Source organism: Tyto alba, unplaced genomic scaffold, assembly GCF_018691265.1.
Source record: "Tyto alba isolate M040663 unplaced genomic scaffold, T.alba_DEE_v4.0 Super-Scaffold_13, whole genome shotgun sequence".
In the NCBI taxonomy this organism is placed as follows: Eukaryota; Metazoa; Chordata; class Aves; order Strigiformes; family Tytonidae; genus Tyto; species Tyto alba.
Genome location: NW_024881275.1, coordinates 22734843 through 22806931, shown reverse-complemented (window position 1 = coordinate 22806931; position 72089 = coordinate 22734843). Strand labels below are relative to the sequence as shown.

The following is a 72089-nucleotide window of genomic DNA, read 5'->3' as shown; positions in this document are numbered from 1 at the left end:
TATTATTATTATGGCAGAGAAATCAGGGCAAGTATTTTTATTCATGCCCACATTCTAGAAATGACAATTTACTCTTCTAATGCCTGTGGGACCCTGCTGAAGAGCTGTAAATGATATTATCAGCCATGCTTCAGCAAATCGGTACTGCGCACACACAAGTAGCATGCTGGCAGGGCAGCAGCACAAACTGATTCTGAGCAGGAAGAGCCACTTTACGTGTGCGTTGCTTTTCCACCTGCAGGGTAGTTGTCAGCATGCTGAAGTCAGTGGAGTTACATCAGGGATGAATTTAGCTGTTATCTGCAGAACTTTTCAATAGCCATGTTGTTGCTATCATTGTATTGCCACTTGAAGACATTCATGGCATATGGGATGTACTGAACACACAAATCCTTCAATTACTCACCAAATGCTGTGAAAATTGTAGGTGGCTCGGTACTCAAGCAAACAGAACTTGCAGCTCCCAATTACTAGCAGGATGCTATGTACAAGCCCACAATGTACTTGAGAAATTAGTAGATAATTAGCGTAGATTGGGAGAGTTGAAACATTTCAGATTTTTCTATAGGTCTATTGCTAACAGATCTGAATGTGCAATGGTTAGTTCTGAGCATTTTTATAATACCAGGTCTTCACCTTTTTAAGGCAGAGCCTATCTCTTGGCATGGGTGTACATAGGCCCCAACCAAAGCAAGCTCCTGACACATATGGGCTCACAAAAAGTCTATCTATTGTAATGGACATAAATTAAATAACAAAACACAAGGTTGTCTTGTCAGAAGAGGCTTTGTATGGAAATGTTAACCTCTGAATAAATAGTATGTTATATTGATTTAAAAATGTGTAAGCAGAAGACTTCAAGTTGACAACTCACCTTTGGTAGGATATAGATGAAGGAATATAGTGTATGATAGAGCTCATGTCTAAGAATGATTTAGCAAGTCCTGAGGGGAAAAGACATCATATGAGCAACTGGGAAAGTGTCATAGGAAAGCAAGGGGAATATCCTGCAATATAGGTTATGACAGCTGGGACTGAGTATGTTATTTCAGATCTACTTAAATTGGCTCAAGATAGCTTTGCCTCAGACTGAACTAGAAAAATAAATTGGGAAGGAACTGCTTACCCGGCTCTGAGGAGGGTGGGGAAAGCCAGGTGGCTTGGGATGTGCAGAAGGTATTTTGGGAGTTACGGATTAAAAGAAGACAGAATTCTTGCTACTGTGTCATATTGCAGGGACAGTTGCCATAGCACCATTTGCTGCTAAGAATAGATTTCTATAGCCCAGCAGCAGGTCAAAACATTTATGAGTTACAATTCTTTTCAAGGCCAATTGAAACAAAATGCAGGATCCTGTACACAACTGCTGAAAAGCACAAGGTGTAACTCATATGTCCCAGCCCAAAGTAGAATGTGGTGGGGTAACCTGGACACAGGGCTTTGGTGTTTGACATGAGCTTCCACAAAAATCAAAGTGATCTGTCACATGGTCTGTCTCGCCTGAATCTTGTATCAGGAGATAAAGAAACAGAGCTTGTATTGTGAGGCATCCAATTTTAAAGCAGAAGATTTTGTAAAGCAGGGGGATGGCTGAGACAGAACAATGATCTGAAATTATTTTTTCCTCTCACCCACTGATTTTTCCTTCGTAGGGAGCCTGGCAGCTTTCTTCACTCCATATGGTGCAGAACAGAGATTTCCGAGTCCGAAGCAGTACCCTGTCCTCATTGCAGTTGTCTCCAAAATGTGGCTGACAATCCAGATGCTCCAATCAGAATCGGGTCAAAGGCACTATGACACAGATGCCCCTTCCAATCACAGAAATAAATTGCCCCAAAGCAGAGGTTTGGAGGCAGTAGCTAGAAGTATGTTGCCTAATTGAGCTGGCATTGTCCATTGGAGCAGCATGGGAACTCTTCTTGCTCCCCCCAGCAATTTTCATAGAGTTATAAAGATGCTGAGCAGCATAAAACAGCTCCCAAGACTGTGGTGAAACAGCTTCTGACAAGGGAAACATGCTGCTAATATTTGACCCTCTGCAATGCAATGGATCCACCTTCACTGCATTGCCTACTGGTGGCTGCACACCCAGACCAGACTGTCAGGGCAAACTCTGCACAAGTGTCTCTCCTGATGTGGAGCACGGCTGAAAGGTGGAATTCAGACTGTTCTTCAGGAAGAAAAATAAAAGGTGATGACAATCTCAATAAAAATTTTATCTTTCTGTCACTTAGGACACTTCTGACATAAGACAGTATTCATTTATGAGAATCACAGTGTCGCCCCTCATCACACTTTTGATTAAATTCAAGAGACTTACTGTCAAGACAGGCAAGCTGTAGGCAGAGGATGCTGACTCCTTTTGAGAAGTTCTGGGGGATTATTATGCTTTATGGAAATACCAAAAAATGGGAGAAAAGGGTGAGCAAGAAGGAAGAGGCAACCACAAGAGTCTGTCACCTTGAGGGGATATCAGTTAAGCACACTGACTGGAAAAATGTTGATACACCCTCTGTCTCTGAGCACTACTGCAGAACAAGTGGCTTGCTCTGTGCAGGGTATCTGCTAATTGCTTATCAACCACTCTCATCAGAAGATCATAATTTTGAAACTTGGGTGTACTAAACAAATGAGATGGACAGGGGCTTAATGCTGACAAAAAAACCCAGGCAGTTCTTAAAAGTCACCGATGCACTACTAGCTTCATCTTACTCTTTTCTGATGTGCTTGGGCTGCACACAAAGCTTCCCACAGCATTAGCATGATGAAACCTTTTTTATTTCTTCACTGTGACATTCACAAGAACACATTTGCTGACTGTATGTATTTGTTCCATGAACATCTGTACGGTGACTTCTCTTTCTATTTCACCCACACCTTTCTATACCAGCTCATCATTGATTCAATTACATCTCATCATTTTAGAGGTGGATATAAGCTGGACTGCAGTGCGAGCCATATATATACATGAATAATTTCCTATAAGGGCATGTAAGAGAAGCCAAACTGGGATATGGACATATCCTTAAATGTTTGTATCTCGGTGCTGGTATTATTGGAGAGAATAGTTATCAGCCTACTGAACAAGACTCACAGGAGGAAACAAGAATATGCTATTGGCAAAACACACAACATGCCTTCCTCTTACCCACAGCCTAATTTAAGAGTCCAATAAAATGCACGGCTCTGCTTGTACTGACCTGTAGCTAGGATGATTTTGATAGCAGAGGTCAAAAATAAAGATCAGTCCATACAGTCAATGTGGGGACTTCTCATTATTTGGAATGTCCCATAACAAGTTAATCTTTGAAGTTGTGTAGGAAGTGTGTGAAGAAACATGGATCGTCTCAGCATATGAAGCTCTTTGCACCCAGTACAAAGGTTTATCAAGCTGGGAGAAAGTGTACAGGGAGTGGGTAGGAGTAGAAAACTACAGAAGACCAAAACCAGTAGAAGTAGGTTGAACCCAGTTGGGTCACTTCTCCCACCGTGGTGTATCTGGGCCAAAACCACTGCATTCCACAGAGCACACGCTTGTAGGCGGGAGGACTGCAGGTGGAGAGGAGACAGCTGCTCACTGGCAGCAGGCATACAACTCCTAAGAGAAAAATCACTGTTTCAGCTGTGTGTGAGACAGGGTTGGGAACCCAGGAAGCCACTTCGGCTGCTGTTACGCTGGGCTGTTTGCAGTACGTCCCATGTACAGGTGTGCTAAGCATCACCGGAGAACAGCGGCTTCTGAGCAGAGGCAGACAACATCCCTTTACCAAGCTGGTACATCTGAGTTACAGATTGATGTTAAGCCTGCAGCCATTCTGCACTAACACACTTTAAAAGTGATTGCCCTGTCTTCCTAAGGGACACGAGACTTGCTGTAACACCTGGGAACGTATCTGCTCGCAGCGGCGCGGTGGGATGGGAGGTGTGGGGACCCCTGCCCCGGCCCCAGGCCTCCTCACAGGGGCAGAGAGGTGGAGACCCTCCCCTGCGTCCTTTTGGTTGGTGGGTTTATCTGGGGGATTTTTGTTTTCCAGCTGGCAGCTCTGCTCTATGTTAGAGGTAATTTTTATCTATATGACTAGGGTACTGTGAAATCGAATGCGCACGTTGTGGGAAATGTAATGATAATGCTACAAATTATCAATACATATGTAATGAGTCAATCCCTCTATAGAAATGACAGGATTTGGGACATAATAAGATAGAAAAATCTATTTATACCCTGACATTTGATATCAAATGACTGTATGCATTTGCAGAAAAATTAAAAATCTTCCAGATTAAGGAGACAACACACCTCATTCCCTGTTATCAGCTACTTTACCTCTTACTAGGTGCCATACTCCCTACCACATCAATCTTTGCTGTTGACTCCTCAACTAGTTTTCTTTTTCTGCCACTTCTGCTGTTTCTTGTTTCCTCTTCCACCTTTCCCCTCCCTTCACTTTCAAGCTCTTTCTCCACTGCTCGGAAATGTGTGAAGTTAACAGCTCCATCCCTGTCACTTGTCACTGTTGCTTTTCCCAGTCACCTGTCCCAGTTTCTGTGTATGCCTCATGTTGAACTAGTGGTGAGGGGAGACGCTAAACTCGGAAGCAGCAGTGGGGAAGCAATTGAGTTTGCAGCCATTGCCTTGGGTGACCAGACCTCCCTAATGCATATTCTCAACACACATCACTACTCGGAGGAGAGAACAGCACCTGTTCCTTTCCTTTCATGCTCCAGGTTCTCCCAGTGGTATTTTTGTTCACTATGATTTTTCTGCCCCAAATTATGGAATTCACAGTAAGTCTCCTCATATAAGAAATTATTGAGAAAATAACTGTTTACACAAATCAGCTGCAGGCTTAAAGATGTTACATGCTGTAAGAAACCAGCTGTATCTTCTTATATCCTGTTGGTTAAATTATGTTAAGATGCTGGGAGAGTGAGTCCACTGAAATCCTCATTGTTTTCAGTTTTAGCATCACTGGAACATACCTGGTGGACAGAAGAGTTGTCCTGTGATTTTCTAAAAGTAACATTATTATTTACAAAACAACACTCTGAGCAACAAGTAAACATGTCCCATGTGAAAAGTTGATGGTATTATTTTTCTATACTAAGGCATACAGATAAAACATTAATGGCAAATTATTTCTGTGTGATCTACGTAAAGCAATTAAAAAACATGATCCCTGAAGTCATGCCTTTGAAGGAGCACCTTGTGCATTTCCTCTTTGAAGGACTCTCCTCAAAGTACTTATCTTCTTGAAATATCGAACTGAGAACCACTGGAAATGTGAAAGCAAAGCACCAAGAAAATAGAAGTTTTAGAGGCACAAGCAATGCTTATCAGCTCTGGATGGTATCTCATTTGGATCTGGTGGCTACAGCTTGGCAAACTGCTTAGTCAGTTCTCAGCAAACAGAGATTAGGAAATTCAAACAACCTGCAGATTTGGGAAGTCATTTCAACCTCACTTTAACAGAATTATCAGGACAGACACTTCTTGAACAGAGAAATTTCATTTTTAAATGCAATGTTTCCACATTTTTACTCAGACACAAGTTTGCTTGTTTTTTTTTTTTTTTTTTTTCCCCCAGATGCAGCTGACCTAGATTCCACCTACGTTCCTGAGGTCCTGTCACGGGTTTGAGTGAGTGGTGGGTTTTTTTGGTAGCAGGGGAGGGGGCTATAGGGGCGGCCCCCTGTGAGAAGCTTCTTGAAGCTCCCCCAGGTCCAAGTCAGCTCCACCTCTGCACCAAAACTGAGCCAATCAGCTGCGCCTCTGCAATAACATATTTAAGAAGGGACGTGGCGAGGAGGAGTTGGACTTGTGAGGAGGAGTTGCGGCAGCTGCATGAACACCAAGTTCCTGTGCCCAAAGAAGGCTGGGGTCTCGTGAGAAAAGGCAGCCCCGCTGCTGTAATTCAGTGCTGGGAGGATTGCAGCATGTGGGGGTGTCCCACGCCAGAGCAGCTCGGGAAGGGCTGCAGCTGCAGGAGGGAATCCAGTCAGAGAAAAGTTTTGGAGGACTGTCTCCTGTGAGAGGGGGACCACAATGAAGCAGGGGGAACAAGTTCCAGAAGCTCCCCCCACTCCCCAAAGATGGAAAAAGCAGCAGCACTGACTGCACCACCATCACCCCCCATTCCCTGCCCCTGCGCTGGTAGGGGAGGAGGTAGAGATATCGGGAGCAGAGCTGAGCCCGGGAAGAAGGGAGGGGTGGGGGGAAGGTGTTCTCAAGATGTAGCAATGCTTCTCACTGTCCTACTCTGTTAAGTGTTGTTAGTGTCTGTAATAAATGTATGTTCTTTTTTTTCCTTCCCCTAGCAAGTCTGCCTTTTGACTGTGACCATAATGGGTGATCTACCCCACGCAGTCCTATCTTTAACCCCAAGCCTGGCTCATCTGTCCCTTCTCATTGCTGGAAGAGAAGGGAGAAAGAGTGGCTGCGTGGTATTTGGCTGCCAACCAGGCTCAAACCACAACAGGTTCTCCTGGAGAAAGGGAGTTAAGGCAGCTGCCCAAACAATGGGAGCTGACTTTGTAAAAACCAAGCCAGACAGGTAGGCAGGAGCTTGCCATCCAGGTCAAAACCAATCTGGGTTAGCAAGCATACTTCTCAAGTTACACAAACTGATGCTGGTTTTGCTCCTTTGCAAAAGGCACACGAGGTCTGCCAGAGAGCAATCTGCTGAGGCTGGCATTTTAAGTCAAAAGCCTCTTAGATTTTTGATTCTATGGGGGAAAAAAAAAAAAAAAAAAGTCTGACTTAGGGAAAGACAAGAAAACATAGACATGTATTTCAGTTCAGTTTCAGCTTCTCCTCCCCCCGTAACGCACAACTGAGTGGCACGAGAGCCATCGTCCTGGATCAGGCTGACACAGTACCTGCTTTTAATCTTAATTACTCAACTCCTAAAGAGAGACCTAAATAGGTGAAAGCTTTTCACTGGGAAAACAAAACAAAACAACATATAATAAAATAAGACAAAAACGCATAGAATATAACAACTTTTTTGTAATTTCTAGAAATGCATATATTAGAAAGTAGGGGAGGACTCTTTTCTTAGAGTATTATTTAGCATGGTTCTGAAAGCACAAACTAAATGTCATATTAAATCCCACTGGAAGCAGCATAGATACATGCTACCTTTATGATTTTATTCCACAGAAGTGTAAAGCAAGGAAGATCTCCAGAACTTTCCACAGTGTCCCTTTACACATATGCCCAGCTGAGAGGCCTCTGTCACCCTGGGCAGAGTCTCTGCTCCGAGCACTCCGGGAGGCACTGACAGCTGGACCTGGGTGGCTCCATGGGCTGACACAGCCATCACACACTGAACAGCCACTCACGTACAACCATGGGCATTGCAGTACCATTTACTGAGGCATCCTCTATGTTTACAAACATATCTAAAACTTTTGATATTTCTATGAATCTTTCCAGTTGGTTCAGCACCAGCTGCTTCCATGACATGTGTCACCCCAGTGACAGCACCACCAAGGCAGCCACCAAGCCTTTTGCATGTGTGATCCCACCATGGTGGGGAGCCTTGGCTGGAAGCTCTGGCTCTCCTCGATTTAACTGGGGCTGCTGGCAGAGAGCATGGATACCACACCGGCGTGAGTCCCCCTGGGATTTATCCTCTGGGGACCACAAGCAGAGATCCCATTGGTGACTGCCCAGAGAGGAAGAACAGTCCAGTGCATGCTTCTACTTGGCAATGTAGTTGGGGAAGAACCATGTTTTTGGTTGCTGACATCCCGACTATCTGTGGGCATGCTTGCTGTAGATGGCAGCCATCACGGCAGCACTGATTACAAACCTATTTGCAAAATGGGATTTGGCCCTGATGAAGCGTAGATACTAAAGCTGCAGATGATCTCAGCTAAGGATTCGCAGAAAAGAAGGGCAGCATTAATCTCCCTCAGGAACACAGCCGGAGTCATGCAGTTGGAAATAGCAGTGTGGATGCAGTAAACAAGTGTGGCATTAGCTGCCCTTCTTCTACGTGCCAGCGTTACCTATCAAGCAGAAGGGGCATCTCAGGCCCCTGACAGCCACCTGCATAAGACCCAAGCACTCAGCATCCCCACTGAGCACTGGTTCACTCTCAGTAAACCCAGGTTCACAAACACTGACGGGAGGGGAGAAAAGCGAGCAAGTGCTGGGTTGCTGCCGTGAACAACAGCGTTGTGCACTGCTGTCACGTCTTTGCTGCCTGCTTGCTGTGTTTCCATGCAGAACATGACCTCTGCTATCAGAGTTACTGAAAAGCATTGTAGCAGCATATGCTCTACACCAGCAGCTAGCAACCTGGGAAAGCTGAAATCACCTGCAGCAATCAGCCACTGTCCCAGGGAGGAGAACACAATGTCCCGAATCTGACCAGGAGTTCAGCTGAGCTCTAAAGGGTCAACACACTCTCACAGATGCTTCCATTGCTTTCTGAAGTAACCATTACAACCTGTTCTTCCTGTCTTAGCACAGTAACTGAGTATCTTAAGAGAAGCTGCCTTTTTTGCTGGTTTTCACAAGGTAAATTTGGTTTTAATGCTTTAAATTGCATTAAGGAGCACCAGATGACTGGAATTATTACCAGGTCAGGCAGGCATTCACTGCTGGCTGGGCTTTGGCACAGGATGTGTCAGGCCAGACCTCCCCAGCCTGAAACGTGCTCTGCTCATGAGACGTTGGCGCAGATTTGCTGCTTGCCACAAATCAGCATTTAAAAAAACCCCAGTGTGAACTGCTGGGGTGGCTTGTGTGGCCTGGACAGGGGACCTCTGCAGCATCCACATCAGGATGCTACAGGCATCAGCAGAAGGAAGCTGCTGCAGTAGGCACTGGTGAGAAAAATGAACAAGTCAACCTATGCAACTCAAAACCATGCACTGCATACAACCAAGGAGGCACTAGCACTTAGGGCAGTCTCCATCCTGAATCACAGAATCACAGAATGGCTCAAGTTGGGAGAGCCCTTTAAAGAGCATCTAGCCCAACTCCCCTGCCATGGGCAGGGACATATTTCACTAGACCAGGCTGCTCAAAGCCCCGTCCAACCTGGCCTTGAACCTGTCCAGGGAGGGGGCAGCCACAGCTGCTCTGGGCAACCTGTGCCAGTGTCTCACCACCCTCATTGTAAAAGATTTCTTCCTTATGCCCAATCTAAACATACCCTCTTTCAGTTTAAAACTGTTGCCTCTTGTCCTGTCACTGGTAAAATGTCTGTTCCCATCTTTCTAATAATCCCCCTTTAAGTACCGAAAGGCTGCAATAAGAAGCCTTCTCTTCTCAAGGCTGAAAAACTCCCACTCTCAGTCTCGAGTCATAGCAGAGGTGTTCCAGGCTCTGATCACTTTTGTGGCCCTCCTCTGGACCTGCTTGAGCAAGTCTATGTCCTTCTTATACTGGAGGCCCCAGAGCTGGACACAGCCCTCCAGGTGGGGTCTCACAAGAGCAGAGTAAAGGGGGGGAATCCCCTCCCTGGACCTGCTGGCCACACTTCTCTTGATGCAGCCTAGGACACGGTTGGCTTTCTGGGCTGTGAGAGCACATTTCTGGCTCATGTCCAGCTTTTCATCCACTAAGATTCCCAAGTTCTGCTCCTCTCTGGCCCCAATCCATTCATCTTCCAGTCTGTATTGATACCAGGGGTTACCCTGAACCAGGTGCAGGACCTTGCACTTGGACTTGTTGAACTTCATGAGGTTCACATGAACCCACTCCTCAAGCCTGTCAAGGCCCCTTAATGATACTTTTGTGTTAACATGGGTGTGAATAGAGCACTGGTTCTGCATTTGTTTCTGCATCAGTGAGGTTTTAAACCCCATCACCTCATGCAAGAAAAGAGCTGGTCCTCAAGGCCAGCTCTGCAAGCCCAGCACCCCACACTGTCCCAGGACACATCGTCCCCTCTTCGACTTCACAGACACTCTCTGGCACCCAGCTGGTGGCAACAGCTCTGCTCAGAGCGTGGCAGGCTCCCAGGAGGGGAGCAGAGCCAGCTTTGTCTCCTTGCTCATCACAGGTGGGCTCCAGTGGACATCAGCACCGTAAGACTGGCCACTGCTGCCACATCCATACCTGGAGGAGCTGGGCTGCCCAGCCAGGTGCTGCAGGAGAGGTAACCGCTCAGAAGTGGTGTGGAAAAGCACTGGCGGGAGCTCAGTGTAGGGGACTGCGGTGCCCTGCCCCGTTACAGGAGGGGCAGATGGCAGCTCTAATGCAGGAGGCTCAACCCCTGCTCCTCCTAGCTCTGTGCCGAGCCGCACTGATGGGGACGGGCTTTGAGCCTGGGTCAGCCTTTCCGCTGAGGCCACCAGCCAGTGGTGGCAGCTTGTGACATGAAATGCAAGTGTTCCACTGGGGCTTAAATTGACCCATCATTAAATTATCCCTCATCAGTGACTGATTTCACAGAAGTCCCTGGATACACACTGAAAAGCACTGATTAATGTTAATCACAGCAGGACTCAGGTAGTGGCATGGAGGTGGAAGTCGTGGGCTGGCACTGCCATCACCCCTTCATCCCCCACAGGCGACAGAGCCATTTCATGTTCATGCTGCTCGCTGCTTCTCCTCAATATCTGCTTGTCAAGATATATTAAGTAATCCTGGGAAGCTGCAATGCCAGTTATTGCATTCAGATATGGAGCCTATTGCTGAAATTGTTCTTCACTTTGATTATTTAGGTTTTTGACACTGGCTCAGCCAATTAAAGAGAACAGAAAATAAGCATATTTGATGTTAAGTTAACAATACCGGTCTCCTTTCTCCATCCTCCTATTATTCCACTGAATTTTCCTCTCTAATGCATGCAGTGTTCTTATTTGGAAGGCATTAATTTGTGAACAGAAATGCTACATTTCATCAGTCATGCTGTGAGATTTTTTTATTGAAGTCCTTTACTGTTGCTTCCCATAAAAAACATCTTGCTGTGCTATTATGTGAAACTACAGAATAAAATATGCACCATTCTAGTGCTTTTTCTTTTTTTGTCTCATTGCCTACAAACCCATTTGTAGGAAATAAGTCTCTTCCTTGAGATAAAATGCTGTGTGACAGTTTCACAGCAGTGTAAACAACCTTTCTGAGCTGTAGTTCCTAGCACAACTGATGTGACACACAAAAGTAAGTTCACCTTATGTACATTCAGTGACTTCCCTGAAGCTAAAGGTTTTTTCTTTCATATAGGTAATGTGCTGCATGTACATATGTGTGTATCTCTGTCTAGATATATTCTGTGTTATACCCATATACACTCAGTACAAGTGTACTAGAGCTCAGATATCCCATTCCATACATTTGAGATGACTGCTTTGTTCAGACCATGAAAAGTCTGCACATAGTCATCACACTGTATCCCATTAGTCACATACACAAAAGCCTTTTTACTACTTGAACACATCAGCTGTCCTCTGGCCATTAACTCCTCTCCCAGGAAAAACTACTGAAACACATACAACCTAAATTGGCTTCAGATGATGAGAAACCAGAGGGAAAAGTCAACCATAAATCAACAACAGGTATAGAAATGTACCCGAGTTCTGGGGGGGAAGGCAGGCAGGAAAGAAGACACACTTTCAGACTTGCATTCCTTGATTTTAAAGTTGGAGTTTAAAAGGGACAAGAAGACTTTTAAAGGCCTCTCTTGCATACAGTATGCCATGATAACATCATCGACTGTGGCTGGAGAAAGTTTTGATCCTCACAGAGGGCACATACTCTGCTCTGCCAGGGGGGATACCACGGCTGCCATCAGCGGTGCTCTGTGGGTGACGGCACCATCACGGTGACCACATCACCTCTCCAGCTGTAGCCCAAGGGTAAGAACCTTTGGGAGGGCTCTTGCTACTAGCTGAGATATCACAACAAATACGTGAAAGTATGACGCTTTGAAGGAGAAAGACATGACATTTCCCCAACTGTTTTTTTTATCTATGGTTAGTTTAAAGCCATAGTTTCATGAGTTTGGACAGGCTCCCAAGAGAGGGAGCAGTGGACAGCGAAGAGCTAAATCACTCAAAAGTGCATAGCAAGTCTCTGCAGTAGCTGCTGAATAGCCCTTGCAAGTCGGTGTATTAACTATACTTGACCACCTCTCTGCAAGTATACTCATACTACTCATGAAATGATACATGAGGATCAATAGCAGATGCAAATTTATGCTCAGAAGCATTTTGCATGCTAGATAGATTATTAATTTGAACATGCTTCATTGTGCATGCAGCTGAGGCATGGTGGGTTGGTTTTTTGGTTTTTTTTTTTTTTTTAAACTAAAGTATAATCAACTTCTGGGTAGGAATGGGGCATATTTTTTCCCTTTCATTAAGAAGAGCATTTTGAGGATGGATCTGATGAAGATGTTGACCTTCCATTTTGGGAAAGTTTCAGTCTGGGTAAGAACTAGACTGCTTTAAGCACAACATCCATTAAATTCCACCCCAAACTTAATCAAACATAGATGTCCTGTTTGCAAAGTAACAGTACAGTCATACCATTTGAAGTGCAGCAGTATGTCTGTGTGAAGTAACTCTAAGACAGGAAAATGCTATTCATAAAAGAAAGCAATTAGACAGTTCAGTGGAGCTGAGAAGTTTAGTGCAGACAGCATTGTGGGGAGGCTCACAAGAATGTTAGGATGATTTTTACAATTTCTCATGCAGGTAGCTTCATCAGGGGCCATGTTAGAGGAGGTCTTACATAGACCACAGCTCTCTGAAAACTGCTGAAATAAAACTGTGGTAATTTCCATGAGAGGGACAGGGAAAATGCAAGATTTTAGCATTCAGAAGGGTCAACATGACTTTATTTATTTATCTAGAGGCAGCCTTATTTGTGGTGTCAAGTTAAGCACTCAAGAGACCCATCATGGGAGCTATCAAAATGTTTACTTTGGTTATAGCTGTGAGATACTCTTAAACTGAGTGGAAGGATCTGTGCAGTGATACTGCCTCACACGAGCACCACATTTGCAGAAGCTTAGGAAAGTATTTTTGCCCTTGGAAAGGTGCATGCATATTTTAGCCATTATTTCCAATATTAAAAATTATCTTTTCCAGTGTAAGTGCAGCATTGAAGAAATAGAAAGCAGATATGGTATATTACAGTCAAGCTTGGTTTCCATTGAGAAGCTGCAGCTGACAGCACACTGCCTGAGACCCCAAGAGACCCCCAACTTCCTTCCTCCCTCTGCTAAAAGTTTCCTGTATCATCTTGCCAGTGGACTATTTCTGTGTTCTCTGCTTCTTTGCCTGCCAGTAAAATGACAGTGCGTCTCCTGGGGATGTTTTGTGACTTAAATCATTTGCTTTAAGACCCTAGGATGAAAGGATCCATAAAAGTCCAGTGATAAATACAGCCAAGATTGCAATTTAATTAAAGTACTCCAATTATTTAGGGAAAGAGGAAATGTAAACCAGAAGCTGCCAGATGTTCTTTGCACTTCTTTTGAAATTTCCCTGTCAATAACTTAGCAGGATTTTGTGCTCCTGGGAAATATTCTTCAGCCTTCAGTTTCTTGTGTTCCCTGTTAGAAAGAAATCCAGACCAGCAGTACTTATCTCACCAGCTGTGTGAATCATTTTCTTCAGACCCATGGCCTTATACAATAGATATTCACACACACACACACACACACACAAATCTACCGATGTTTACTCTGGAATAGACATCACCATTAACTTGTTATTCAGTACAAATCACATGAGAAGAAGTATTTTCACCCCCTTCTTTAAAATGCAATCCAGTCATGGAGAGGAGTGTGCGTCACAGGAACAGGAGGGAGAATTTATCGCATCCAAGTTGGAAGCATTAAAATAAGTATTCTGACTAGCTCTGCACTCAGTGTCATATATATTCTCCTAAATGTGTTGCTCTGTATGAGTTGCAATAGAATTATATCTCAGTAGACTGTGGTAAGGCGCAGCACTGGTGGCAGTGCAGGGCAAAGCTGTACCCCCACATCCAGCGATGTACACCGTACAAGCCGTACTGCCTGGCACTAACGCGGGGGCAAGGAGCTGCTTTTGGTTCACGGCAAGACCATGGGCACAATGACTCACCCGACATTTATCCGGTTCGCCACTGTATGTGTTGATGCACAGGTGAAAAATACACAAAACAGGGTCAAGATCAGAAGTTGCACCCCCGGTGCCAACAAACGGATTACACAGCCTGCACTGCTTAACAACGGCTGCCGTGTGCTGGCTGCCTGCTGCTCGCAGTGCCTCTCCGCGTTAGGCATTATGATGTCTGAGAGTAGAGAGGAGTGACCAAAAGCCCCCATAGTAACCTGCCTTCAAAGACAGTCCTACCAAGTGCTGGCTTACATAAAAAGAACAGTTGGCTGTTCTCTCAGCAAAAAATGTCTGAAGAGACAAAGGTAAGTAGCTGGGAGACAGCCGCGTTTCGGTTTGAGAAGTCTTTCTAGTAAGTTTAGATGTTACAGATAATAACCAAGAGGCCTGAGAGTAGACTGCTAGAGCACATGCAAACCTTTGATTATAAATCAATCCCTGCCTATGAGTGGTTGTTTAATTTATTTTGATGAGGCTCTTGGCTTTCTTTGGGAAGTCCTAAATATTTACAGCAGGCCACAGACTCTGCTGTGCCCTGTGCGGCATGTACTGCTGGTCTGAGCATGCAAGGATGTATGCAAGGCTAAAAGCCTCCTTTACTGAGAGACAGGCTCTATCCACCCCAGGAGCTGTTGATTTCAAGCTTGGAAACAAAGGTACTAGTAGTAGGTTTTTTTCCTCTTTAAATTAATTAACCTGGATCAACAATGAGTTGATCATACCTGCTACTTGAAAGCTCTTCATGACCATCCATGCCACCTTGCTACTACCCAGTTTTCATACTTCCATCTTGTAGTAAGGACGTTTTTACAGCAACCAACCCTCTAGCAGCTTCAGGGCCCTGCATATTCCAGGTTTCACATGGGGAGACGCTCCCATCACTATAAATCACCTCTGGTCTGCAGACTCCCATCACCTACATATTCACTTCATAAAATCAGTCAAGGTCCTCATCTGCAAAGCTCTCAAGTGCTTAAGACACAGTCTACTACTTGAGGCGCAGTTCATCTCTTCACAGCAGCCCTTGCCCGCCACAGTTCAGGTATTAAACACACACAGACACCCAAGTTTCTGTTCTCAAAGGGCTGGAGAAGAAAATCTCCTGCGAACAGAACTCAAACTTTGGATTTCCTCCCAAGGAAGACCTGCTTGTGTCCCAATGTGACTGCTGTCACATCAAAGTGAATCACATGCCCCTTCAGTGAGGTCAAATGATGCTCAGAAAAATCCACATACAGATCCACATACGTATTACTGAGAGGATACACATCAGAAACTCCTCCATTTCCTCATGGATTCCTCTTTCACAATTCCCTGTAGTGTTTCAGTTGGCAGAGATAGACACTTAGAAATGGAGAGCAGGGGAGAGTTTTTTATTACACCAGGCAAGGATGATTTTCCCATGCCCTTTATTCAGCACTTTTATTGTCAGATTTTTAAAGGCAAGCATAATCGTCCCATGAATTGACTTGAAATTTCTCACAGAAGGTTTATTTACTGCTTCAGTTACACCAGGTTCCAAACCCTTCCTCATTAACATGCTTGGTTTAGAAGGGGGTGGCTGAAGGTGACCCTCCACAGGTCACTGCAGTTTTCTTTCCTTACTGCCTCGTAGCTCTTTACACTGAATTTCATTAGTAGTTACTAAGTCAATAAGAGTGGACTAAGTAGGTCATTCTGAATTTAGTTACTGTCCTCCTTTTGTATAAACCCAACCTTGTTATGTGTCTGCAGCTACGCTGAGCTGCACTCGTCATGGGAAGACCGCCGTAGGATCTAAACCTTCCACCCAAGATCACCATCAACGTAGGGAGATTGACCTCACAGCAAAATTGACCTCGCTGCATAAAGGTCTTATCATTGACACAAGCATCAAGTACAAGAAAGCTGATCTTCATTGCACAAATGTGAAAAGGAGGCACTAAGAGAGGTTGCATCCATGCCAAGCCTGTGGCGGAGAATGGGTAGTACATCAGGTTTGCTCTGGTGCTATATTAGCTTTACCACTTAGCTGTCAGTGTTTCTAACACAGATTTTGATTTCCCAGACAAATCTCCATTCAGCAGATTGGTACTTGAAACTTATTTGCTCTTTCTGTGCAGAACGGTTACATATCTTTATATTCAGTCTTTTCCAGGCTCTCTCAGATATTTAACAGATTAGTTGGTTTGACTTCTTGCTCTGCTGGCAACATACAACCAATTCGGCCCAGACTAACTGATGATTATTACACCACCACTTGTGTAGACCTTGGGTGGGATGGAAAATCACACAGCAGGCAGTCTCAAAGTGCCCATTGTAGATGACAATCAGAGAGATGACAAACCCAGTGGGGCAGACTGATTCGGAGTGGAAAACCAGACCAGCTCTTCAATGAGCAGAACAGTTTACAGAAGTCAGTTTTCCAAGATGTCTCTTAAGCCAGTGGCCTCCAAATTCTTTTGATTTCATACCTCTCAGTGGAAAATTTTTGAGCGTGCGCACCCAACATATGTAAATTTATTTATTTATAAGTAATTACTAATATATTAGGTATATTATAAAACATATGCAACAATAGAAATTTAAAAAGGACAAGGTAGAGATTAAATAAGCACTATGTTTAAAATATAATTTTATCTTATTAATGATATAAAAAATATTTTCTTCCTGCACCCCAATGAGTTGTCTTGCCACCCCCTGAGGTTCATGCCCCCCCTCTTTGGAGACCACTGTCATAAGCTACCACACCAACACAGAGGGAGGATAACGCACAGCAAGATACTGAAAGCTGGTAAGAAGGGGAAGGAGATGAAAATAGCACTGTGCAATGAACATCATGCTCATGTCTCTGGCTGTCTTAGGGGTGAGAGGAGCACTGAAACAAGAACTTCATTAACCGCTCTTCTCAGGGCTCATTATCCACAGACGTTATCAGCACCTTTCAGTGCCAACCCAGACAGCTGCAAACTGTTTTCCGAGGGTTGCAGCAGGAAGAAACTGTGCAGGCCCAGGGAGTATAAGCTGAGGGATCTTCCTGGTTCTGGTTTTACAAAAAGGAACGTAGGGGGGAAAAAGCCTGTTCTTACGCATTCAAGCAAGCACTGTGTAGAGTGACATGGGTCAGGCCCTGCCAGATCCCTGTTGTCCCACAGGTGGCAGGTTTGGGATCCTCAATGCAAAAGGCAGAGCTGGAGAGATAACAGCGTGCACTCAGCAGTACAACACAAGACGAAGCAAAACAGAGGAACAGCTTGCTAGCATGAGTCCAGTCTAGTACCATATTTCAGTCACACATCAACCAGCAAAAACTGCTTGAGACAAGAGCATAAAGCACAATGTGAGTATGAAGCAATCCTTTCCCTAGCATGCACTCTGGAAATCAGCAGTTTAGGGGCTCAGGTGCACACAGACCATGCAGTGTTTCCTTGAAGTGTCAATTTAATGTGTCTAACTCCTTTCTAGACCTATTGGTACTTTCATCCACCTCAATCCTGTAGCAAAGTTGCAATTAACAGTGCAAACTGCAGGCAAAGTAGCACAGGTAGCACTGACATTTCGCACCAGTGCTGCTTACAGTGAGATCTTACTGGTGGGTTGCTAGTGCTGGTACAGCTTCAGCAACAGCTTTAGCATCCCCTTCCCCAGACCGTGCAGGGGCTCCAGTCACCTTGATTTGAGTGTCAACAAGCAAACTTTGCTTTTTAACACATTGTGTAGATAATAGTTTTTCATACCAGACTGGTGTATCTACACAAACACCTTTCAGTAATGTAGCCCTCAGATTCAATTTAGTTCGTTCATTCTGAAGCCCCTAAACACATAAATTGGTTAATTTAGTTTGAGGTAATACTTGCGGTTTACAGCCAGTTGGTATTAAATAGGAAAAAAAAAAAAAAATCCAGCTAATGGTCCTTTTGAGGGTTCTTGGTTTGTTTGTTTGTTTTCTTAAATTCTTTTCTGAAAGGTGATGAAGAAGTGCCATACTTGCCAGTACTGTGTTCTGGGCTGTTGTTTCACAGTGCAATGGCTGTATTCAGAACCTTTGTTGGTAGAAGTGTAGTAACACTGGTGATACCTCAGCTCTTTTCATAGATCAGTTGGTTTCTGTGACTGGGCTAAAACCAAGATTGTTGCTTCCAAGACCACCTTCCTCTGGGTTAAAACACATCTACACCACTAATTTGCACCTGAGGAGAGAGTGGAAAAGTTCAACGTGAAATGCAAACCCTTTAGTTTCTATGAGATCTCACCTTGCTTAAAGTTTAAGAAATGTTTCAGGAAAGGTTTTACAATGCAGTGTTTTATCCAATTAAACAAGAAATTAATCAAGTATTTCCCTAGAATACATCTTTAGGAAATGAACTGGACTCCTCGGAAGTGAATCCACAAGTAGAAAATCCTCTACATTGCAGAGTTACAGAGAAAACAGAAGGGCTGACCTCAACTATGCACTAGTTTCTTTCTGGTTTACTTTCTGCTTCCCTTTCTGTTACACCCTTACACACAAGAGCAGTAGCCAGATTTCCTTCCCCGCGAGACATCACACTTAGAACAACTGGTACCCGATAGTAAGAGTTATATTACTGTCTCCTGTGCCTCAGAGGGGCAGTCACATCTGGCCCGGCGCGAGGGGACCTCAGCCTGCTGTGGGAGGCAGCCACGGACCCCCCGCACCCTGACCGCCCCACGGCACGGCATGGCTGTTCCTGCCCTGCCTGGCGGGGGGCACTCGCTGGTGGCAAACGTGTTGCAGTGTAGCCCCCCGGGCACTGCCACCCCGAGCCGTGCCTCCCCTGCCACAGGCACGTCATACGGAGCAGATGCCGCTGCGGTTGAGGGAGTCCAGAGCTGATTCGAGACACCCTCCAGCAGCAGCGAGCATCACTGGCCAGGCAGAATAATTAATTGCCTGGCTTCTAGGATACCCCAGAGGCTGCTGCCAGGTCACTCAAAGCTAACCCGCAGCCCCACACACGTCCTCCCGGGTCCCCCAACCCACGTGAACTCTGGCTGCAGCCCCTGATGGAGCACCCTGTGGGGTAAGCGAGGAATGGGGGAAAACCACCAACTTTCTCATGACAGCACTTGCTTGGCAGAAAGTGGAAGAGGGACAGACCTAAGGATAAGAGCCAGGGTCTGCAGCGGTTGAGTGTTTTGTTGTATTTTTCCTAGGTGTAGCTTATCCCATACAGTCCAGGACCTGCTACGCATAAGTGATGGCACATCTACATTAGCTATTAAAGCCACAGATGTGCTCCTGAGACTTCGTAACATTTTACACACCGATGTTCGCTCCAGCGCTACACTTAGCAGAATATCATACATACATTAATGGCAGGGTTTTTTTCTTTTAAAGGAAAGCTTTTACAAGCTGAAGATATCACATTTTCTCGTCTGGTTTTCAGCATTATTCCCTGCAAGACCATCTAACAAACACTTATGCTAGAGAAATGTGAACAGATTTGCAAGGAATCGACAAGAAAAGATCACATCAAATTTAAAAGATACAAGTCCAGCATTATTTTGATTCCTTCTGCAACAAACATTGAACCATCTTTATTATAAAAGTATGATCTTTTATTTCTGTTTATGAAGAATTATGATCCCAAGGATTATTAAACCCTCAGCACTATTAACCAAATAAAGAATAACATCAAGAGTAAGCAAAGTGAACCCTAGAGTTTTTTTAACCACTAATATCTTCAAGTTTTTGCAAGGTATCAACTCGGTTCATCGTTCTCAGGGATCTCCTTTTTTCCTCTGTCCAGCTTGCAATGCCCGAGGCTCTGTTTGCCTCAACAGCTGTTGAACAACCCGAGTTCCCGCTGCCACCTTCTGAGTGCTTCACTTTTCCAAACTGGGAATGCATAAACACAGACACAAAAAATAAGCAGATGCATTTGAAATTAATGGACTTGAGTAACTGATTAGAAGTTGGTAGATCCTGGTGCTAGCAAAAGAACCCACTCTGCCTCTTGGATATTTCAGTAAAGATAATTGTAAATTTAAATTCTATTTTCAAAAGGTGGGTGGTTCCCTCCTGCAGACTCAGGATTTCGTGTTGCAGTGGAGCAGCAGTTCTCAGATCGCAGCCCTGTGAAAGATGGCCAGGAAGGCAGTTGGCACCACCAGCACCCACCTTTGCTGCTAGAGGTGAGAGACTGCACTGCATAGATGCTGCAGTATGCACATTGCTTGGCCATACCCTCCCAGCTGAACTGCCACCTCTACGAAGGTGCCATTTCTGTTTGCATTTTGTTCCTCTCCATTACCTGGCAGTGGAGGAGCCCTGACACTTCACCAGCCGTTTCAGCAGGTACTGGGGGGGACTTGTGGGTGGTGGTCCTGCTGCCAACTCAGCATCTCCCACTGCAGGTCAGCCACCAGAGCAGCACACCAGCAATTGCTTCCATCCCCATCCGCCCAAAACAAACACCCCTCCCACCCCCCAAATCTCCAGCTGAGCAGTCTGGTCCACCAGACCTGCCTGCTGAGTGGGTAGCAGGAAGGACATGCCCAGACCATCCACCAAGTCATTTCAGTCACTGCTGCTGCTCGGCCACCAGTCTATAATGGCAGATGGCGTGGGAGATAAATTCCCTTTACAGACTCTCCCCCATCCCGTTACAGAGCAGGGCTGCTGAGAGTCTCCCTGGACAACACGAACTGTGCACAGACATACACATGTGCTCTGAAGCTTGTCATGCTGTCAGCAGCACGTGCCTGTCCCAGAGCAAAAGGGACATTTGCTCTTTCCCTAGCCATGGTGTGCCCTTGCTCCCAAAGGGAATATTTCATTGTAAAACTAATAAAATTTGAAAAGAGAAGACGGAGGGAAAAGAGAAGGGGACAGAGAAAAACATCTACGTGTTCTGTGTTTGTTGCTGTTGGTTACATTACTTTCCTCCTGAGAATTTTGTGAGCATCAGTTCAGCCGTGACCAGACAAATGAACTGCAATACGACCTGCAGAGATTAGAGCTGAGTGGGCTGCTGGCAGTATGAAGATATTTGGTATTAACAAATGTATAGACCCATAAACCAGAGAGCTGGTATAAACATCATCATGGTAAGTGGGGGGAGGCAGGCAATGTAACCAAGCAGCTGCACTGACAGAAGTTTTTTAAATTCATCTTTGAGCCCTTATACTGTCCCATGAATGTTAGTCCCTCTCACCAAGTAGTGACTGTGCTGCTGGGGGTGAGCTGTAAGAAAAAAATTTTAGGAACTGGTCTTCAAATGGAAATCCAGGGAATGCAAGATAAACAGTTGTCTGTCTAACAAATTCATCCTTCTGAAGTTTTCTTATAAAACTGCTGTGTCAGTTCCAATTAATATCTGATTTTAATCTCCTTTAAAACTAGTGTTCCTTGCAAATGAAACAGGTATTGCTCCCTCACAAGCTTTTGGCCAAGATTAGCATCACACTCATTTCACATCAGCCACACTCGTCACTGAGGGCACATGTCCTGCCATTGTTCAGGGGGAGCAGGCAGCATCAAGTAAATCTTTCCCATTCAAATGTCTCCATGCTCAAGTAACTTATATTTTAGCAAATGCAGACATGCTAAAACACTACGGCAACACTGAGGTTGTGACATAGAGGAAGTGAAGCAGAAAATTCAGCATGAAGGATTACACACTGGCTGCCTCTCTTGTTACAAAAGAAAACCACGAGGCCATGACTGGGCATACCATCAGTCCCAACACCCAGATTTCCCACTTGTGCCGATTCATTTTACTACGTAAGTGCTATTTAGTGGCTCTGTAATGCTTTTTCACCTGGTTTCCTAAGATAATTTTCCATGTTGTGGTTCACTCCCTCCTGTTATTCATAGAGCCTGAGGCCAGATCATACCATGAGGTAGATCACTCCTATCAGCAAAGGAGAGCTAGAAATTTGTATTGTGCAGACCTCACACTTCTCAGCTAGTTTGCTTCCTAGAAGCATTAACATGTCTTGTATCCACAGAAGTAAGGGCTTGCCCTGGTCTGGGTTACAGCATGCCAGAGCACCCTGCAGCTGCTGGTTTCCCAAAGAGGTGGCTCCTCTATGGACAGCGAAGGGCAGGAGAGCACTCCTATGGTTCCTCCCATGGTCCGGCACTGAGCTGCAGTGCTGATTAGCTAGCTACAAGTTTTACAGATCATGAAGGTATTTGTAGGATAGAGGCAAAGCTGTAACTACATCCTCTAAATCCTGCCCCAGTCTACAGATGGACCTCTCTAACGTCTTGGGCAGAGGTCATGAGATATTTATTTTAGGGGAGATGTCCCACAGTGATCTACAAGAAGTTAAAGATTTATATACTTAATCACAAATGACCCTCTTGTTTTCTTCACAAAACTAAATTGCATGAGACTGACTGCAATGGTTAGGTATGACAGGTGCTGAGGTTGAGCTCACTGAGGAACAACTGGGTGAGGCCACCTAGTTTGTTTGGGTTTCAGTCACAGAGGTGTGTACTGTTGTATTTCACATATACCCAACCTCTAAAAGACATTGTCCCTTTTTTCCTCTCCAACACTTTTCAGACAGATTAGTTGCCTCCAGTTTTTGCAACAAAAATTCATGTTCTAGCAGGGTTCAGACAAGAGTTATTTTATGCTCAAATTACCACATTTGAATATGGACTTTTGTAACTCTTAAACTGTTTTCATGCTTACTAGCAAAACTGACAATACTGTATACGATTTAAAACCAACAACTTTACTCTAAACCTGTGTACCTGCTTTTTATTTAGTACTTGAAACCACTGGCATATCTGTGTAACCGCCCCCAGCATTTTACTGTGGACAAAGCCCCATAGTTCCTGTCAGTGCTAATTCACGATATGGTGATTCAACGCCAGGGATGCCAACTGTACTGAGAAACACTGCTGAGATTGTATTTTCTTGGTGCAGTACAGGTTGCTTAGTGACCTGTCACCAAAACAAATGCAGTCACTTGGGTATTTAAAGAGCAGCCTTTCCCAAAGGGTCTAAGCGTTTTGAAGGGACACCTGTTATTTGCATGCTTGAAATTTCTGTCCTGAAATGACAGGCTCGATGTCATACTCCAGCTGGCTAACACTTCTTATAAGAAAGTCATGCAACATGTGTGTAATCCTTTCCAACTCATTTCACACCAGCGTTACTTAAATCACACTTCAATGTGCACCTTGTCAGACTGACTACAGGAGCAAGAGTCAACAAAGCACCACCCTTTCCCAGACACATGGCAGTTTACATTTGTTTCCCATTTCTCCTTCCTTGGTGGAAACTGAAGGTAAATGGCATGCTTCCTGTCAAAATAAATCATCTAGTCGCATGTGAACAATGCCATGGGGCAGTATCTAAGGGAGAGGGTTTCCCACCAGCTGGGACATAAGTTGTCCCGTGACATCAGATCACCCCACGTACCCACGACAGGGCTGAGCACTGAAGTCCCCCTCAAGCACTGGAAGGGATCAGCCCTATAAAGGTCACACCTTGTATTTCTTGGCTGGAGGTTGAGCAACGGACTCAAGGGCTGTGTTGAGAGATTGGAGGCGCATGGCAGCCAGTGCAATCTCCGGTAGAATGTCCAGGGGTACTGGCTTGTTTCTCCTTATAGTCAACACCAGAATTAGCTGAAGTCTCGGTAAATACTGAGTAATAAATTTGTGACATCAAAAGTGTGGCAACTTGAGAGTCGTTGATATACGTGCTCACATCTCATCCTTCTCACCTCAGCCTGTCACCCACAAAACCAAAAAGGCCCCAAGCCTAACAAAATACATTATATTTTGAAGGCAGACACTTTATTCAGAAAGTTCCAAACCCAAAGGTTTCACAGAGAACTTTACTTCAGTCCCCCTGTTTGCACCCTTGATGCTGGCAGAACTGATGTCTGCCTTTGCCACAGGACTGGGGCTATGAAAAGAATTCATTTCTGGTCCAACCATTGAAAGCAGGAGGGCAGAAAGCAGGCCCGTCCCCAGGAGAGGAGTGCCTGGGGATGCCATGGTGCTACCAGCTCCTGCACAAAACAGCAGTGATCGCTTCTCCTCATGGTAAAGCCACTCCTTTTGCCTGGCTCATTTCAGAGCGGTGCATGGGGTAGTACGCCTGTGGGACACACAAGACATCAAGGATCAGCCTCATGAACAACACATAGCATTTTCTTTCTCCAGAGGCTTGGTGTTGGCAGGGGACAGGAGAGCCTGGAGCACCAGCACCACTGCCAGCACCACCGCCAGCACCCCCTGCCCCACATGCATATCCCATCCCCCTGTAACTAGCGCAGCTCATTCCCAGCCTCCCAATTTAACAATCCCTGCTTTGAACAAAGCCCTTATTAATCAAAATTTCCTTTTATTCCTTTTGTTCAGAGCATGGCCTTTAATGGACACCTCTAAATCTGGCATCAGCTATCAGAGAGGTTTGTTTCCTCCTGAGCTTGTTCATGGAGCTCCCACTGTGAATGCTTCACATGCACAAATGATTTGAGACCTCTCAGCAGACCCATCCTGTCTGATTGTGGCTTTCTTTTAACTTTAGAGCTTAAGAAACATGCTTAATGCTGTCTTAAAAAAGCTGTGTCTCCCTTCCTTTGAAGTTTTTGATGTCCTATTTGAAACACGAGGGAGCAGATTTTTTAAGAATACAGAAGCAGTCAGCTTTTTCATATTTCTTTATACATTTAAAGGAAATGTTTAAGTTATATTAAAATGTTAAAGTTTATTGACTCCAGTTACATCTGCGAAGAAACCTGAGTTTCTGACATCAGGTATCAAGTTTTAAGCACCCAAGAACTGTGAAAATGCCAGTGTTACCACCTGTGAGAATTTAGGTGGAATCCATTTGCTTTGCACCACCAAAATCCCATACCAGAGTCAGATGGCATCCTACTAGTGAGGGCAGCAGTCAGCTCTTAATCACAAAGCTATCCTTTTGCTTTTCCTGCAATTGTCGGGCCCTTTTACTGCAAATCCTTCAGCTCCTGCAACAGCAAACAGCTTCCTTCAATACACAGCCCTGACTCACACCCAGAATCACATCCTGTCCAAGGAACGAGGAAGGGTTTTGTGAATAAAATAACTTGATCGTGTAATTATCAGCAGCTTAATCAGCCATGTGCATGTGGGAATGCAAAATGAGACTGCTGGCAGTCCTTACTGAATTTTTAATTGTTTGACTTTGTCATCATATTTTCCCTTTAACTTTGCTCTTCTGCATAATTACATACACACTTGTCTATCCACATGAAGAAGCTGTTCAGAGAGGCTAGATGATGCTGGAAAAAGTGTGGGATAAGAGAAGTGAAAGTAATGGGAACTTGGAGCGCATCTGGTGGCTGAAGAATAATCAGTGACAAGGAAGCATAAAGGAGAAATAAGACATCTATGAACAATCAGAAAATATTGAAGAAGGAAACCTACAGTTTGCTATCTATTAAATTACCATTAGGGGAAGAAAAGCACAAATCCAAGCAGACAAATACATCTCAAACAATGCATGCAACTTACAGATGATGTGTTTGTGGAACTTACTCTCCAGAGGCTGGTACATTGAGTCAGTCAAGACAAAAAGCAGAAATATCCCATACCTTGGTCTGACTCTGGTAAAACATGCACATAATTCTACACTGAAGAGCATAAATGAGAAATCTTTCTCTCCAAATATTCAGCAGAGAGGCTAAATGATTCTATAAGAAACATTTACGATCAAGATTTTCAAGACTCATCTGAATAAATCCCTGAGGTTACCCAGCCTGGCATCATCACTAGCCATGATTTCAGCTGGAGATTGGATGAGAGACATCCTGAGCTGCCATCCAATCTTGATTATTCCATGAAAGACTAACTAATGGCACCAACAGCTAGAAGTTGTGCAGAGTCTCATGCGTACTTAGGATTTGGCTGGGAGTCACAGATAAAGTATATTTCCAGTCTCTTTGACAGCAGTGGAGCTTTTCACAGGAGGAAGTTGAGCAGAAGCACGTTCTTAGTTATCAGCCTGGTTAGATGGGCTGTGATACTATAAAACACACTGTTCCAAAACCACTCTAAGTTTCCAACAGCATAACAGGAATGAATGCTGGCCAAAAAGCACGAGACCATTAAAACCAGGCATTTCCCAAGGCATGTTGCAAATCTATTTTTGAAAGGTTTTTATGTGTTTAAAAACATAACTACATTTAGCTATAGTCTGTGACAACCTACATTTTGTATTATTTAATGGCTTAACATGCCTGGTAAAATTCCACTTTGCACAGCAGTGTACACAGTGTATTCCTATTTCTGTATGAACAATTTAATCCTATTTTAACATATTGTGGCTTGATAAAAAGTGAGCACAGCAATAATTCCGAACCCTGTAGCTGCAAACTCCCCTCAGGAGCAAGAGAGAAGGAAGGTAATCACACAGCCTCACCCCTGCACACTTTGCAAGAACACCCTTTGGGGCTGAGGACCATGTGAGCCGCTACAGGGAGCAGCCCTCCTCAGAAACATTCCCTCATTTCCCATGTCCACAGTGATGCTATTACTGGCTGTCCCCATTTTGCTGTGTATCTGCTTCCTCATACACAAGGTGCAAAAATACAATCAGAAAAAAAAAGCCATTCAGCTGTTTCCACCCCTCTTGACTTAAGAAATCTAACTTTACAGGGTACCTGTGCCCAACTGCTGGCACAAGGGTCCCTCCCTGATTTATGAAGCCTTAATCCAACCGATGGAAGGCAGAAGGATTCCCTGCTGCTGAGTCATTGCACCTCTTTCCTCCCTCTGCCCTTCATCATTAAAGGCTTGCGTACTGTCTGTACTCTAGTTGGCAAAATCTAGAGAATTTGACTCCAGGGTGCTCTGAAACTTTAAGAAATACCTTCGATTCCTGGAGGGCAGGCAGAGTCCCAGCAGCCTGCCATTATAGCACTGTGTTTGTAGGAGTGTTTTGATGGCACAAACTTCTGTGTGTCTGCAAGCCTTTACACAACATAGACTTCCTCTGAGGGAAGAGTCTTGACCTCAGAGGTCAGGAAAGTGGCCATTTATCTGGCACAACACATCACCACCAGTGTATCGGTGACTTCTGTACTAGGGAAGAAGAAAGCACAGCTACCCTTCCAGGGGAGGTGTTACCCTCATGGTTCATCTTCAACAGTGCAAGCTGAAAGAATTCCCCAGGAGCGCTGTAGTGGGAGTACACGTGAGCCAAGTGCAGATTCCTGGGGGAACTGCATCTGGGCACACCCACAGCACCAGGTGGGAGACAGCAGGAATCAGGAAAAACAAGGATTGAGATGGCACCCTCCTAAACTTGACTAAGTCTTGCAAGCCAGTGCAACACTATAAATAATCCTGACACTTTGCCTTCCCTAGAAACTTTAGCTGTCATTTGCATAGTTAATAATGATGCCATATCACAGTGAGACTTCACCATCCTGGAGAGATGGTTGACAAAGAACTCGCTTTTGAATGCCAAAGCTTCAGGCTGTCTGCAAACATGAGATCTCTTCCACTGGTTTACTCCTGAATGTTAACGTCACAGCCACAAGCACCAATGTCTTGATTTAATTTTAAAAAACACAAGTCTGAAATGAGGGAGAAGGCAAGGGTGATAGATGTTAGTTCTGCAAGCTGCTGTCTCCATTCTTTCCTGTTGTTGATACTCACACTTGCAATTTGCCCTATTTCAGAGGTGTCTCTTGCCAGTGCATGCTCTGCAGTACAAACCATAGCTAGGGACATATTTTAGTAACAGTAATTACATACTGAGTTGAATGCCAACTAAACCACGCTCTCTATACAGCATCATTTCACTGGCTGTGATGGAGAATTACTGTGCTTTGAACTCTCTCAGACACTGGAGACAAGCCAAAGAGATTTCTCATCTTCGTTTCTCTGAAGAGTTAGACAAGTTCTCAGTTCAGTAGTTTTGCAAGTGAGCTATTTAAGCAAATTGCACTTCCACTTTGCAGATAGTATGATCATTTTGAGGTAAAACACAGTCATTTTGTTGCAGCTCTCTCTTACATACAGTTATTCCATTGGGGGGGGAAAAGCCAACCCACGAAAGCGTGTAAGAAAAAAAGAATCTACAGAACTTGAGTCTGTAGGTGTTCCGCTCAAAAATGTCATATCTTTATCAATATTGGAAAACACTTTTCTTCCTCTTTCTATTCAATGAGCAGCCTCAATGGAGATGTTCTGCGAATACCTGCCAGATTTCATCCAAGAGATGTCCGCAGGGGTAGCAGGGCAAAAGTGCCTGTGGTAGCCTGCAATCAGTTGTAAAATGCTCACAACAGGAAAGGAAACAAAGTCCATCTTGGATTTCTTTTCCCTTCTACACTAGCCTGTCACACATTTTTCTAACCATGACAAACCAAAATAATAGTGTCTACTTATCCATATATGCAGTTGCATCATATGCCATTAAATACACAAAATCCATAAATCTCTATGAAAATTAGCATTCTGTTCAGTGAATATCTTTGTCCAAGTGCATGTTTTTCTCTGTGGCCAGTATCAAACAGCCACACAAGCCATAAAACAATGATAGCTAATACTTCTGGTTTGCTCAGTGCCACAGTTTAGCTATCTAGTAGCTGTTGCCTCAGTGACTTTAAGTCGCTCCACTTTGCCTTTGCTACTTTGGGCAAATGAAAAGAGACATGTTAAAAGCACAGTTAATTACTAAGGAAAGTTCACAGCTCTTGCAGATAAAAGAGCTTGCTTCCCTATTTATAAATATGTGCACGCCTATGCACACAGTGTTCTGCTACACGTGCACATGCATATTTATGCCATGAGCTATACACACATATTTTGATGCAATGCAGACACGCTTGCTGGGCCTTGCCTGGTTAACAGTGATGGAATGCTTTAAGCCTCCTTCACGTTCTTGTTCAGCACCCACATGTGCTCAACCTGTCAGACATGACTCGTAACTCCCTGAAACAGGGGCTGAGAAAAACAGTCTGAGAAAGAGATAAGGGATGGGGGGAGCAGAGGACCTGTGAGGCAAAGAATTCTTCAAACACCTGCCAGTAATGAAACTATAATCACAGGGTGAATAATGTGGAGTCTGGAGCTGATAAGGTTGCCTGAGCAACACAGGGTGCAAGTGGTGGAGGGAGTCCTGTGAAGGCAGGACAGCTCTGCTCTGGTGTCATCTTGCAAAGTTTTGAGGGCCACCTGTCTGGTGAAGGACATTTGCTTCCTTATCCATGAAATGCATATTAAAGTTGACACCCCTCAATCTGTTAATGAAGATTAACAAGATCATGCCAATTACATCATCCCATGATGCATTTTACCCCTCCCCATATATGTGATACGTAGATATGCGAGTCGACCTAGGGGAGGGACCCAAGGGAAGTGTGTATAAATGGGGGGATGTGGTGTGTTGGAGCGTTGAAGAGTGAAAAGAAGCAAAGAAGCAATAGAAAGAAAGAAAAAGCAAGCAAAGAAGATGTAAAGAAGATGAATGCATCCCTCATGAATTCGGATGGGACCAACACAGGACCCCAGACCACTGATCTCTATTTCTCTATTCTCTCTCTCTTTTTTTCTTTTTCCCCTTTTCCATTATTACCACTAAGTAACACAAGGCATACTATATCACTTGCCATAATTTGTCATATTCTGAGCCAATTATCGTGTATCCAGTTAGCACATTGTGGGAAATTACTAAATGTCTGTGCATGGACTTTGAGACTTGTCTTACCGTTGCCCATTCTGTTGGGGATTTATGAATCTAAGTCACTTGTTTCCCCCATCTGAGCAGGACGAGACACAACCCCAAGTGCTAAATCCAGGAGCTTTAGGACACCTTTCAGCAGCCTGCATGGTTTAAGCGCTCAGGCTGGAGACAGAGACTACAAATTCTAGGAAGGTTTTTGATTTGTAAGTCTTTCTGATATCCTTGATTAATTAAAAATCCCACCTCTACATGAAAGCAGATAATTTTCCTTATTTGAATAACAGCAACATCCCCTGAAGTCAGCTGTCTGACAGAACAATTACTGAATTGTCTCCCACTGTGAGCTGAGAAGTGCTTTCTTGGAAGAAGCATCATCAGCCATCTCCCAGAGAACATATAATAGAAGATCTGGCCAACATCTTCTAGAGGTCTTTACCAGTTTTTACAGATAAAGAAATAGGCTGTTCTAGCTGACAAGAGACAGCTTTCCAGAATTAAGGAAAGGATGTAAATTCCTCCCCACCTTCTGAAATTTCTCTTTTGAACAAGAACTTATTCAGGACTGAGCTGCTTTTTAGTTTTCTGATGCTCTTGCACAATGCCTAGAACATTTTTGTCTCTGTCTCTGATAGAGTATTTCTTCATATCAAGAGTACTCTTTTATCTGAGTAGATTGCTGAAGAGGCTATGTCAGTGAACCCTGCTTAGAAGGTACAAAGTTTTTGCTGAGAGGCCCTGTACAGAAGACAGTGCAGTGACTTCACATCAGTCACGGTGAAGATTTCAGGAATTTTTAACATCATGTCAGAGAATGGTTCGATGACTATGCATAAAATCTTAGCTGCTTAGCAAAGACACAAGGCTACATTTCTATTTATGTTTCTTTTTCTGGGATCAAAGCTTACTAAAATTACTGAGGTGATACTTCAGATTTCTTTTCCAGCCTAGCAGTTCACAACATGTGAGCACAGACTGATCTATCTATAGTGGCTGCCTTGCACTGCTTTTTGCCATTAGTACAGTAACGATACTTCATTTTTCCCCCAGAGTGTTCTTCCAGCATCTTCTCACCCTCCCAAATAAAATTTACTATTGCCTGCTAAATCAGCTCGGCTTTGCAGTAGCTGCATGCCCTTCTTTCACTTTTCTTCTTGGCTGTTTTCTGCTGGTGTAAGAGCAAAATCACACAGCTGAAGACTAAACGAAGCAGACTTCAAGGGTTTATTAGTAACGAGTGGCACCCCCTTCAGCTCATTTGCACACCCCTTGCAGTCAGAGTAGTACGTTCAGATACCTTGAATGGTACTTCATCCTTGCTCCAGATCATGGTGCAACTCAAAGTTGGGGGCCGCCTAGATCAACACACTGCTTATGCAGTCCCTATTCTGGAGGAGTACGATGGCTGCTGCATACAGGAGACAGAAGAAGGGGACTTGTAGCTGCAGCCATTGCTATCCCTGTTGCTGCTGGCTGCAACAGCAAGAGTGGAAGCTGCCGCTTTTCAGACTCGCCCCTCGCACTTGCTGCAGCAGGAATGAGCTCAGACCTTTGCTCAACAGCAGGAAAGATGCAAGATGGTCAGGAGAGACTGTTACGAGGAGCTGGTGAATGCAGGGGTTGATGAGAGACATCCAGCAATGGCACCCCTAAGTCACCTGTAGCCAGTTAAAGTCCAACCTACTACCACATCTTCCTCTTTCCATAAGACCCTTTCTGGCCTTTCTTCCCATTTCTGTTGCAAAGTACAATCCCCTGTCAATGCAAGATTAAATTTTCTTTTGCCTACTTTGCCAAGAAGCCTTTGGCCAGGTCTATGCAGCTAGCATTATCTACTCTAAGTCCACAGAGGTCTAATTATCCAGCCATGGTGAAGCTAGCAGTCTAGCAGTCCTGGTGCAAACAGGGTTGTAAGTGAATTTACTTGCTTCTCCAGTCCCACCAGCAGGTCCCTGTACCTTGTACCAAGGTGCAGCTATAGCATGTTTGCTGTCTCGCTTTCTAGAAGTATGTCTAACTTATTTCTCATTTTTGGACTTAAGAAAATAGTTCCATATTCAGTACAGGTTATTAAACTATGTTCCTTCAGTAGTCATTTATGAATTTTCATTATCACCTATTTAAAAATAGGGGGTTTTAGCCTAATAGAATTTATCCTCTGAGGTAGGTAACCCTTGCAAGACAGAGTCAGGCAGAACATACAGTAAGAGGCAATTTTAATGCACTCCCCACCTTTGTAGTGTCAGCAGACATCTTGAGAACTGCACGAAATGCCACATTCCTAGTATTAGCATGTATTTCCACAGCACAGAAAAGCAAAATGGAGTCACGAAGCAGCAACTGGATGGACACACTAGTGCGACTTGGAAAGACACTGAGAGAATGACACATTTTTAAGGTAGATTTTCAGAAGCCACAGACTGCAAAATCAGCAAGTTTGAAAACATAGGACCAGGTGTTTAAACAGGGGAAAAGCTTTTTAAGTATCTTCTGCACGAGAGGAAATCCAGCGTTACTGATTCCAGGATGATTTGCATATGGAATCCTAACAGCTAAAACCAGCAATACCTGCACAGAATGCATCTGCAACCTCATGTGAGGCACAATACATTGTGCAGAGTGACTAACAGAGCCCACGTTTCACATTAATGAGGAGACTAAGCACCCTTACCTTGCTTAAGAACGAGGCAGATGAAGAAAGGACAAGCAAGTTGAATTCCATGTTTCTTCCAGCTCTCCCACCTCCCAACTGACACAGCTAGAAACAGCAACAAGCTGCATAAGGCCGGGCAAGGGCCAAATCTCCCCAAGGGCTTTCCCATTTCAACACAGGCTGGACGCAGCCACAATAGCAGCAGGGGAAAAGTGGGAAACTCTGAGGAAACTCCCCAGAGCATCTGGGAACAGTAAAGAGAGACGGAGGACACGAAGAAGCAGGGATGGCATGGAGAGAAAAAGATCACAAAGGATGGAGGTAAATCTGAGCTTTTAGGCATTTTTAAATTTTTGAATAGCTACAATTGCTTGCACTCTGGACCAGACTTCCCCAGACACCACTGTCAGAGAGGGGCTGACTGGTTTGGTAGCTGGCTCCCAGTAGCAGTGCAGGGCAAGGGCAGCGTGCACAGCCGCATTCAATTGGGTGTGTGAGGGCAAGGCACCGCAGCTGGAGAAACACTGCTGCAAAAGGAGAACCTGAGAGAGCAGGAAAATGCACTGCAGGCATGGACAGAGGTGGGGATCTCAGGAAAATTCCTGCTGGAGACTTGGGAGCGAGCAGACCTCACTGGTCACATTTTCAGAAGTGCCAGATCCCATTCCCCACAGAACTATTTTCCACCAGATGCACATTTCCTTTTCCGGAATTGTTTCATGTCACTTTAAACTTGTTAATGCAACAGTTACCATGTTGGAGGACTGAAATGCAGGATTTTGCAGGAGAATGATTATGGACTTTGGTCTTCCTTGTAACTCACAGGAAGGTTAATAGAAACCAGGATGCAAACAAGGTTGGAACCCTTATAGCTGAAATGGGAGTCATTGTTTCCCCCAACCCTCTTAGAAGGCAATCATAACTTCTCAACAAAATTAACTGTAAACAATTTTGGCATGCATGCTAAATGGATTTCATTTAGTGCAATAGCCAGTATACAGCCATAGATGGTCCAGAGTTTCTCATTTTGTGCAGCTTGGTCAATTTTCATTTACATTCTGTGCCATTACAGCTAACTATAACTCAGGACACTGAGTAAACTAATGAGGGACATCAGTCTGTACAAACCAGGATAATCCATTGGTCAGATGCTATCACCCTGATGAGCAGGTGCAGGAACTGTATGATACATGATGTAAAGAATGTATGACGTGTCCTGACCAGTGACTGGATCTGCTACTCTCTAGTAAAACCGGGGCTGTGATCAAGGCCTTTTGCATGGTTTGAAGTATTTTAATCCCTGTGCGGATTCTCTCATGCCTAGTACAAGTAAAGCTCATACTGAATCCTCTTCTTCAGTGGGAACTGTTAGTAGGGATTCTGCCTTCTGCCCAGTTTGCTGTTCTCAAGTAAGCTACAGACAGGCATAGGCTGCTCTATTCCTGTTGAACTAATGAGACTGGCCCAAGACTTCAAGACTTACTGAGGGAGAATAGGGATAGGCACATACAGTAAGACTGTGCAATGACATCAGCCTAATTTCCCCAAGAAATTCTTGGTGGTATTTTTTTTTGTTTTGTTTTTGTTGTTTTTTTTGTTTGTTTGTTTTGGTTTTTTTTTGTTTTTTTTTTTTTTTTTTAAAGCATAACTTAATGTATGAAATTACTAATGTCAAAACATACCTGGAGAAAAGAATCTGAAAAATTAAAGTCCCTGGAGCCAGATGACCTGAACCCTGTTCCTTACTACAGCACAAACTTCATGTGATTGTTTTAAGAGGTCACCGAGTCTGTGTCTATTTCTGCATTTGTATAATGGAGCAAGTATTTCTTCACACTGCATCAACAGCATTTTGTACTAATGTCAGTCATGCTGTCAGGAGGAAGTATCAGTGGCACGTACAGCATAGCTGATTCATTTTCCAACAGCTAACGTTGTGGTATATCCACCTTAGCAATCAACTACATTATCTCATTTTAATTTTTCAGCTCAAAGCATAACATGGGTTATGGGATGTTACGCTGGATAGGGAGTAACCACTTAAAAGCAAAAGAAAAAAAAAAAACACCGGTGTATGTGTCAACTAATGTTTAACTCAGGAAGAGAAACAGAGAAGTATGACTACACCTGTATTAGCATGGAGCAGATCTGTAGCATGGAGGAGCTGGTGCCAAGGATCAAAAGTCTGTGATGCTTGGGGGGGTGGAGGGAACAGGAGTGGAAAAATAGGTTATTTCACAGCAACTTATGGCCTGGTCCTGTGAACTGAATGCCCATTCGTGGCCAGAACCTGTTAGGCGAGCTTTTGGAGCACATCTTTCAGCTCAGCTTCATTCAAAAGGAATCCAGGCTGGGGACGAGACAAGTCTGTGATGTGACCCCCAACACACAAAGCGAGGACAATCCGGAGACTCACTACAAAAGCACACTCCTGATCTAAACGGAACACCGGGGTGGGCGCCCCCTGCGCAGGCCAGCCTTGTTACAGGACTATCCGCAGTCTGGCTCAAAGGTTAACACAGGGTAGGACTGAGAGCAAGCCCTGTGCACTCCTCATTTAGCAACTCACTGGGCATCTCCCTCACAGGGCATATTGCATGATTTTTTTATTTTATAGTATGCCTTTTTTTCGTTGTTGCTTTTTCTTAGTTTGATTTGGGTTTTGGTTGTTCTGTTTTTCGTTTGTTTGGGTTTTTTTTGCAACTCCTTGGAGTTTCCACTTTATGTGTGAGGGGAAAAAAAGCTTGATAAAGAAGGTGATATATTTCCCTCAACCAGCAAAGCCATAAAACCAGAGAAAGAGCACAGTCTGGGAGGACTTCTGGTATTACAGGCTAGCAAATAAAAGGGCATTGTGAGACGGGTGGCCACACATGCAAAAAGAAAGAAAAGGAGAAAAAAAAAGTTTACTATTCTGAAACTATGGGATGGAAATAAAAAATAATCCAAGTCTGGCTCATCCACTGAACATTTTGCCTCACTTTCCAGTTAGAATATTGCTGTGTGTGAATAGAGCAAAATGGCATCTAACAGAAATGAGAATAGGGCCATACAAGCTAAAGTAGAGAAAACAATTGACTCCATTTGTCATAAAAACCCCTCTCACTGTAATTGGCAAGTTAAATTGCAGGTTCAGCAGCAAAAAATGTTTAGTGAATCAGTGAATCTTTTTTTTTTTTTTGTAACATAAAAGCAAGGGAGGGGAAGAGGAAGAACTGAACTGTTAGGTCAGCTTACTTGACTCTGGATTATTCTCTGTTCTTTGCTTACAGCTTGGTTTTTGTTTTGTTTTTTTTTTTCTTCATTTGGTTGGTTTAGCCTAACCACATGAAGGTTGAAAGAGGACAAATGTCTGAAGGACAGATTAGTGCTGAAACTATGAAAAGATCAAACATACAAAACTGAAAAAATAAATATCTAATGGGAATTAAGTTCCTAATTATCGAAGGACTGGAGTTCAAAATAGCCTTCTAAAACAAAATTTGGCAAGAATTTATGACTTGATAAATCTTCGGGAGGTATTACAGAAGCAACCCTTCGAACTTCAGATAGGAAGTCACATGTCTTATGATGTAATGGGAGATGTGGTTGCTATTTACATCATAGCTTCATACTTGGTGGCTTCTGACAGGCACTTTCAGAGATCAGAAACTCTTTTTCCTCCTTTGTGCATATTTCAACATCATTGTCCATAACTTCTTAGAAACTCTCTCCTCAATTTTTCTGAATGATGGAGATCAACTGCAAGATAAGGTTTTGATTTGGCAGGAGGGGGAAGGGCTTTCTGCTTTTTGCTAGTTAGTTCAGACAGTATATGGCCCTCTGAATATCACATGGGAAACAAACAAACATATTGCCAGAGTAACATACCATACACTTGGCTTCTTTTGCCCTCTTCCTGTGCTACTTTGTATGGTGAGTTTTGGTCTTCAATTCACAGCCAGCATTTGCTGCTGCCCAGAAGTATTTTTGCATGGGTATACAGCTTAGGTAACCGGCAGACACTTCTAGATGAAAACATCTTTCATCATCTGCAACTGCGGAGGGTTGAATTATGATGCAAATGATCCTTCCCAGTTCTACCCTTTCCTAATTAAGAGAATCTATATTCAATTCATTAAAGCCATCTGTGTGACAATTATCTTAATGTGAAAGCTCTGGATCAGTTTTCCTCATTCAGAACCTCATCTTTTTTGATGCTGATTGTTACTGATTAGGCCTAAACCTGAAATTTCAGCTCTCTGAAGTGTACACTGTCTTTAAGCATAGGATTGTGCCTACTGTGCCTAACCACAAAGATCTTTTGATCAATGTTCTTCAAAGTCTACCATTCTCTAGCTGCCTTAGTAAGGATCTCCTCATAGCTCTTCTCTCACCCTTGGAGTATTCTATTCCTCTATTATTTTTTAGTTGTCCATGCAATAGGGAAGAGACTTCAAAACCTTTTAAGGAGAAAACTAATTTGTGCAACTTTCTCGGAAAAGTGTCTGTTGCTTACTTCTTGCAAGGTCTTGCTAACAACTTTTATGCTATAAAACTACTATGTTTTCACAGTTAACAGCATGACTAACTTCATTTCTGAGAAACCAGATAAATAATGTCCCCTGTACCATACAGCCTAAGCCTTTTCTTTACTATTAATTACCCACTACCAGAATTTAAAGGCTTGGATGGACCTCCATTTCACAGAAAGAAAGAGAATGAAACATGACATTTTGCTTAGGGTACAATTCTTAATGACATGGAGATCAAAGTCTAAAGCTGTAGCATTCACATATAACTATTTATACTCAACAGAAAAAGCAGATTACCAACCAGTATTGCAGTAACCCAAAAGGAAACACAGACACATGTTCTCCAAAACATACTTTTAATGTAATCTGCATTTGGAACATAGAGTAAGAACAGAGAAAAACATTTGTTATTCCTTTCTTACATCACTGTTAAAGCTAAATTGCTTCATGTAAAAAAGAAACTGCAATATTTCCATACACGGCGCAAGCGCTGCATAGGAAGTCTTTGTGATAGAACAGAACACAAATACATTAGTTTAAACCAAGTCAACAACAACTTTTCATTCTGCCCTCACCGAGGGCTCAACAGTTACTTTCACACTCAAAGCCAAGAGATATGAGCAGTCTAGTATGTCTCCCAACAGCTTCCCCAAAATTACTTTGAAGCATTAAATACCAGCTGATTTCACTGTAGTCACAGAAGAGAGAAATTAGTGTTTAGTCTACCTTCCCACACTTGTCAACATTTTAGAGTATAACAGGTGTCACACTCTATATTTCAAAGCATGAGGAAACTATTTCAAGAGCAGTCATATCCTGTCACTGTCACCTTGCAGTTGATATAAAACTTAGAAGACACATATTTCCTCATAAGGTTTTAATCTTTTTAGAAATCCTCCTGTGAGGATTGTGCTATAGCACTCTATTATTTTCAATGAAAGTTTTGTAAAAATGGAAAGAGGTTAATTTTAACCAGTTTTGAAACAGTCATTAAGAGAGAGCTCTTTGGGGATTTAGGAAATACACAAAATTACTTCCTATCCAGGGACTGTTGTAAAGTATGTATGGAAAACTAACCACACTGTTGCCTTACATTTCAGAAAGTGTCTTTACACTGCACTTAAACAGAACAGAGACACCACAGACAGCTGGAATCTTGCTACCAGCATAAGTGATAAAAAAATAGCAATACAATTTTAGAAATCATTAAGAAAAGCATTTAATTTTTTAACGAGAATACTCTGTATTTTCCTGGTTGAAGTATTTCAGTTGAAACTGAAAATCTTCTAATCCAAAAAAACAGCTTTATGCATTTAACCCCTAGCCCCAAAAATACAACTTCAGAGGTCTCAACAAGCAAGGAGGTATCAGTGTCTGTCTCTAAGGAGCCATACCTGTAAATTGTTTTATCAGTTCTAGAACCTGTTTCACCCCTGCTGGGCATACAATTTTATTGTATCAGTAGCTCAGAAGCTATTTTCATCAGAAAAAAAGCCCAAATATTAAGAGAAGGGCAGGAAAAGAATGTGTTAACAATATAACAAAAATAAAACAATGTGTTCTGAATGCTCTTTAGTTCCTTGACCTTTCCACAGTTTGAGTCCAGCTAGCAACACTACTGCATTTAGTGTCAACATGTTTCACTAAAATAAACTTATTCCCACCTCTGAATATTAACAAAAGTACTAATAATAATAATTTAAAGAATCTGGTCCAGAAAGTTGGTATTTGTACTTAAGTGGAAACAAAGCTAGTTTGAATCAAGGGACCGAGGAGGCAAAATGCTACTATCCATTAGCAACTAGCCTTAGTGGCAACATGCATCTCAGACAAGGCTTGCTGTGCCAACCCTCCCTCCCAAGTCAGCAAATCCTGAACTAGTCCCTAACACATCACCCAGCAGAAGCTCTGTACCAATTTCTTTTAAAACTGGGAAAAACTAAACAGGGTAATGTAGACATACAGAGCTAAATGGAAAAGTGTTATTAAATGCAAGGTATCCAGGTGGCTGAGTTCTAAGTCCAAGCACCTGGTAAGGTAAGAGTTCAGCCAACAGGGTCATCACCATGGAAAATTAACTTCTGCATGGAGGTGATAGTCTTTAGGACTGATGACATTGGCAGATGTTTAGACTGAACTACATACAATAAATCAGTATGTCCTATTAAACTGGCTTGTTTTTCAAAGATTAGCTAACAGAATAAGCCTTCTTTGTAGCCATTTTCACTAGATTTACATATACTTAATAGTGATATGCTTTCTTTTTTAAGAAAGTTTTCCATTTGAAATTTTGCTAACAATTAACAACTTATCATATTTCTGGACTAACGATGTCCAACTCATTTTAAGCAGGATATGTGAACTTTAATTTAAACTACAACCAGCAAAGAGCAGTACAGATTCCAGAGTATCAAGCTCAAAATCTAAAAATCTCTTTCTCTGTGAACCAAAGGAAAAGTATTATTTATGTGACCTGAAGTAAAATGTGGGTTATTTCTAGCTTGGTGTGATTTGCCGATTATCCCCAATTACAAAGTAGTAGAAAAGCAAAAAAAAAAAAAGGAAAAAAAAATTCAAAAATGTTCTCACAAATGATGACAAGTTGGGTAGCATGTGTTTTAGTCACTACAAATCACAGGAATTCATCCAACTGAATAGAATTTAATTCCTGTGTATCTGCAACAAAAGCTAACAGGGTTTCCTCATTCTCATAATTCCATAAAAAGTAGACATTGTATGGGACAAACAGGTGTCAAAGTTGCTTCAAAATACAGAGCCTGAAAGTGGCAACACATGAACAGCACTGCTTTCAACATATATATTTGTTTGAAAAAATCCCCATATTTTACACAAAAATGTCTAAGCTAGTAGGCACCATACTGTACACTAATAGGAATGCCAAAACAGCCTAAAAGCAAGGAAGAACTATTCTTATATGCTCCCAAGACACATTCTTCCTCAACTTAATTCACAAATGACAAAAATGTTCCAACATCAACTTAAAAAATAAAAATAAAAAATTAAATACCCTCCTAAACCAATTTTAGCTTTAATTATTTTTGCTTCTAAATATCTCTATCGCCGACAAAAGGCCTAAATCAACTTGTTGAATTTCTGGACCAAGAACCCCATAGGTACACTTACTGCCCAGCACTGAAATGAAACATCAATTAAAAAATATCCTGTACGCTAGACCACTAAACTTGCAAGTAAACTGTATTCTATCCAACAGAAATTAATTTCACTTTAAGACATTTGCAGGGCTAATGTGCCATAATAAATTCTACTATTAATCAACAGTAAAGTGCTGAATTATATTAATTACCTGAATCGCACTCATAGTTGTGATCTTCATTTATAGATTTCTTATCAAGTCAAAAGAGCCCTTTCTGTTGTAAAAGCTAAGCTGTTGTGCAAATATTATAAAAATAGGTACTTTGATTAGGAGTTATATACACACAACAGAACTTTTGCTTTTTGTTAAGTACAGCTGACATAGCAGAGATGAAAAATTCATGCAAGTATTTATAAAGATACTTAAGATGAAGAAAAAAGGACACTGTTACAGAGCTTCCAATACCCTGGCATAGAGCCACTTACTATATTAGATGATGTCTAGATCTGGACTGATAAGCATCATGCTATCAACATGCTTTAGTTTCTTTTGTAGCTAAAGTCGATTTGTAAATTTTAAACTACAGCATATATTTGATCTATTTCTCATTAAAGTGTATCATTAAGTTTGAGGTTAAACTTTGAGCAAACTTCACATCTAGTCACATAACCAACACAAGCAAGACACTAGTGCAAAGGGGAAGGTGTCAATTATACATAATGAGGACTCTTCCCCTAACTGCACAATGCAATAAAACAATTTTCAGATTTAAAGTTCAAGTGGACTACGATGAGAAAAAGCAAGACTTTATTCTTCCAAATTTAGGACAAATTTCCAGATGATCAAAAGGAAAGCAACCTGTTACAGCAGTCAAAAAAGTCAAATCCAAGTTTGGAGAGCTGATAACTAACTTCAAAATTCACCATGCTATGAAGACAGCATTCTCAAAAGAGCTCCAAACAAACTGCAAAACAAAATTGGCATTTAAGTTGAAATTGGCCAAGTGCTGCATAGAAATATGCTCACACACAACAGTCATGTTTAAGCCAGTGCATAGAGAAGATAAAAGCACTTATGGTAGTTGCAAATGTTAACAAGTCCATACAACTTGTACAGTTTAGCAATGAGTCCATAGAAAAGGAACAGTAAGAGTAGAAATGCTCAAGCAGAACAAAACAACAACAAAAAAAATGACCTTCCAACTGTATAAAATCCAGATAACAGTTATAGTAAAAAGACATCAGTGGAAAATACTCAACTCAGTCCCAAACACCCAACAGGCAAATAAGACCAGTACAGACAAGCCTTTGGCAGACAATTTTAAGAGTCTAAATATGGCATGACATTTCTAAATAATCCACAAAATATATTATATGGCATATTCATATTAAATACTAGGCAACCAACTCTGCAGATCTGGTGCTAACAACGCTTTAGCCAATGAGAGCAAGATGGAGCAAGCTAAGGGAACGCTGGTGTATCACAACAGTGCTCAAGGAAAACATCATCATTGAATCGTGCTTCAAAAACAGTACTCTGGGACTCCATACTATCATCTATGGAGCAAAACAAAGTTCCCTAGTTTTTCAGGGATGTGCCCTGCATAGTATATTTTATGATTCACTATTACACGAGCAGCAAGACACTGTAACGTAGTATGATTTATGGGCTGGATTAAATTTTTTGCCATTTCCTTCTCATCCAGCAAATCACTAGCAGTTTGTTTATGCAAATTTGTGGCATCAAAATGTGAACCTGACTTGATAAGAAGATTCATGATGTCTGGATGGTTGTTCAGTGCAGCAATGTGTAACGGACTGTTGTTATCAGAGTCTCGGACATTTACATCAGCACCACATTCCACCAGGATAGCAGTAACTTGTAGAGACGGGAATTTACAAACTGGGTAGCGACCCACACATGTAGTATTATTGTCAACAGCAAGGTGAAGTGGACTGAAGTTATTCTTCCCTCTAGGCTGAAGCTTAAGAAACTTGTAAATAGTCTGTTTCTTAAAATGCTCCTGTTCTGAGCTGCAAGGTATTTTCTCCAACAAGCAAATTAAGTGCAAAATGATGGAAAGGGCTTTGTTCAGCTGTATTGGATCAGGAGGACACAGGGTTTGTTTCATGGCCCGTTCTATTTCAAGAACACTTTTGCACAGTATACCCATGAGATCATCAAATGTGACAGTAGTGCCTAGAAGGCCTTTTGCCCTATCCTGCAGCATGAAGGAGAAAAGTTCAGCAAACGATAGTAAACTGCTGGCTGTCATAGGGCTCAGCGGATCAAGATTGCTCTGCTGCATGTCCAAAGCATATTTCCATAAGTTGATGCAACGCTTGAAGTTTCCAGAGTCTGCATAGACAGCACCTCTGTATCTAATATAGTAGGATGTATCTGGATGAGAAGGGCCAAGAATGCGTTCTCTAATTAACAATGCTTGCATTCTCATTTCATCAGGGTCTGCAATAAGATTTTCTAGCTCTTCTGAGCTGTTTACCTCTTTAGCATAATCATATGCCATGATCAGTGTTTGTGGCACAGGTTTGCTCAGGATATCGGTCCTATCACTGTATCTCATTTCCATAGCTCGCTTCCAGTACTTCAAAGCACCAAGCAGATCTCTCTTTTTGTCCACAAAAGTTGCTCCTAGAAGTTCCAGAGCATTTATGCGCTCAGCCTTACTGGTCTGTACATGCTGGGTGAGAAAGTCCACAATATTTGTGTGGCCTGTCACACTAGCTGACAGAAGGGGAGTCATTCCATAACCATCCTTTTCCATTTTAGCACAATACTTGAGAAGCATCTTCATGATCTCCAAACTTCCAGATTCTGCACAGTCATGTAACGCAGTGTTTCCTGCAAGAGAAGAAACACAATTACACAAATCATAATCAAATTATAGTCCAAGCCCCCCCACACTAATAGTTAAAAAAAACAGTTGAAAAACAGTTTAAAACCCACAAACATTAACAATTAAAAAACCAGCCATTTTGATATCTGTGGACTACAAAAGGCTTGGATGACAATCTAAGACCATCTAAGGAACCTGAAGGAGCACAAGTCCATGGGATCTGATGAGATGCATCCACGGGTCCTGAGGGAACTAGTGACTGAAATGGCTAAACCACTGTCCATCATAGCTGAGAAGTCATGTCAGTCCAGTGAAGCTCCCATTGACTTTAAAAGGGGAAACATAACCCCCCATTATTAAAAATGGAAATAAGTAAGACCCAGGGAACTATAGGCCTGTCAGTCTCACCTCCGTGACTGGCAAGATCATGGAAGCAGGTCATCCTGGAAACTATGCTAGGGCATATGGGAAATAAGGAGGTGATTGGTGACAGCCAACATGGCTTCACTACGGGAAAATCATGCCCGACAAATTTGGTGGCCTTCAACGGAGTTACAGCACTGGTGTATAATGGAAGAACATAATCTACCTGGACTTGTGCAAAGCTTTTGACACTGGAACTAGATTATCTTTAAGGTGCCTTCCAACCCAAACCACTCTATGCCTATATTATTTTTTTGTCTCAGTCTTTGATAATACTAATAGACCTTGGGCTGCCTAGTCCCCTGAGTCAGAGGACCATGAACATGGGAACAGTGATTTTCCATTTGTGGATATTGAAACTGTAAGGGAGCAGCTGTATCAGCTGAATGCTCACAAGTCTGTGGGGCCTGATGGGATTCATCCTACTGAAGAAGGTAGTGAATGTTATGGCAGGACCCCTCTCAATCACCTACCAAAGGTCCTGGGAGTCTGGGGAGGTCCCTGCTGACTGGAAGCTAGCCAGTGTTATTCCAGTTTATAAGAAGGGTGTGAGGGTAGACCCTGGGAACTATAGACCTATTAGTCTAACCCCAGGTCCTGGAAAAATTATAGAGAATATCATACTGGGTACTACTGAAAGGCATTGAAAGAACAAGGCAATCATCAGGGGAAGCGGAGAGGGAGGTGCTCATCTCCTCTCCCGGGGATCCAGTGACAGGACCTATGGGAATGTCTCAAAGCTGCGCCAGGGGAGGTTCAGGAAATTAGGAAACATTTCTTTACTGAGAGGGTGGTCAACCACTGAAACAGGCTTCCTAGAGAGGTGGTCACTGCCCCAAGCCTTTCAGTGTTTAAGAGGGATTTGAACATGACCTTAACTGGATTTAACTTTGGGTCAGCCCTGACCCATCACCATAGGTCCCTTCCAACTAACTTGCTATTCTATATGGGATTTTCTATCTGCTTTCAAGTATGAAACAGAAACTTAAGCTTGCTATCTCCATGTTGTTTTATTTTTCAGAAGAGGAGGAAAAATTTCCCTTCCTCTCCATTTACAGTAATGATTAAAAAAATAGAGATCTGTATGAAAATTAAAGCTGGACTAACTCAACATTGGCTTTGTTTGCTTCTACACTATACCTCACCTCTCTCCGTCTGTCAACCCTTTTTATTTACCTGTTTTGAAGCACTAATTGTACACAACAAAAAATACAAAATACAATCCATCACAACAGGCCCTTCATCTCAACCAAGGCCTTTGAGACTGCCAGCATATTCTGAGGGAATTGGATATTTTATCAAGCACATGTGTATACCCACAAAAACTATTCTTAATGCATTTTTAGGTCTTTATCCTGAAGCCCCACATTAATCCCTCTGTTTCTCTGGTTAGGATTCCCAAAGCCAAGAATCAATAAATGCCTTCTACACACAACATGCAGCCATCTACCTTGGAAGCGTCTTATCATTTACATGCAGATTATTTCTCATTAGCATAGCATTTCACAGCCTTTTATTTAAAGGCACTCCAGTTCTAACACCATGTGGAGAAATTTCTAGTAAGCATTAGTGCCACCTGTTTGAATATTCACAGAAAATAAGAAAGCAAGCATTGGACACCACAGTTAAATATTTAACTATTAGGCTTCAACTAGGTGAAAATTTTGCTTAACTTCAATTATGTGCACTTCACTGGAAGAAAAATAATAAGATGGAGACAAACTCTCCTGGTCCCCTCCCAACATAACAAAGTCTCTTATGTGGTTGACTGCTTTTAAAATTACACAACATAAATCTCCCTTGTTCTTTATAGTATATTATACATACTACAGATTCAGGCATAGTAATTTTCCAGCCTCCCACTAGATTAATATGTAAGTTATTAACAGAAAGCTCATGTAAAAAGAACACACCCCCCCTTAAGATTCCTTACATCATTAGCCCTGCAAATTCTAGTTAGCTGCCCATCAGATCACCAGTTTCTGTTACGCTGTCAGCCAGTTTCAAGATTCACAAATGAGACCTTCTAAGTGTTCTCTGCCCATTCATAGTCATCAGATTTGGCTTTTAAAAATTAAGAGACAAAAGTTCCCTGAAACACCCTTATTTGCATTTTTGGTAGGCTTTATTTTAATGCCAACGAGACAGTGATTTACAGTGTGCTTTGGTGTTGTATTTCCAGTCTCTAACAGAACTATAGTGGGTTAGGAAACAAAGCAGTAGTCTTGAAATCTTCAGCTCATGTTTGGGCTAAGTGTGTATTTGTATAGTCTACTGAGCTAAACAGCTTCTACTTATCTTTATACACCTTAATATTTTTTTCCAGGCTCTGATCTCTACACTGTGAAGTTCACTCTATACTGAAGTATTTAGCTAATGAAACTCAAATCAAAACCATGCCTGAGATCTGTTTTAAAAGCTGAACACTGGAGAGAAGTAACTGAAAATTAAACAGAGGTCAAGTATTTCTGATAATGCATTTTTCTGCAAATAATGTATTGTTTACACTGTTAATACAATAAATTCAAAAGCAAAGCATTTGAAGTTACTACATGTATGTATGGAAAAAAATATTTGTACTTATTAAATACACGCCAGAAAAATAAGATATGTTCCATTTTCATTTCAATTATAAGAACCTAATGTAGGTCTATAAAGAATTTTGACATCTAGCTTTTACATATGCTATTTCATAGCACACTTCCTTCTAACAAGACATGGTAAGAGAATATAAAGTTGAAGAAAAAACACAATAGCAAAATTCAGAAATACCTAGTCAAACCATAATGACTGTCCTCTGAATTCAATACACCCACCTGTTGCTAGCAGAACCAGATACCTTAGATCAATGTAGACTGCTATTCTGTATTTTGAATTAGCAGATTACCAAGTAGTAGCTTACTTTTATATTCTGTTTACAAGCCACTGAGACAAGATGTTCATCCAATGATTTTGCAAGTTTTGGTATGCAGAAGTACTGAAAGACTCAAGGTCTGTTTAGATTAAATTTTTCCAGTGGGCACTGGGCATTTTGCCTTGGTTTCCCCCTAGTATCCCAATCATCCCCTCCTCACTCATTGTCTTCTAATCTGTCACTTCTCAAAACTTTACAAGTAAATTGGTCTGCTGGTTCTTCCTTGAACTTGTCTGTGGACCATCTGCAGAAAACCTGACAGCACATTCGTTGCTCTCAATTCCAGCAACCAGAACAACAGCACTAAGGAGGCACAGCAATTATTCAGGACAAACTGAGCCTAAAACCAGGCTCAGATAACAAAATTTAGCTGACACACTAATCAAATTCATACAAAATATGTACAAAAAATTATTTTCAAAAGCTTATGACTCAAATTTAACAGGCTTTTGCAATTATAGCAGAGCTATGAATATACTTTGTCTCCCCAACCAGTATTTTAAGTGCAACTTCCAAACACTTACAAAGCAAACTCACAGAAAATAGATTGTTTCATTAACAGCAAACTGAACTTACAAAATATTCCTTTCCTGGAACATATCTGAATAGCAGCCAGCTATTTTATTATCATCTACTAACAAGTAAACCGAGGAAGACACCCCAACACAAAGTGGCACCTGAAATTATCTGTTAGATCAAGATTCAAAAAAGCTAAATCCAGTTTACACAATGGCAAATGATTTTCAATCTTTAATGCCTTAGGCAATTTTTATCACTAATAGAGAGAATTAAGTCAGTTGTAGGTCTGGCCACACTACAGTCTCTACCAAGGGCAACAAAATTTCCAATTGCAGGAACACAGATTTAAACAAATTTAGGTAGATTAAAAGTTTGACAAAATTTTGCATGCCTAGTTTATCAACTGTAATTCCCTCTGTCCTTATCACAGATCAGAAAACTGTTGATACCTCAATATTCAGGAACACAAGACATTTAAATTCCTCAGATAGGAAGGTGTCAAACTCAGACAAATATACAAACTCATCAACTCATATACATTGCAAATCTTCTTGCTATGCTGGAGAAAGTCTAGTTAAAAAGCAAGCATAGCAGTCAGTCCAGAACTAGATACTGGCTAGTTTCTCAGATCTTCTGCACTCAGTGATGAAGGCAAAACCCGATGCACCTGGATGTTTGCTAAGCCACCAGTTAATAGAGCCGTATCAGGTTGTATTCAAGTCCATATACTGCCCCTCACAACAGAGCTCTGAAACACTAGAATTGACACCTATTTCCTACCTTCAAGTCAGTGTTTTTAAGCTATTTAAAAGCATATATAGAAGCATTTTAAGACAAATAAGCCAAAAGGTATTTGTAACAATAAAGTTCTTACTATTGCTTCACAGATATTATATAAATTTTGCTGGCTTTGACAACAGGATCCATGACAGCCATTCACACTACACATTGTAGATCCATCACCATGTAATACTGCTTTTGACACTCTTTCATCAGTTGCCATATATGCAATATATGCTATGACACATTCATACTGAAAAAATCCACACAAAGTAAGCTTGGACACTGTCTGGGTTAATTCAAGTCCAATCCAACAGTCTGTATGTCATTAATTTACAATGCAGCTATGCAGAACGTGTAGAAATATGATTAAAACTCTAAGGAATTTCACTACTTTGTCCAACTGGATGTCCTTAATTTTAAAAAATTGGGCAGGTTATTTGTATTACAATTACTTAAACAGCTGTTACTAACAGCATATCAGAAGTAGCATAATTTTTAGCTACTTGTTTCCCTTACAAGTTAAAATAACCACAGTTACTTTAAGCTACTTACAAATTAATGAAGGCAGGACATCAACACCAATTTTTCGTGGCTGCATCTCACTTAAGTTTGACTGGATAGTACTGGTACAGCAGTGGGAAGAATACATTGTAAAAAAGCAAGTTTCCAGTTGAGAGCTGCCAACTGAAAAAAAAATGTAATCCCAAACCTTAAAAAAATAACAAGATTACCAGCGGTCTACACCTGGGAAGTACCAAGCGTGAAATTTCTGGAAGAAAGTAAGAAGAAAACATGGCAGTGGCCTTAATATATAATTCAAGGTTGATGTTCCACACATTGGCCAGGAATTGAGTAATTCAAATAAGTATAACAAATCAATCATTATTCTACGAATTAACTCATCCATTTAAAAAATACTACATTGTCTATAGTGGCAGGAATAAACGGTGGCTGAACACAATTCAGCATCCAGTTCATTTTTTTGTAACATTATTTATTCAGTAAAAACTAAAATTCAACATTCTATCTACCACTGTATTTAAAAGGAAAAAGGCTGAAAATAAGTAAAAGTAATTTGAAAGTCATTCTCTTTGACAAGCAGTTTTCCAAGGGACATATATGAAGATGTTGGTCAAATTAAAGTATTTTTTTAAAGTTGTGAATGATTATTTCAAAACAGGTTTCATTAAATTTTTTCAATCCATCTTTAATTCCAAAATGATCTACAGGAATTTAATCACATATAAAAGATAGCTAATGTTACAACAACATGAAGGCTCATCATTCTTGCACAGAAAAAGTGGACTGGAAATGCTTTGGTAGACACTGTACTTCTCTGCTAGAAAGTGAGTGCCACTACTCTGTATTGCTAATACTGCTTACAAACCACTTCTGTCTGTATAAAAGTCTATGACTCACACTACTTAATAACTTACTCTAATTAAAAACAGCAACAAAGAAATGGAATAACCCCACTTCCAGTCCTTCCAAATCTTACAAAAACAAATTAAGGAAAATGGTATTGTCAGTTGACACCATAGCTTCATGTTTCATTCCTTTTGTTGCAATCCTCCTTTAAAAGTGGTATGAACATTACACAAACACTTCACATATCACAGAACCAATTCTCTACCTATCCAGTGTTACCAAAAGCTTATTGGAGTGGGGGTTGAGCATTCAAATTCATAATGAGGACAAGTTTTCTATGTCAGAAGCAAGTAATTCCCAAAATAGACTGGTAGCTTGTGACATGGGAGTGAAAGAAAATGAAGCAATGACACAGAAAGTGATTTGACTTGATTTGCAACCAATTAGGTACGTCCACTTACTAATACTAAAAAATGATTGATCAAACTTCTGGGTAGTAAAACTTACATTAAAATTTAGTATCAATCTAATTTTGTATCCAAGATCTTTAAACATAAGAGAAAAAAAGATTGAAGAGACCAACCAATATGTAAAAAATTAGCCACATGTATGTGTTTTTGCAGACTTACAGATGAAATTAATCATTTTTATAAAGGTGAAGTTGGTGATGTAACATTGATTTTTTTTCCTAACAGAGCAATTGAAGTAATTAAGTCTTCCAAGAGTTTTACTGAAGGAAAAAAGAAAAAGTATTGCTCCATACATACAAACATGGACAGCACACAAGAAAACTGTTATAATTCCCTGTGCTTAGTGTGCATGACAAAAAAATAAAGGTATGTCTTCCCTTTAAGAAGAAATTAAGAAAAATTGCAAAAAAATGCAAATCTCAACAAGTTATTTTAATCTAGTTTCCATATGCTGTAACATAATTGCTCTCTTGCTCACCACAGTACTTCCTGAGAATTTATATTAAGATTACTGATACAAAGAATGCTGTTAATAATTTCAATATAAACCCCTTTTTAGTTGAAATTCAAGAACTTATTCCTTTAAACTGTGTCTTATTTTGTTTACACACATTCCTACTGAAGTTCAGTTTCCACACAGCGTCACACACAAAGTATCTACAAAATGCAGTGCACTGCACCATGTAATAACAACCAAAAAAGGGAAACCAAACAAAAAAAGGGCACAGAACACTTAGATCAAGAGTTTAATCACAGGGGTAAAAAGTTAAAAAAAAAAATGAGTTTTGTTTTGTTTGGTGGTGTCCCCCCCATGAATCTTGGTGACCAGGCAAGATAGACAACATCAGAAGAGAACAACCCTTTCAGACTCCTTAATGTTTACTGCAAGAGAAAATTAATAAATTTAATGCACACTAAACCATACTGAACATTGAGCAAAAGTGTGAATCTTGCTAATCCCCCTATTTCTGACTCTGCCAAGTCTATAAAAGACTTTTTTCCCCTTACCAGTAGGTTTAAGTGTTACATTTTCCAGCACCCCACTGTAAGGGAAAGAAAGAATGTTGTTTTCAGGCAGAACAAGCCTGATAAGAGTAACAGGAGGAGTGATTCACACCTACCAGGTGGCTAGAAGGGAAGTGGTCTTTCTGCTAACTGTGATGACCCAGTACTTGGAACTAGTTTTAGGTGGATGGAGATACCAAAAGGTTTGGAGGAACCTGAACTTTCTAACTTTTCATCTTAGTAGGCCTGCATGATGAGCTCATGCATATGAACTTCCCAGCCCTGGAGAGAGCCAAGGTCCATTTCCATGAACATGAGACATATGAACACACACATGAAGAGGCATGTCGGTAGGCGGGTTGGGAGGTCTGTACACCCTGTGGTACTCAGCCAGTGAGGAATCAGGGGAGGGAACTTGCCCTCTGGAGAAAGGGATATAAACCATTGCATGATGGCTGCTAGGAGAATCCACCTGGTGCAAGAACATAATGAAAAGTGTTTCACAACACATCCTGTCTGAGCTGTTGATCACTGGCAATTGAGCATTTCTCACACCACATAAATGACAATACCGAAATAGCAACAGTTCTGATAATAGTACTATTACATGTATAATAACCTTGGTACAGTACTCAGTCTCTGAGTTGTGTATGCTTCTATACTTTCCAAAATGAGGAAGCAAAGTCAATGAGCCTTACCCTCCATATTTACAAAGCTATTCTAATCAAAGACTGTGCCAGTGGAATTTAAGAACAAGATTTTGAATCACAGTGTTATGTGCATTTTCAAAATACACGAGTCCCTCCAACTGCTGCAATATGGAGGATTATAAATGACAAAGAATAAGGGCTTGCAAGAAAACATTACTGTGCAGATCTTAAGAAGTCCCTAAAGGAACATCTAGTCCAGCAGCTTTCATGAAATTTTCTAATACTCACGAGGAGAAAAATTAGTCTTTTGGCTAGCAGATGAGTCTGTTAACTACAGGAGAGGGACAACTAGTGAAGACTACTAGTAAAAACCATATCACCTTGAAGAGAAAGAGACCACATAACAAGCAGCTGAGCAATGGAAAGACTTACAAGCCATGTTCAGAAAAAGCATCTGCTTTTCAGGTAGATGTTTTGGAAACAAGTCCTTATTCCCTGTGCCATTACATTCAGATCATCCTGGCTATGAGCACCTGTGTACTTTATCTACAGTTTAACTCATTAATTGCAAAAAAGAAAGGAATGAATCTCCATTATTGCAGCAAGTCTGGTGGAGGAAGATAAAGCACAACACAAATTATCAAAATGTGCATTATAAATTTTCAAAATGAAAGATCTAAGTGTCCTGTCTGGAGTTAAAATAGAAGTATAAGGTCCTTCTGAAATGGTCTGCCTGTAAAATAGTTTTATGGGGGCAATTATATGGAATACTTTATTTTAAATACAAGATCCAGTAAACACTGCCCCAGATATATCCCCAAGAAAGCCCAAATCTGCAATTTGAAGGCCCAAAGACTGCTACCAGTTGAATTACATGAGTAAGCATTTCCCTCCCTACACCTAGCAGCCGAAGACTGCACAGAAATACATCAGTGAAACCACTGTATTGAAGAATCCAGAGGTCTATTCTGAACATGGTAAGGGAGCATGACTCCAACAGATCACTAACAGGTTTCATAATGCAACAGAACAGGAAAATGCTTGCAGCTGACACAGAACATCCTCCTCCTTCAGCACTAACGTAGGTCTGTGCTTCACCTCAGGTTTAGTTCTAGGGCTATACCTCCTCCTGAAAAAACTCAGGTTTCTGCTACTCTAGCATTATCCACACTGTTCCCCCCTTTAAGAGCAGTATAAAAGCTTTAAGGTATTTAAGAGTGTGGTTTTGTTTTGTTTTTTGGTTTTTTTTTTTTTTTTTTTTTTTTTTTGGGGGGGGGGGAGGAGAACCAAACAGAAAGCAACTTGCCATTTGTGATATTATTATTATTATACCAGTGAAACTTAGTAAGTTTTGTTATTTTTGATCTGCAGCTTCTTAAACCAGGAGTCATATACTGGAGAAGTCTGAGTTAGGAAGACAGTGGTGAATTAAGTCACTTTAAGTGTTGCTTTGGCTGTTTTTTGCTTTTCAAAAAAAAAAAAAAAATCTTTGCCGTTTTCCACCATTCCAAGAAAGCCCACACTTCTTATCCCAGGTATGTGTCCCCTACCACCCTCCCACACCCCAGTAACACTATTCATGTAACCTAAAACATTTTTTAAAAAACTGTTTACATTTTTGTTGTTTATGTTCTTCATAAAGTTTTGGGGAAACTATGACAGTTCAGATCTGCAAAACAGTAGAAATAAAGACAAATAAAGGCTCATACTTTAAATTCACAATCATTGGCCATCTTTCACAGTATAGCACTCACCTACCCCAAATATCTTGCTACCTCCTTCAGCAGCATCTCCTTTGAGACAGTACCAGACCTACACTTTACCTCAGTGTAGCATCTTATCTGACTCGTACTCTGAAGTCATTATGAACTTCTTAATTTCCTAGCTGTACTTTTGCACTTCCACAATTGTCTTTCAAGAACCTCTGCACTGTGAATTTCCATAGTCCAGGATTCTGTCTGTATTCCAGCAGCAGTATTTCACCGCATGTTTTCACTTGCTCTTTTATAGTCTGCCCCAGACGTCATCCAGACTTCTAGGTGCCTGTGAATTTACCTATTTTCTTATCTCAAAGTATCTGGATTTTTCCCTCTAATTGTCAACTTTTCATATCTTTCCCAGCTCTGCACTTTCCTGGGTTTTAAAACATGAATAAAGTTCTACCTTGCAATATGAGAATACAGTAGAAAACCACAAGGAATAGTTCAAGTAATTTTGCCCCCTCCCCCTGTCCCAGTTTTAAGACTAGTATCTGCAAAAGAATCTACAGTAATCTCCCACAACAGCACTTCTACTGAAGTTACACAGTTTTGTTCTTATAAGGAAAGCTGTAATTTTAACTGCAGCAAAATTGACTGTATCTGAAGCTTTTATATCTTTCACATAGCAGTAGGCTTCTCCATACATGGCCCAGGAAGGGTCCTACCTAGAAAGAATTCGGATAACAAGGCTAGCAACAACTTTTACTACTCAAGAGCAGAGAGTACTCAGGTTCTCTATTTCCCTACCACAAGCACAGACACACTGTAAACTGTTGTAGTACACAGCAGGGAGGAGTAGCTGAAAATAATACACAGAGGCTCTGGGGTGGAACATTATAATGCAGAATGAATCCTGTTGGAAATACTGTTTTTGAAATTAGTAAGCACTGAGCATTCTTGCAAAACAATGTTGAGATAGTTGTTGAGTTGCAGATACTGTAATGCCCATACTGATGCAATACTTAGGGCTACCAGTTTTGCTCAGTTCTTCTAACTTTCCACAGCTGACTTTCATTTTCAGGGTTCATAGTATTTTCTTTCTCTTTACCTCACCACAGCTTGTTAAATAACTTCAGAGCTCAGAGTGTTTTAAGATGCCTAAAAGTATGCTCGTGCCATATCAGAGGGAATTTCCACATACCTGATATCTATTACATACCACATCCATTTGTATACCTAGAAGTTCAAAGTATAATACTTTTTTTTTTAATTTAATTTAAATAAGGATCAGTTATACCTTATGAACCTTTGCTCATGTGCCTAGTTAAGAGTCACACAGAAACTAAAGGAAGCAGAGAGAGGAAGGAATTAAGGTAACAAAGAAACTCAGAGCACAGAAAATCCTCAGGAGTGTGTGGCTGCCACTCAAGTCATTTAAACAAAGACAAGTAATACTAATGCACTAGTAAAGTGAGTAATAAGAAGCAGTAAAGTAAAGCCTACTCCACCAACACAAAATGAGGGGGAAAAAGAGCTGCAGAGATATATCTTTTCCCCTGTTACATCAGATATTTAACAGGGATGCTCTATTCATATCTATCACATAAAGGGATAGGTTTAAAACCAAAAAACAATATACACTTTATATTTAGCTTGTTGTTCCAAGAACCCTGTCTAGAAAAATGACATTTTTATCCTATCACAAGTCCACGATGATTCATAAGGAACCTTAAATCCTTACAAAGGAAGATTTATTTTGCTCTGCCCACCTCTATGACAAATCTGTAGTTTGGCTTTCTTTACATTAAACCCACATATCTGCATGATTTGCTGAAAAACGGCATATTTAGCTGAACAGCTTTCCAAGAGACTACCCTCATATTTGGAATTTACCAGTATCATACAATAATCTGGAGACAGGGAATACTTCAACAGAAATAACTGGTATAGTATACTGTTATAAAGGTTATTAGCCTGAAATGGGAAGAGGAAATATTACTCTACAAAAAAGTTTATTAGCTGATTAGTAACATATATCTATATAAATAAGCTGCTGAAACATAATCCTGGCTCAATGAACTAAAAATTAACTATAAACTGCAATAATTAGTATGCTTTTCAGGCAAACATCACACCCACGTAAAAGTCTGAAACGTAATAAAAAACCCAATGGTTAAACCAAAAGGTCCACATAATTCTGATCACACCAAGTCCCACAGAAATCTTCACTTTGAATGATAACACAGGGGTAATTGTAAACACGGGCAAAGAGGACACGTGTCCTTTGTGATCTGTGCACCACTGGAAGTCCTTCTGTTGGGATCACAGTCACCTGCAGCTTCCTTTATTTATTCCTAATATATCTTTCTGTTTACGAACACTGCAAAAGGGTCCAAAACTATTCAAGAATTTGGAGGGAGAGGAGGGTGAAGAGCAAAATGACTATTAATTTCCAGTGTAGAACGTATTTTTTCTCCTTTATGCATCGTTCCTTGTACTAGCCTTAGTGCACATGTGAGTTTTATGTGCAGCATATTTGATTTAAGAAACAGTAGGAAAAGCAAGAATATACTTACATATTTGAATACGTTGCTACACCAACCTACTACAGAGTGGAGTTCTCAGCAAGTTTACTAGCTTTTCGCACATGCATAAATGTGACATTTTGTATGTCTAAATCTTTTTAAGAATTAGGGGTTTAAAACGTATCAATTTAGAATGATACGAGCTATGTTAATAAAGGAATACATTGAAAAAAATTAAAAAAACAGGAAAAACATACCTAAATACACTTTATCTCTTACTCTTCCACTTTATGAGACTAGTATAATATTTTTGGATGTCAGCTTCCTAAAGAAGGGTCAATGAATAACTTTACCCCTATTTACCACAAGGAGAGTTAAAAAAATAACTTACCTTTAACACTTTTTCTGTTAACATCAGCTCCTTTCTCAAGTAAATACTGAGCAATTTCTTTGTGGCCTTTGTAACATGCGATCATCAAGCACGTATGCCCATGACGGTTTGAAACTTCCAGGTCTGCTTTGTGCTCCACGAGGTATTTTACTATTTCCAGGTGACCATCAAAACAGGCAGCTCTGAGCGGAGTTGAATTGGTCAGAGTTGTATTGTTGACAGACGCACCGTGATCTAACAGACACTGAACCACCTTCAAGTGGCCAGCCGCTGATGCTGCCCATAATGGAGGAGCCCCCTCAATGGTCTCGCCATCAAAATTCACCGAACCACCAACTTCTATCGACACAGAGCAATGGTCCAACAAGTATTCCACCATGTCAAGGTGACCGTAACGGGCGGCCATCAGGAGTGGTGTGGCACCGTTGGTTTTCTCTAACATCAGGAGGGTTACTTCTTCCCTTGTTTTGCTTGCCAGTAGCTTGGAAAGGAGCCGCAGCTTGCCATCGCGAGCTGCATTGAACACTGCTGTCTTTAGATCCATTTAGTCTGTACCTCTCTGCTTCTTTATAGATACACGTCTGCCTTCTTCAGAGCCAAAAGCTTACTGGAAACGCACAGCGCAAACAGAATGCCCCCAGCTTCGTCTCATAGCAGTTTCGCCTAGACGGGACAACATGGAGCCTGTGAACAGGGTCCTGACAAAGCACAGGATGTGCTTGTAATAAATATGCAAGAGAAAGAATTTTGGTTGTTTTCACCGCCTATTTTGCAAACAAGTAACCGCAACTGCGTTTTTTCTACAGCCGTACATACCCAAAGAACTCTCTGTTTTGGTGCACCTTCGCCCAATCGCCTTCCTCGGGACCCTCCCGGGCGGCGCGGTGCCCCGTGAGGGGAAGCTGCTGGGGGACAAGGGGCTGACCCTACAGGGTGCTACCCGCACCAGCCGCAGGAAAAAAAAAACCTCTTCTCCCTCTTACAGCGCTACGAGCCCTACCCCGACTCGTCTTAAGGAGTAGCCTAAGGAAACAGCCCCCCTCCCCGCGCCCCCGAGGAACGCCGCAGACAGGCACCCCGCGGGGGGGAAGCCAGGCGGGAAAGGCGACGCACGCCCCGGCCGAGCCTCGGGCGGTCGGGAGAGCTGAGACCGCCCTTTCCCTCACGACGACCCGCGGTCCGCCCAGCGGCTCACCGCCCCCCTCCACTCAAGGCCCCAAACGCGCTCTCGGCTCCCTCACGGCCTGCCCCGGCCTCCCCGCCCGCCCAGAGCCAGATAGAAAAGGCCACCGAGGCTGCGGGTTACCTTCTCGGGACTCTACCGGTACTCTCCCGCCGCAACCGCCCTCACAAGGAAGCGCCCGCCACCCCCTCACACCGCCCAGCTCCTCCATGAACCGGCTCTATAACCGGGGAGAGCCGCGGCGCAGCCTCCTGGGCGTGGCCGGCAACCAATCAGAAACGGGCGCGGGCGCCCGCCAGCCACTCGCAGCGGGGCTGGGGGCGGGACCACGCCGCCGCTCAAGGAAGGCGGCAAGCACCGCAGCTGGCCGCTAGGGGGCGGGCGAGTGCCCCCTCACCCCCCCGCCCGCCCCGGCGCCGCGCTCCGCTATAGCGCGGGGGGGGGGGGGGCTGTGGGGGGGTGCGGGGTGCGGGGGGGTGTGCGGAGCATATTCGGAGGGTGGGAGCTGGTCGTGCCGACCCCCCCGGGTCGGCGGGGTCCCGGCGGGGAGGGCAGCACAGCCTCGGGGGGCGGGGGAGGGGAGGCAAAAGATACCATATCGGCATCATTCTTTAGTAAATTGGGGTGGAACGTCTGATTTTTGCAGAGCAGAGGGTGCGCTGGCTCTGGACGACGTTGCTGTTTGGTGTGAAATGTGCTTGTTCCGACGTTGCATGTGGCTTGCTATGGGCTTGGCATGTAACGTTTTACTCCTAGTCTAATAAAAAGGGAGAAAGACCCTAAGAAAACTTCACCCAAACGGGAATGTAATTTCTGTCACAGCCAAGGACATTGCCTGCAAGCCTTAGAATGGAGGGACACCATACACAGAAACAAACTTGGAGAAGACCCACGGGCATTAATTTGGACATCAGTTTGCAATACAATCTAGTAGCCCCAACCCCCTTCCCCCCCCCCCCCCCCCCAAAAAAAAAAAAAATCAAAAAGAGAAAACATTTAATTTGCAATTTTATGTACAGAAGCAATATATAACAGCCTTGGTTGCTGTTTGACCCTTTGTACCCTGCACTGGCGAGAGGGTACATAGGCTGCTGATTGTTTTGTCTACAAATCTCAGAACCAGAGATGTAAACAAACTGACAGGGATTTAGAGAAGAGCAATCAAAATGATTAAGGAGCAGGCAGTATTAATTTCTGGAGGGAGATTAAGAGGTATAACTGTGTGTAGATGCTAAATTAAACGTAAGTGGGGGTAAGAAGAATAGAGAACTTTTTTGAGGGATATGAGTGGAATGGATGAATTATTTGAAGAGTTTTGCAAGCTTTAGTTGGGAAAAAAATGAAGGGAGGAAAGCACATGCTTAGCATCAAAAATGATACCCTGGTAGGGAGGCGCTGTCAAGCCAGAAAAATCATTTAGAAATTGTGGGAGCTCGTGGATAGAATCATTGCAACTGGTCGGTGCAGATCACATCACATACGAATCTGTGCTGGAGGAAACATGGAGACGGTAACCTGACGGGCCTTTCCCCGCCAGCCCCTGGAGCGTCCCGGGCAGGCGGCGTGCAGCGCGGTCGGCACTGACGGGCTGGCAGGCTGCAGGGCTTCACGCGCTCTTGTAAGGTAGCGGACGCAGCAGTGCTCCTACGGATGTCACACACAGGCATGTCCCTGCTCCCTCCCGGCTCTGAATTAGGCCAAGGTCCCAGGACAGGGTCCATGGGAGAAAAATCAGTCAGTCAGGCTTCTGCAGAGACCTCCTGGCTGGACCACGGCAGGAGATGAACCCTGGCACACAGCTGCGCGGCACGCCGATGGGGAGCGTAGACACAGCCTGTTGGACCAAAAGGGCTGCTTCTTTAAGTAAAAGTCTCTGTCTCCTGTGGCAAATAACAGATCTGCTTTGATATTTCAGAAATCTGCCTTGCAGTCACTAGGTATAAGCATTTGTGAATTAAGCACAGAAATAAACTATTAAAGAAAATTTTACAAGAGTTACACTTCTCCAAGTGTCCTGATGCCATCCTTCTCTTTTCATACTTCAGTGTACATAGGTCTTTGACAATTATTTAATCATATTTATATTCTATAAAGGCCATTCTCAGGACATGAGTGGACTTAAGGGGGATCTGACAATGCAGCTGCATCCTGACTGCTGTTCTATGTGTTTTTTCACGTCGCCCCACAGAGGCAGCACTTGCTGGGCAGTACCTGGCTCCAGAGGAACATGGAAAGCCATGGGTCCAGGTACATCCCCAGACCGCACTTCCCTGCTGCAGTTATTTTCCAACTCCCAGCAGGGACCTAAGACCTGCTTCCCAGAGGTAAAAAGCAAATGTTTTGGCCCAGTGTATCTGAAGCACCACGAAAAAACAGAGATGCCACTTCTGTCTTTAAGGTTTCAACTTCAATTCATAGCCAGTCAGTCTGACATGGGGACATGGTGCCAGGGACAATTTCACCTGTCTTGCCTCCCCCTCTCTTGTGGCTCCATGCTGAATGTAGGAGTAATGGCCCCATGCCCACAGGGAAGAGGGGTATTGTCAGACTGTGATTTTTGGTGGTGCCGCAAACACAGGCCAATTAGCCTTGATGCTCAATCAGTTTTGTACTTTCCTTCCCCAAAATACACTCTGGTTTTGAAAGCTGTGAATGGAGAACAGTGCTAAGGGGAATAATAACATGTGTTGCAATGACTTAGTTCTCACCTCAGAGCAGTCTTGTCCTCACAGCTATTCACAGGAGACAGCAGAAGGGATTTGTCACATACAGGGGGGACTAATGTGCTACCCACCTTGCTGACACCTACAGTTTGGTGTGCAGCAGTCCTCCCCTCTGTGCCTAGATCACACCTCCGTGGCACCATGTCTCACAGACCAGTGATTCACATGTTCATTTTGCATGCAAATGGTAATACCTTAAGAAAAAACTCACAGGTCACCACCATTGATAACATTTTGGGAGACAAAGCAAGAGAAGTGGTTGTAAATGGCTGTATTATTTAGTTTCAATCCTTCAGTGATTTATTCCTCTGTCTCAAAGAACAAAAGAGGATGGTGCAGTGCTTGCTTTCTTCTCAAAGCAGGCTATGCAAAGCAATACAGCAAAGAGAAACCTCAATGTCAGGTCCCATCTGTGGGGAGGGAAGTAGTTGACTCAGATTCTCAAATTCCCTTTGGTGTTAAAGTGAGATAACACTTAAGGTCCATACACAAGCATCAACTTTAATTGAAACAAATATTCTGTAGGCACTTTCACAACTGTATGTATCGAAGCTATGCAGCTTTATGGGAAATCGAGGTCTTGTGTTACTTAACAATTTTAACCGTTATGAAGTAGCTTTAAGGTTACTTAGGAGAGAGAGAGAGATTGAGAGAGAGAGAGATTACCAGTCTTGGATTCACTGTTGGGCTTGCCAACACAGGTGTTTGGTCTGGAGAGTTACCTCTGGGCTCGTACATACCCATATTTACATCTCCAGTTCCTGGACTTATGGAACTTTCTCTCCCCCCATTTCCAGGAGTGGTTGAGACACTAGTCAATCAAGAGAAGTGACACCAGGCCCCTCTCTGTGTTTTACTGAGGTCCCACCTGTGAGGGTGTTGCCCAGACTCACATCATAGTCACTTGGGGCTTGTCTCTTACACTCAACCACATCTCAGTTGTTAGCTTTGGCACTGGAACCAATATACCTACATTAACATGTTGATTTCCTCAAATTTTTTGTCCTGCACCAGGCGATATCCCCACCATGACTATACTTCTGTTGGGCCCTGAGCTACATTGGAAAACTCCATGTTGCATTTTACAAGTAGCACATGCATTCCAGCTGCTCTGCATAGTATATGTAGCATGTGTCTTACGTAAACTGGCACTCAGTCCCCTATACAGAGCTGTCTGAGAGTTAGATCAGGAAGGCAATATAGGGTATTGTCATGGTTTGAGCTCAGAGGGCAAATGAGTACCACATAGCTGCTCACACCTCCCCTACCCCTCAGTGCTGGGAAGGAAAAGATAAAGCAAAAGGCTCAAGAATCAAGATAAGGACAGGGAGGGGTGACTCACCCATTATGGTCACAGGCAAAATACAGACTCATTAGGGGAAGGAAAAAGAACACAGACTTAATTCAGACACTAACAACAACAACACTTAACAGACAGAATAGGACAGTGAGAAGCATTACCACATCTTGAAAACACCTTCCCCCACCCCTCCCGTCCTCCCGGGCTCAGCTCTGCTCCCAATTTCTCTTCATCTTCCTGGCCAGAGGTGCAGGGGGCAGGGATTGGGAGGCACGGTCAGTCCTGCCACTTCTTCCTCCTCGGGCAGGGGGGAGGCACGACTCCTTGCATTCTTCAATTGTTCCAGGATGGTTCCCCTCTCATGGGAGACAGTTGCCCACCAACTTTCTCTGACATGAATCCCTCCCACAGGATGCAGTGTTACCCTGCATGCTCCAGCGTGGGTCACCCCCACATGTTGCAATCCTCCCAGAGCCAAACTACAACAGCGGGGGCCAAAGAGTCCTGGCCTTCTTCAGGTGCAATCATCTGCTCCAGTGTGGGCTCCTTCACAGGCTGCAGGCCAGCCTCTGCCCCACTGCAGACCTCCAGGGGTGGCAGGGAGGGGCCGCCCTGCCGTCTCACCACGGGATACAGGGGTCTCTGCTCCGGCACACCTCCCCCCTTCCTCCTCCTGTCTTCCGCTGACCTCAGTGTTTGCATAGGTGTCCTTCTCATAACTCCTCACAACTCCAACTCCCCCTCCCAGGTTCCCCTTCTTAAATACATTCTTGCAGAGGTGCAGCCACCATCACTGATTGGCTCAGCCTTGGCCAGAGGTGGGTCTGACTTGGAGCTGGTGGAGCTTTGAGAAGCTTCTCACAGGGGCCACCTCTGTACCCCCCTCCCCTGCTACCAAACCTTCCCACCACACAAACCCATCACAGGTATAAGATTAGGAAGGCTCCCAGGAAGAGAAGCTGGAGCAGACAGTAGGTGAGCAGATATTTAAGGCATCTGTGAGCAAATGCCAGCATGTGAGCTGACGCCCAATTATACAATAAACTGAAATACCTGTTGAAGCACAGCCTGAATCCTTGGTCTTCCCTGAGGTGCACTGACCACTGGGCAAGGAGGTGGTGATGGCAAACTCCTGTCCTCAACTGTCAGACTTACTTTAATAAAGCACCTTCCTGGCTGCTGGTGCTTGCCCACACCTCTGGCAGCCGCAGTGGTGGCACAGGTGCCAGCAGTGATGCTACACGCAGTTGCTGTCACTTGCTCTTACCCATTAATATTTATGCATTTTCATGTGAAGCAGAGGATCTTTGTGAGGCTGACAGAGACACCCACCCTGGAAATGTCTGTGCCCGAGGGCTGCAACAGCCTCTGCAGCCCTGGGAGACCCCTGCACCACATAAACTGGTCAGGGGATACAAACCTGCGCCTCGGGGCTGGGGCAAGGGCTCCAGGCACCGGCAGCACCTCCTCATCCTACCTGAGCCTGAGCAACATTTGCATATGCTGCATTGCAGAACATCCCTCCCTCCCTCAGGACAGCAAGCAGCACAGGTCTTGGATACACCCTCAGGCTGGGGACAATGCACCCGTGAGGTAGTTGCATATTTAGGCTAAATCTGCTGAAATGTGATTGCTCACTTTTGGTGACATTAGTAATCCACCCTTTGGTCTAAAACCCCAACCCTTTGTATGCAAGTCCACTGTGGGCAAGCCTGATGACAAAGTTTCTTCTTTAACTGGCAACTCTTTCTTGTCCTGTCAACAAAACTCTGGGAGATTAATGCATTAGTTGTTGTGTAAGTGGACAGACTTGGTGCAGATTGGTGTTAAAATTGCAAGAGAAGTTACAAGCTGGCTGGAGATGTGATTCTACAGGAACTGAAAAATTTTGGCAGGTTTGCTGAACCTCTGCAAGCTGTGAACTTTCCTTGTCCTTTGGCACTTAATTCACAGCCAACAGCAGAAAGAGTCTGCAGCCCACGTGCGGACACAGACCAAGACAGAGAAGTCTGGTCTTGGGAAGTACCTAATTTCTCAAGAGGGAATAAGCATCTCTGCCTATTCACCCTGGAGTTTAAGGATGACATTTTGTTTCCAGTGAAGTCAGCTGAGCCAGGATTTTACCCCCAATATCCATAACAATATTTGGCTCCCTAATTTTCTCTAGTTGTATTATGAAAACATGGAAATAAGAAGGATGTTATAATCAGTTTGTTTATTATTTGTAAAAAACTTGTACAAATCATACTAATTTTATAGGCTATTACATTATTCACTTGTACACATGTATGTCCGTATGTATGTATGTATGTGTATATAATGCTTAAATCAACAGTTATTGTCTTTTCAGTAACAATAGCCTGGCATTTTGGGAGTGGCTGCACTAGGTTGCATAACAGATCTTGAGCAGTAAAACTTTTAAATTTAACATGGCAGAATTTAAATGTAACAAAAGCAACTGCCAGAGTAAAATTCTCTGCCAAAACAACATTTGCAATTTACAAAGTAATCTCAGATTCATCAGTACAGTTGTTTTAAGTCAACAGTTGGCTAAGCTGTAGATAAAAAATGCATCAAAAATTAACTTACCATTAAAAATTATCTCATGTTACTTTAACTGTGCTACTATTAGGTAGAGCCAGTCGTGTTCACATTGCTAGCCATGCTGGGGTTGAACTGTGTTCTGCCACGCTGTGATCCTCTACCAGAGATGTTGGGCATGCGCTGTGACTTTGCTTACAATCAATTGGTTTGACTAATCTTTTGCTCCTTTGAACTTCAGATTGTTCCCTTGTGACACCAAAAGCCTCTGCTGTCCAACAGGCTATACCCATTCTGGTATATTATAGACATGAAGCTCTCAGAATAAGCTGCTCACAGTCTCTTTGCTGCCCTTTTTTAACCCCATACATGTTATCCCCATTATTTTCCTTTCTTTGCTCCCAGACCAGGGAAAAGACGGGTCCGACAGTGGTGATAAAGATATACAGAATTTTAGCTATTGAATTCACAAGATTTCCACAGTGGGTGGAATAAAAAATACATAACATCCTCTGCTTTCCAAATATAGAACAGACATTTCACCTACAATGAAACCTACCAGGCTAGTCATGATACTTGGGAATATGCATATTTAATTCCCAGGCATTTGCACAGACCCTTCTGCTAATTCACTGCAGAGAAAAACTACGGAGCTTATCGGCTGGGGAGCATTCTGGGCTGATGGAAAGCTCAAAAGGCTCCAGGGGGCCCAAAATGGTTGGAAGCAAACATCTATGGGGCAAAGTTACTTCTCCTCAAATACATGTCAGTGGAAGGTGGGGGGGGAGGACCGTGGGTAATCAGAGAAATACTCAATTTACCCTAATCACCAGTCAGCATGAGCACAGAGAGCAAACAAAACAGAGTACAAAGGCTAGGCAACAGTCTGGATTGCAACATGCTGTGTGCTGCACCTCCTGCAGAAGCTGCTGAGTGGCTGGGAGCACGCCGGTAGTATTTCAGTCCTTGGCTTCAAATGCAAGTGCTATAAGTGTCCCTACATTTTAGTCATCTGCAGCTGTAACTGTCACTGGAAGTCTGCAGGGGCACCAAGCAATTCAGACTAGCCCTGACCTTTTATATTGCCATTTATATCCAGAAACCATTCTGTCCGTAGCAAAGAATCCCAGTTCCCAGATGTTTCTGACCACGTGGGTGTGCGTGTGGGTACGCATGCATGCAGACAAATGCGTATGTGCTTTGGAGAGTTCTGCTCTCCTCTTCTGCCTTCTAACCATTTCCATAAGCAGTTGGTCAGAGGCAAGCGTGTGGCCTCCTAGCAAAAAGATCTCTGCAAGTAGCTTCCTATGAATTCATAAATAGGGACTCTTCCATTAATCTGCCTCTGACTGCTAAATCTAGCTTGACTCTGAAGAAAGAGAGGGCATGGACTAACAGGAAAACTGTTTCCAAGCCTGGTTTAATTCTAAGTTAGGAGGCAGAAGTTTAGGTTTTGTGTTTTGTTTTATGGTGTTTTTTTTTTTTTCTTTTTTTTTAAAATGACATAAGGCTCAGCTACTGAGTTTCTCAGTTCCCTTGTGCAGGGGTGTCTCTGTCTGTCTGCTGGTTTTCTGATAAGAAGGCTGGTGTAATTTCAGTAATGTCTCTTCTCCCTGTGGAGCTGTGTCAGTCACAGCTATCCCCTGGGCATTGCCCTGCATCCTCCCCTCCAGATGCCTGACCTGCCTGAGGAAACCCCACAAGCACTTGCCTTTAACAGTGGGGTTTCGCATTTATGAGTAAGTCTGCAAGACACCCATGTAACCAAGTCCCTCCTTATCTAGGCTGCCTGTTCCACTATTGCAGCCTATCAGCATCTACTCCATTTTCTTCTGCAGGCTGGATTACGAAAATACACTTTACTGGGGCTTCTCACAAGCATGCCTCAGGAGGTTCAGTTAGAGCAGACTGGAGCTGTTTGCTTGGCTTTTAATGCTAACTACACTGTGCTTATTAAAACTGTTCTCCACAGATTGCCTTATCTTATTTAAGATTTATAAATCTCTTGGATTTATGCCACTAATACCTCTGGTACTCAGGCACTGTCCTTTCATTGGGTAGCCCCCAACTCTGGCCATCAGCTAGAGAGCATAGGCAAACATCCCCAGTACAGAAATCTGAGAAGTTGCCTTATCTGTTTTGGCGGGTTTTGCCTTTTTTTTCCCCTTTTAGTGGTTATGTCAAATGAGATTGATGGTTTTCTGAGAAGGAAGGGCTGCTGCTTTTACCCTGCCCTTTCTCTAAGGGATGAATGAATGCAGTGCAGGACGAGGTGTCAGCCACAAAGCTTCATGTTTTTCACAGACCAACTTGATTGGGAAACATCTGAGACAAGTGCCAGAAATTTTGCAACAGAACTGTACTTTTAAGAGAAGAAAACCCCAAACAAGCAAACAAAAAAACCCAAAACATAAACAAATTAATAAACCCCAAACAAAACAAAACAAAAATCCAACAGAAAATAGCTAATTCTAGCTAATAAGTCTGAAAATTTTTTTGTCAGAAGTCTTTATAGGCCTTCAGGCAGAACAAAGGAAAATATAGAATCCCAAATAACCTATTGCAAAGAAAGCCAAACAGCATTAGGCATATGAAGTGTGTCAGTTCTGCTTCCCCTTGTGCAGTGCCTTCTACTACAAGACTTTGTCAATAAAATATATGTAGCCTTGTGCGACATAAGGATTGCTGTCCTTGTTTAACAGCTGCACGTAGCAAAGCGTGGAGAGATCTCTGAGCACCTAACATGCTGTGGGGAGAGCAAGCTGAGACTGATGGCAGAGAGCGTTATTTCAGTGAGCTGCCTTGCTGTCCCAGCCCCTGGCCTCATCATTCCCCTTCCTTGTCTGTTCAGGCACGTCCAATTTCCAGCTATTAATAAGGCACCTACTTCAAACACTGCTGTTGAAGCAGGGGACCACTGTGGCACCCACCCACCAGGGCCAGGAGTCTTTCACTCAAATCTAGCACGATGCTCAGCATCCCTGAGGTCTCTCTCTCCACACCTCTCTGACCCTTTGCTCACTTCTGCCAGGACAGAGCGTACCAAGGGGATGGGTGGTGCCAAGATGACATTTGGGAACTCCAGAAGGAGGAGACAGTGCAGAGGCTGCTGGCTGCGGTGTGCGCCGAGATGCAGGTGAAAGTCTCCCTTGCAAATGCGATAGTCATGGCAACACTGCTCTGGCTTCTCCCAGAGAGCAGCAATTCAGCTTTAGATGTAATTCTGCATACTTGGTTTGTAGTGCAGTATTGCTGACCCAGCAGTATGCTCAAAACTCCTGAACTGTTTTTCTCTTACCCTACCAAAGACAGGGGAGTGTCACCCAGCTTGCTTTTCCAGCCCTTACATCCATGAGTGTGAGAGCAGGTGCAGGTCACAGCTGGATGACATACGCATTTCCTAGGCTTTTCTTATTTCAGCATACAAAATTCTTCCCTTTGCCAGAGTATCCTCACATACCCTTTCAAGTACTGCATTTTGCTGCAGTGCTCAGGGAACTCCACACATAGCACAAAGGCAGCTGCCGGTGAGAGGTACAGCACGGCGGCGGTTGGCAGAGAAGGCAGCCTAAGACAAGCAACAGGAGTTTTGTTCCTCTGAAGTCTGCAGCTCCCAGGCAGACACTCGCCTGATGGCCAAGCAGTTGTCAGCTGGCAGGACGGCATACTAGGCATCCTGGTGAGAGCTACAAGAGGATGGGCAGCGGTCAGTAGTGACAAGGCACACATTTCTGCGTGAAAATGAGATGGTAGTTTTTATTTGCAGGCACCTAGCATACAAGATAGCTGTCTGTGTGGTTCTTACAGGCAGTATGGAGCAGTATGAGCAGACAGTAATACTTGCAGGGACACTTTTTTTCTGAACTAGCTACTTGAAAGAGAGCAACATTAAAGCATAAATAAACCGGGGACTTTAACCCTCAAACATTGCCCGAGATCTGCACAGCAGGATATTACCTGCAAGTATGGGCTTCTCACCAAAAAAGCAATTGGTATATCCCGGGAACAGCCAGAAAATACAGTTGCATAGAGGTAGAAGAAATAACTAGCAACAACAATGGACCAGCTTGGTAGCTCAAGAACAGGAGTCTCTGGGTTGCTGAGGTTTGGTCCAAGCCTGAGAACACGTTTCCCTTTTTGGAAACATGTAACTGCGTAACAGCCCAGGACAGACCGCATGTCTTCCTGGTTCTCTTAGACTTCTTCCCGTCCTCTTTTCCTTCTGTCTTCTTTGCATAATCCTCCCATTGGTATGGTTTATAGACTGTATGCCATAGACAAGTTGTCTTATGTTTACCATGTTAAACCTCACAGGAAAAAGTACATTTGCACTGGGGGAAAAAAATAAAAAAGGTAAAAAATACTGTAGACAGCACTTAAATGAATCACCACTGGCAGAGGAACTCTGAAAGCCTTCCACAAACCGAAACCCTCCACCCATGCTCATGGTGCTTGCAGCTCTCCTCGAGGAACTTGGGCAGCTCTGGCCACCCCACCGTGTCAAGGGGGGCAGAGAAGAGCAGACGTCTGCCCCCCTCACCCCCCTCACAGTGATCTGGTCACCAGTGCTGGTGTCAGCAGTGCCCCTCTTCCTGCAGGCAGCTCCCTGTTGTCAATAAGCATCGCTTGCAGCAGTGGGACACTGAGGATGATTAACTGAGAAACCCCCTACCCTGCTCAGGAGGCACCATGACGGGCTGCACCGACGGCGCTTTGCAAGGGCTGCAGGCACCCAGCAGCCCCCCAGCTGCACAAACTTGCTTTCCTGCAGCACAAGGGTACAGCCTGCATGCAGATGAAGCATGTGGTGTGTCTGTAACTGATCCTTGCCCTAAATTTTTGAGACAGAGATACATAGCTGTTAATCTCCTCATTTGCAAAACAGGGAACAGAGGCAGAACACAAAACATTCTGTCCAAAATCACACTACATGCAAGCAATGACACAGCTATCATGTCAGCTACCTCCCACAAGCATGGCATCGATGCTGATCCAGACACTAATGTCCCTCTTGCTGCCTTTTCTCTTCAACAGGAACAAATTTTGTTCAGAGCTGACTGTCCCTACACTTGGAATAGGCAGATTTCAGTCATCCAGAAAATAATAAACTATCATGTTTTAATTTAATTTCCACCAGAAAAAGAAAATATTTCCAATGCTATTTTTCTAATTACATTACACATCAGCAATACAAAATTATGGTGAAACCTAATGCAAGCTGGCTTACTGAATCACAGCTAGCAATCCTATCAAGTACAGGATTTAAAAAGAACACTGAAGATCCATCTTAAATCTGTTCAAATATGCTTAAGAACTGGGATATGTAAAGTTCACAAAATACATGTAATTCAAACTGATGTCTTTTCTCTGGCTCTCCTTTTCCAGCCTCAGTTTGTAACACTTGCCTTGAAGACAAGCACAATCTCCCAGACTATTCTCTCCAACATAATTGTCTAACGTTTTCCCTTAAAGAACACACCAAACAAAGTTAATTCAGAATGAGCCAAGAAAATATTTATTGAAATAATAACACGCATCAGAAAATGTTCTCTTCATAGAAAAAAATTTCAAATATAATAATAAAAAAAATCTTTGAAATGTCCATTTCTGCAAGTAGCAGCTTTTTTCATAGAGTACTTTTCATAGTGCATTTGTTTGATTGTGATGACAAGCATTCTTCTTTTATTAATATTTTTTGGTATCGGCTACAACATGTGAAAAGCTGTTCAGTGTTAATGGAAAACAACACATGTCTGGCAGAACTCACAAGATAAAGCCAAATGTAGCTAGGGTTTCAATTTGGCAGCATCTTTTACCTCTAAGTAGCCACAGTGACAGGAATGCCTTCATATACAGCATGCATTCAGCAGTACTTAATTAACATGCCTTGGCGGAAAACTTTACCATTAGTTTTGTCAAAAGAAGAGTTTCCCTTCCTTTATAAAACAAGATCAAGGAGTATAACTTCTGCTTTATTCTAAACATGGTCTGTCTTCATAGTTTTTCACCATGACAAACGGTCTAGTTTCTGTTTCATTCTTTCCTCCCTACATGTTTCTCACTGTTGCCTGTATGTAACCTTGTGGAAAATTTTCTCAACTTGTTTTACAAACCCAGGACTATTCTCTGTGGATTACCAGCCTGCAAAACTAAAGAAAAAGTCTTTACCTGGGTGAGTGGGTTATTCAGTGGCTTCACAGGTATCAGAGAGTTGTAATTTATGCTGTTAAAAGCACTGACAAGGGAATGAAAGACTGAAATATATACCAAGATCCATTCAGAAAATTTTGTCAATAGCATGATAGTCCATGCTGAGCCATTCACAGCACCACTTAAGTTTTCTAAGACATGTTCACTACAAGGCATCGCTGCAAAGATTATTCCAGATTTAAAACTCACAAAACTTATTCTGTAGCAGGTTCTGGATCTGGATGGCTTCATCTGCATCATTGTCAGCATGCAGAATCACAAAGTTATAGAAAACAGCCTCAGTAGTCTCATTACTGCTGCAAATCCTGAAACCCTGCTTGTGGGCTCTCTGATTTCAGTAGAGGCTGTACAGCTCATTAATTGTCTTGGAGTCTCCTAGACGGGTATTCAATCTGTTAGCCTTTTGCTGCTCTCTGATGAGAGTGGTTTGTCTGGAGTTAGTACTGCCCATTATGAAAAACACAGACATGCAAGAATGATTTGTTGCTGTGACTAATGTCTGCTTTCTCCATTCTTAAAAAAAAAAAAAAAAAAAGTATGAGAGAGAAGAAAAAGAACTACTGAATGTTAGGACAATGTAAAAAAAAAATTAATTTCTTTTTTTAAATAACGAACTTGTTTGACTGGAGGAAGCTATTACTCGTGCTAGTGAAAGAAGGCAGAAAAGCTGAGAGAAAAGCTGATATTTAAGTTGAATAGTACCCAGCCATTTTTGCTGATGAACTCGATGCTGGGCTCTCTCCAGCTTGCAAGCAGGCCAAGCACTTCCCATGGAGACCCACCAGCTGCCACCAATAGGAAAGTCCATGCAGGGAGGTCCAGCTCTTGTTGTGGTTCCTATGCTGCAAAGGGAGGTGCACTGCTGCAGATGTTGGCACAGGGGTGGCAAGATGGAAGCTCATCCACCCCTGTGTGATCTGCGCTCTCACCCCAGTCGAAATCAGTGACAGTCAGACACGGGGGCTGCCCAGCTGCCAGCAGCACCATGAAGCCAATGCGTCAGCTCTGGAGAGGCGATACAAGGCACAGCACCTGCAGAAAACTGAATGGCCAACCTTTTTCTGCCTCATTCCTGATTATTTCTTTAATCAGCATTTGCACAGCTTGAGTTGAACTTCTATGAGCATCCTCTCTTTGTGAAAAGAAGTTGGAGGAGCTGGAGTTTTTAATTCTGCTACTGCCACTTGCAGACCTGAGCAAACTCCCCAGGGAACAGCAGGGCAGGAGGGGTCCTGCTACTGTCAATGGCTGCCAAACCGATTTAGCTCCATCAGGAAGATGCAGCCAAGGCTCACACTCTCCAGGGAATTTAGGCAACTGAATTGGCCTTTAAATTAATCTGGGCTTCAGTGCCCTCGCCTGGGTTACAGAGGACATCCAGGGCAGAATCTGGCCTTGGGCAGTAAGGGCAATGGTACCCGCACAGAGAGCAGTGTCTGGCTGCCATAACCCCACCACTCTTGTTCCTTGTGCTTCCCTTCCTCTATTTTAACCTCCTTCCCCCTAAAACACTGGTTGCTGTGCAGCCTCCTGACTGAGGAGAAATGAGCAGCGTCACCGGCGGGACCACAGGTGTTTCCCCTTTGCCAGCCAGAGAGGTTTTCAATCCGGGTCAGACACAGGCTGAACACCTTCCCTGCAGCCTTCGTGCTCTTTCGGCTCCTCTTGACCTGAGAAGCCTGTCAAGGTCTCAGTCTGACCCACAGCTTTTCCTTTTTTCATACACAAGCTTAAGGCAGCATTAGTCCATTCAAGTCTAAGTAATGCACAGGCAGCAGGAGTCATCCTGGTTCCTTGTGTTTTTCCACCATTACAGCCCTGTCCAGTTCCACACAGTGTGCTTCTGTCCTTAAATATTAATTTCATTTTACCAGTAGAGCTTCAGGTGTTTTCCAGTAGCCAGGTAAAAAGCCAACATCTGTGTTTGACATGGGAAGAGCAGAGTCCCAGAGAGCAACAGCACTTTTGCCCTGCAGTAACACAAAGCCCATGCAGAGCCTCCCTCTCTTTATCTCCATTTTCCATCAGGCCATGGCATTTTCCTCATTAAGTGAAAATCCACTGTGAATATTGGGTTTTAATGCTGTAATCTCAAAAATATGGGCAGGAGAACCAACTGCCTCCAGAGGCAGGGACCAAAACACTGTATCTCCTTTTGGGGTAAAAATAACAAACTATTAATAACAGACAGGTTACTTTTTTTTTTTTTTTTTTTTTTTTTTTTTTTTTTTTTTTTTTCCCCTAAAGAAGATCCAGCCTGGGTCAAGTCAATAAATACTGGAATAAGCATGACTTTGAGGATATGTGGTGACCTCATCATGCAGCCTTACATATGAAGGAGGTAGCTCTGGATCTTAGAGGAATGGTGGATTTGAGAGACGATGCTTCGCATTCGACAACACAGCAGTGTGTTACCAGTAATTCAGCCTGCAGTAGGAAGTTGACAGCATGAACAATGAAAATGTCTTACACATGGAAATAAAGATACAGTATAGCTCTACACTTGTTTGTTATAGGCATTTAGTATT

The 72089-nt window shown here is 42.8% G+C and overlaps 1 protein-coding gene across 2 annotated transcripts; it reads right to left on the bottom strand.

The window, feature by feature from the left end:
* Nucleotides 1–37774: 37774 nt before the first annotated feature.
* Nucleotides 37775–56986, bottom strand: FEM1C (fem-1 homolog C). Of its 2 annotated transcripts, none has more exons than XM_032984073.2 (3): nucleotides 56911–56986; nucleotides 55605–56302; nucleotides 37775–42861 (listed from the first exon to the last, which is right to left on the bottom strand). In XM_032984073.2, the coding sequence occupies exons 2-3, from the start codon at nucleotides 56146–56148 to the stop codon at nucleotides 41552–41554; spliced, it is 1854 nt and encodes a 617-aa protein (XP_032839964.1). In that variant the 5' UTR covers nucleotides 56149–56302; nucleotides 56911–56986; the 3' UTR covers nucleotides 37775–41551. The 2 variants fall into 2 exon arrangements, with proteins under 2 accessions (XP_032839964.1, XP_032839965.1); XM_032984074.2 differs by having other exon boundaries at nucleotides 55605–56267.
* Between the last annotated feature and the right edge of the window lie 15103 nt (nucleotides 56987–72089).

Coding starts and splice junctions, on each gene's coding strand:
- FEM1C (XM_032984073.2), bottom strand. CDS start 56,148: ATGGATCTAAAGACAGCAGTGTTCAATGCAGCTCGCGATGGCAAGCTG. Junction 42,862..55,604: donor TAACAGAAAAAGTGTTAAAG/GTAAGTTATTTT, acceptor CTTCTCTTGCAG/GAAACACTGCGTTACATGAC.